This window comes from Lotus japonicus, chromosome 3 (genome assembly GCF_012489685.1).
Source record: "Lotus japonicus ecotype B-129 chromosome 3, LjGifu_v1.2".
In the NCBI taxonomy this organism is placed as follows: domain Eukaryota; kingdom Viridiplantae; phylum Streptophyta; class Magnoliopsida; order Fabales; family Fabaceae; genus Lotus; species Lotus japonicus.
In genome coordinates this window covers 90485481-90556305 of record NC_080043.1, presented here as the reverse complement: position 1 = coordinate 90556305, position 70825 = coordinate 90485481, and the positions used below count along the sequence as shown (strand labels likewise).

General features: G+C 35.8%; 7 protein-coding genes and 1 long non-coding RNA gene across 11 annotated transcripts in view; 3 read left to right on the top strand and 5 right to left on the bottom strand.

Annotated features, from left to right (window-relative positions):
- Positions 1-2608, bottom strand: part of LOC130747250 (uncharacterized) — a 3993-nt gene extending 1385 nt beyond the window's left edge. Inside the window, exons 1-4 of one of the 2 annotated variants that reach the window (XR_009022350.1) lie at positions 1403-2608; positions 1022-1137; positions 822-872; positions 168-343 (exon numbers count right to left, since the gene is read on the bottom strand). This is a non-coding gene — a long non-coding RNA (uncharacterized LOC130747250). Of the gene's footprint in view, positions 1-167; positions 344-821; positions 873-1021 lie in introns of both variants that reach the window. The other variant, XR_009022349.1, reaches the window with a different exon arrangement.
- Positions 2609-19082: 16474 nt separating this feature from the next.
- Positions 19083-21649, top strand: LOC130747249 (SNF1-related protein kinase regulatory subunit beta-3). The gene is made up of 3 exons (XM_057600120.1): positions 19083-19285; positions 20996-21091; positions 21176-21649. The coding sequence occupies exons 2-3, from the start codon at positions 21065-21067 to the stop codon at positions 21503-21505; spliced, it is 357 nt and encodes a 118-aa protein (XP_057456103.1). The 5' UTR covers positions 19083-19285; positions 20996-21064; the 3' UTR covers positions 21506-21649.
- A 4772-nt stretch (positions 21650-26421) lies between these two features.
- On the top strand, positions 26422-28755 carry LOC130747247 (high affinity nitrate transporter 2.4-like). Its single transcript, XM_057600119.1, has 3 exons — positions 26422-27310; positions 27553-27660; positions 27751-28755. Exons 1-3 carry the CDS (start codon positions 26501-26503, stop codon positions 28435-28437), a joined length of 1605 nt encoding a protein of 534 aa, XP_057456102.1. The 5' UTR covers positions 26422-26500; the 3' UTR covers positions 28438-28755.
- Positions 28756-31881: 3126 nt separating this feature from the next.
- On the bottom strand, positions 31882-34313 carry LOC130747246 (high affinity nitrate transporter 2.4-like). Its single transcript, XM_057600118.1, has 3 exons — positions 33404-34313; positions 33046-33161; positions 31882-32936 (listed from the first exon to the last, which is right to left on the bottom strand). The coding sequence occupies exons 1-3, from the start codon at positions 34211-34213 to the stop codon at positions 32270-32272; spliced, it is 1593 nt and encodes a 530-aa protein (XP_057456101.1). The 5' UTR covers positions 34214-34313; the 3' UTR covers positions 31882-32269.
- Positions 34314-38050: 3737 nt separating this feature from the next.
- LOC130747245 (uncharacterized) lies at positions 38051-41072 on the bottom strand. The gene is made up of 4 exons (XM_057600117.1): positions 40926-41072; positions 39266-39411; positions 38596-38744; positions 38051-38519 (listed from the first exon to the last, which is right to left on the bottom strand). The coding sequence occupies exons 1-4, from the start codon at positions 40978-40980 to the stop codon at positions 38432-38434; spliced, it is 438 nt and encodes a 145-aa protein (XP_057456100.1). The 5' UTR covers positions 40981-41072; the 3' UTR covers positions 38051-38431.
- A 5049-nt stretch (positions 41073-46121) lies between these two features.
- Positions 46122-50598, bottom strand: LOC130747244 (cell division cycle protein 48 homolog). 2 transcript variants are annotated; one of them, XM_057600115.1, is made up of 9 exons: positions 50453-50598; positions 50193-50358; positions 49858-50086; positions 48467-49230; positions 48068-48289; positions 47889-47960; positions 47528-47809; positions 46939-47298; positions 46122-46578 (listed from the first exon to the last, which is right to left on the bottom strand). In XM_057600115.1, the coding sequence occupies exons 1-9, from the start codon at positions 50485-50487 to the stop codon at positions 46276-46278; spliced, it is 2433 nt and encodes an 810-aa protein (XP_057456098.1). In that variant the 5' UTR covers positions 50488-50598; the 3' UTR covers positions 46122-46275. The 2 variants fall into 2 exon arrangements, with proteins under 2 accessions (XP_057456098.1, XP_057456099.1); XM_057600116.1 differs by lacking the exons at positions 49858-50086; positions 50193-50358; positions 50453-50598 and adding an exon at positions 49345-49468.
- A 7860-nt stretch (positions 50599-58458) lies between these two features.
- LOC130742994 (auxin-responsive protein SAUR71-like) lies at positions 58459-59194 on the top strand. Its single transcript, XM_057595103.1, has one exon. The coding sequence runs from the start codon at positions 58514-58516 to the stop codon at positions 58859-58861; it is 348 nt and encodes a 115-aa protein (XP_057451086.1). The 5' UTR covers positions 58459-58513; the 3' UTR covers positions 58862-59194.
- Positions 59195-60595: 1401 nt separating this feature from the next.
- LOC130747243 (ABC transporter F family member 1-like) lies at positions 60596-64932 on the bottom strand. 2 transcript variants are annotated; one of them, XM_057600114.1, is made up of 6 exons: positions 64467-64607; positions 64020-64129; positions 63807-63880; positions 63502-63712; positions 63164-63398; positions 60596-62090 (listed from the first exon to the last, which is right to left on the bottom strand). In XM_057600114.1, exons 2-6 carry the CDS (start codon positions 64062-64064, stop codon positions 61033-61035), a joined length of 1623 nt encoding a protein of 540 aa, XP_057456097.1. In that variant the 5' UTR covers positions 64065-64129; positions 64467-64607; the 3' UTR covers positions 60596-61032. The 2 variants fall into 2 exon arrangements, with proteins under 2 accessions (XP_057456097.1, XP_057456096.1); XM_057600113.1 differs by lacking the exon at positions 64020-64129 and having other exon boundaries at positions 64467-64932.
- Between the last annotated feature and the right edge of the window lie 5893 nt (positions 64933-70825).

The window sequence follows — 70825 nt, the reverse complement described above, 5'->3', positions numbered from 1 at the left end:
CATGTGATAATTAAGTTGCTGAATATACTGAATCATCACTATCATGAATAATGGAAAATATATGTATTTATATTAAAAAATTAATTTGTAGTACTATTTAGCTTTTGAGCATTATTAAGTGTTAGATGGAACTAGTGAAATATCTCTGCCATAGAGATAGAGAGTACCTATGAGGGTCCAACTTGCAAGACTCTTTTTGGTCCACCAACCAGAGCCAAAGCCAAGATCATGGAACTAAGACAATGCCCATTGTCATGTCCCTGGTTTTGTATTCCCAAGCCAGCTTCAATTTTCAATAATCTGCTTCATCTCTGAGATTGTAACCCACTTGGAACAACATTCACTGCAAAAAAATGTAATTGATTCATATATAAATAATATTAATTAATATGTAGTTTTTAGATGACAAAGGAAAAGCCTTGTGGAACAGAAACCCAGAAACTCCTCCAAAAATTGAATTTTGATTCTCTGATGCCATTTGCAGTCTTTGCAATAGGAAAATGACAAGTGTTTAAAATTTTTAATCAGAAAATATTTTTACTGATCAATTGGAATCATTGAATTTAAGAATCAGGGCCAAGAATTTGTAGCAAAGAGCTGTAGAAGATCCATGTTGCAGAAAATTATTTGGCTAATAAAATTAGATTTTGATTGTGTATGGAGAAGTCTTATAATCACTTATGAGGAAAAGCTATAAGGTGTAGCTTTTAGGGCTACGGTGCTTAATTTTAATTATGTGATCACAATCACAACCAATCCAAACACTTACTCCCAGCACTTACTATTAGTTAACAACTAATTATTCCAATCTTTTCACTTACTATTCAATTATTGGCTCCAAATTGCTGGCTTTGATGAAGTTGTTTAGAGATCTGCACATAATCAGGTTGAAATGTTAGTTTAACATCATAGATATGAAATGGATCTAATAAATTGAAGCCAAATACTCAGCAGAAGTAAAAGTTATTCATAATACTTATACTAACTTCCTCTCCCTTAAAATCCAAATATTTATACTCACTTCATCTCCCTGTGCTGTCTCTATAATATACCATTCTCTCTAGATTTGGATAAAGTCATATCTCCATCTATATTTAGAAACTGAAAAGACACCATTTACATCCCAGCACAGCATTTCTGTTGAAAAGGAATATTCATAGATCTATGAAGTCAGCACATAAAGGACCTAGCAGCCAATCCAAATAGCCTATGTGTTTGATAACCTAGTATTGTCTGAAAAACTCAGAAGAGCTAATTAATGCATAATAATAGTTAATAATATAAAGAAAGAAAGAAGCATCACAATTCACAAGGCCATACCCTGTGTAAGTATCCACAAATGTGCCAATAAAAAAAAATCCCACTACAAAAAAATAAAATTAAACAAAAGATTTTTACTCACCTGACACCAACAAAAAGAAAAGGAAAGGGTGTCACACCTCTTGTTGAAATGTGCAGATCAGGGACAGTGTCTGAAGGTTTGGGGTGTGTGCATCCCCAATAGTGTGTTTGCATTTGCCAATTTTTTAGGGGTTAAAATAGTACTTCTCAAAGCCGTTCATGGCTGATGCAGCATCATCAAGATTCTCACTTCAAAAGATCTATGGCTTGGCCTTAGATTGCATTTGCATTTGCATGTGAATCTTGATGATGCTACATCTGCAAATAACGACCATCCTCCATGCAACTAGCTCCTTTAAATAAAGTCTACATAGAAGCTACAATCTCATGAAAAGTATGAAAAAAAAAACTTATAGCATATATATGTTTAGATCAGTTTGTCTTCTATCAGAATAAGATCCGAATGCCTAGAAACTATTCATAAAAGTTTCTTCCAAAAATTGAATTTGACTTTAGAATCAACTATACAAAATGGTTTAAAAGTTGCACCTACACACAGAATCAACTTATAGCATGATTGGATCAGATTCTCTTTTACTAGAATTAATTTTGAAACCTAGATGTTGTTCACAGAAACATCTCATTAAAATTGATTTTAACTTGAGAATGAACGATAGAAGGGTTTACAAAGGTTCGAGTGGACAGAAAAAAAAAATTGATTCTGCTACATCATCAAATTTTATTTTGCAGTAAGGAATCTAGCACTCTGATGAGCTGAACTCATTCCTTGAGAGAAAAAAAGAAGGAAAAACCCTTAAAAAAACTGTAAAAAGAAAAACAACTTGTCCAAAAAGAACATAAAATACTTATATACTTTCAGAACCTCAAGAGATCAAAGAAAACTACTAAAGCAAACGAGACTCAAATCCAGATGTGTGGCTGTGTGAAAGAAGAAGAAGAAGAAACGCAGGCAAGAATCAAATCAAAGAAGCTATCCTGTGACGAGTGAAACCTACTTGGGAAACTCAAATAGGAAAGTGGCCATAAGGGAAAAGTATTTGAATCAAATAGTTAAAGATAGGATCCAAATTTTGCTCAAGTGCTTAGTCTGAGAAACTTCAAATATATATATAATAACACCTCGAATCTATATGTGTGAGTGTGCTGTATAATGTAGATACTAGATAACTATATATAATACCTGAGATCTAACAGTGAGGGAAAAAACAAAAAAGAAAAGGAAAATGCGGGGGGAGGAGAGAGAACCCATTTGGAGTTAGATGGTAAGTATACAGTAGAGAGGAGATTGGGCACATATAAATAGAGAGACATGACGTGTGTGGCTTTATTGGTTGAGAAATATTTCTTAAGTATGTCATGGGTGATTTATTTTTTTGTATTCCATTAACTTTAGCCCATGTATAGTTCTTTTACTATCTAATCTGCCTAATTGAGGTTAGAACAGTATACTTGAATGAGCATGAGCATTATACCTATTATGAATTGGTTATTCATGGGAAAATGAGTGACAAATAAATTCACTTTTCCGATAACATTCGGTTGTTACAATTCGCATTGAAAATATGTGTCGATTGAAAAGTATATGTTTACTATTTTAGCCGTTACAAAGTCGTCGAACCGAAAAGCATCTCAGTTGACCAAAAGGCGTGCACCTAAGCACTTGCTAAAAGGACGTACAAACTGAATGGCTTGGAAAGGAACATCCTGACCCAACTTGCGACCGATTAGCCACAAGAAGGCCGAAACATAGCGAACTAAAAATGGGCCAGCCAAAAGCTCCATACAAGATCATGATTCTCACTTAATTAAGAGACTTCTCACACTCTTACAAAGACAACTATCATGGACACCGAGCTTATAAATATAGGTTAATTATTTTACATATAACATGTGTTCTGTACTAGGGAGATCTGACGTAGAAGACTGACAGAAAGTAAACCCTAGCAGAGTACTAAAAATATCATAAAAGGAATATTCTCATTAAATGTTCAAAAGGTACTTTTTACAAGGTGTTGACCTCTCCTTTTATAGAGGAAGTGATCATGATGTGGACTTTCATTGTACTTAGGCCTGACAACCGGGGCCCAAGTCTCTATGCATATAAGACAAATCTAAAGGAATCTTCCAGCTGGCGTGTGGGCCTGACTAAAGGATGAGCAGGATTCGATGTTGTTCCGTGAATCCCGCCAAGGTGTCTTTTGTTCATCTGATTACTCAATTTGGGCGGGCATAAGTATCCTTTATGTCCCGCCCAGTCCAACATGTTATTCATCCAAGCATTTACACTTGAATTCTCTTGAGTTTTAAGAACTCTCTCTCCAACACTTATACTGAATTGGCGTTAAAGTGTTTTTTGCAAGTACCTCATCACCGTGTACCAACAACACCATCGTTATCTCTTGGACACTTGCCACCGCACGACGTCGTCAGTTGTGAGAGGGTGCCTCAATTGATTCCCATGACCGAACAATTAGCATCGTCTGTGAGGAAACATAAAAAAATTATTGGTTCAAACGCGAAGGCAACATCAAGATGAAGAAGAGTCGTCCCAACGAAAGAAGTCTCCAAGAATTCTTTCTCAAAGAGCTCTTAGTCATAATTAAGAAACCGATTCAAGAAGTACCTATAGAGGAGAATACTGAAGACAAACTGCTTCTTATGGAAAAGAGATTGTTGGAGTTAGAAAAATCAATACATGTATCTCAGATTCCAGTGCATATCAAGCATGTAGTGCGGTCCTCAGTTCAACGCGCTTGGCAAGATCAACAGATGGAGAAGCATCAATTAATCATAGCAGAGGGGCTCAATGGACTCCTGAAAAAGGCGATCCATCTTGATAAATTCATAGGGTTCAGCTTGGGTATGCATTCAGATTTGGAGGTCTCTATGGTACAGTTCGCGGATGATACCTTATTTATTGGCGAGGCAACACAACAGAATGTTATGACTCTAAAGTGTGTGCTGAGATGCTTTGAAATGACTTCCGGCCTGAAGGTAAACTTCTCCAAAAGTAAGTTGATAGGGATAGCAGTTGAGGATCAGATGTTGAGAGGCTTTGCTGCAACATTGCATTGTTTGATTGAGAGGATTCCTTTTAGATATCTTGGACTTCCGGTTGGAGGAAATCCTAGAAGGATATCTTTTTGGGAACCAGTTATTTCTAAGATAAAGAAAAGGCTTGCTTCTTGGAAGAACAAAGTCTTATCTTTTGGAGGAAGAACTTGTTTGGTAAAGAGTGTTCTCTCCTCAATCCCACTCTTTTATCTTTCTTTTTTCAAGGCTCCGGTAAATGTCATTAATACTTGTCATAAGATTGTGAGAAAATTTCTATGGGGAGGAACGGATAACAATAACAAGATTGCTTGGCTAAGTTGGGATAAAATTTGCAAGTCAAAGGAGGAGGGGGGTTTGGGGATAAAAGATTTGGGAAGATTCAATATAACACTTATTGGAAAATGGAGATGGCGATACTTGCATGAGAAGGACAGCTTGTGGTACAAGGTGTTGTATGCAAAATACCATTGTCCCAATCCCTCTAAAGCCTCTTCTTGGTGGCAAGACCTGAAAATTTTGAGCTCTCAAGAGGGAAACAACTTGTGGTTCGAGAGGAATATATGCAGGCGAGTTGGAGAAGGGAATGAAACCTCTTTTTGGTCTGATGTGTGGTTAAACAACCTGAAATTACAGTGTAATTACCCAAGATTATTTATGTTATCAACCCAAAGGGGGAGCTGTATCAAGGAAATGGGATCCTGGGTAAATGGAGCTTGGGTTTGGAATTTTACTTGGCGGAGGGTGTTAAGAGACTGGGAATTGGATATGCTAAATCATATGAAGAGTATTCTACAATCGTTTGCGCCATCCCTGAATTCTGCAGATTCTTGGCTTTGGTTAGCCAACCCGGAAGGTAAATACATAGTGCAATCAGCTTACATAAGCTTGCAAGATCATGGTCCAGATTTAATTGAAGATACATTCAAGTATTTATGGAGTGTTCCAGCCCCTTCAAATGTGCTGGCTTTCGGTTGGAAAGTCTTTCATGATAGAATTCAGTCAAGAGTAAATCTCAGCAAACGGCACGCCCTTCCCCCACCTGCGGATGTTCGATGTCCTATGTGTTTGCTACAGGAAGAAACCTCAATGCACCTCCTCTTTTCTTGTCCAGCAGCTTGGAATATATGGATGGCCTGTTATAACTGGTTCGGTTTTTCCACTGTGCTTCCTAACAACGGTAAGGAACACTTTCTGCAACATGTTCAACCGTGGTGGGCGAAATCACAAAAGCAGGGAGCTTGGGCAGTGTGGCTAGCTATCATTTGGGCCATTTGGAACTCTAGGAATAACTATATCTTCAATAATGTTCCGTTGAATATTGATAAGGTTATAGATGGGATCCAATTCAAATCATGGAGCTGGCTTAGAGGTAAAGTAAAGGGCTTTAATTATTCTATTTATGAGTGGCAAGCTCAGCCGTGTATTGCAATTGCATCTTTGTGAGGGTATCATCTTGTCTGGACTAAATCAGAGAAGTTTTCCTTGTATTTTGCAACTGCTACTCTCGTGGACCACCTTGGTAATTTATTTTGCTAGTTCAGAATTGGCAGAGTGGATTGTAGGATGTGTGTTAGGGGCTGCCAAAGTGCACACACTGGTACCCTCTATTCTATGGCAGCTTTCCAATTTTCTATTTTGATTTTGCATGTTATCTTTTTAAGAGCTGTGTGTAAGTAGTATACTGCAAATTAGCAATCTGCTAACTGTTTCCTTGTAATTGGTTGAAGTACCCATTGTAATTCATTATTTATACCATTTTTGCTTACCTAAAAAAAAAATCATGTTTGGTGGGAACAAATGAAAAGACAAGAAAAGGCAGATCATAGTTAAGTCACTGGTTAACTTGAAAGAGGAATTCGAAAAAAATTATAGGGATAACAGTTAAAGTTTTAACTCCTTTAATTTCACTTATGAGGTGATGGATGTCAAAATGTCGAAAGAATTATGAAAAACAATCATGGTAGAGGGATAAGTTCGAGATACAAATCTAATCGAGCACTTGAACGCATTCATGAAAACAATATCTTTACTTGAAGCCTCTGTGCCTTAATCTGCTTAGTTTTCTTTAATGTTTTTTTTTTCTGAAAATCAAAGGAATATATAAATTAAAAAGCTGAGAAAGATACCAGCAAAGTCAAATTACAGAAGATAAAATTGGCAACAAGAAGCCACTAACATAACAGACTAGAAGGATAAGGAAACTAACACAACATTAGTTTTCTTTAATGTTGTGAAATGCAACTTTGCATTGGTGCCTTAATCTGCTTAGTGTTCTTTAATGTTGAGAAATGCAACTTTGCATTGGTATCAAACGCTTCCTCCGAATTCAATAAGAAGCTGAGAATAATTATCAGCACAATATATTGACCATTTTTTTTTTGGTCAAGCACTATCTTGACCATTTTATCACTAGCAAAATACTCCGAAAATATGATTTCTACATTAGAAGCTCTTTAATGTTGCTTTTGGCTTTTAATAAAAATGCTTTTGGGAAAATAACTATAAACATAATGAGTTAAAAAAATAACTTTTTAATAATATTAAAATAAACAAAAAACTATTTATTACTTTACATAACAATTTTTTTGCATAATTTTAAAACAAATTTTCTTTCAATAATAATAGTTTGACAGAGCCATCTCATCCAAATGAAAGGCTCCAACTCCTACCTGAGAAGGGATGGTCCAGTTCGTACAATCTGCCCTGGCCTATACTTTTCTGCATTCCCTTTCTTTTCAAGAGAAATTTAAAAAATCAAATTATATGTTGGTTTGGCAAACAACGAGATACCTCTCAAGTTTTTATCGTTGATGTCACTTAAACTGGACTGGACACTTAAATAGACAAAGATAAATAATTTTTTTTTTTAGTTTTTTTTTTTTAAAAAGTCCTTTTACAAAAGGGCTCAAATATGTTCTCCCATCACAACCATATTTGGCTAATCCAACTGCAAAAACAATTGTTTCTCATATGACTAAAACTCCAAAAATTAAGCTGAGATAAAAGAAAATCAATAAAATCAATTACAAGAACTAAGTCTATGAGATAAACAAATCCATTCAAGCAGCAAATTTTCAGGTTCTGTTGGCAAAATCAAAATAAATTGCTTTTTTCATTTAGCCACTGACCAAATCTACCACGCAAAAAGTAAGTCACTAGCAAGAGATCCATTGATTCCACCTCCTTATCCATTTTAATGTGGAAATAATATTAGCAAATAAATAGGATTAAAATGAATCTCCACTACGAGTAAGATAACAACATATAATAATGATCTATCTCTTTTATGTGGATTACAATTTAATAATTAAGTATTCTCCTCCACATAAAGAGGATTACAAAATTTGATAAAAAAATCTCAAATCTAATCTCAAATTTGTATTTACTGAGAAAAAGAATAATATAAAATTAGATCTATGAGTGAGTGGTTAGACATTATATTACATAAAAATGTGTTTGTCAACACTAGTAACTCAGTGGTACAGATGTGGATTTCTTTTTAAAAGTTGTGTGTTTGGTTTTCGCTACTAATATGAGCAATGTGTTGTGAGAAATTTATAAGTATTTCTGTAAGCGACATATGATTTCGAAGTCATACTATAACTTATGGAGGTAATCGGAGTTGAATCCAAAAAAATTAAAATTGTGTTATGATATAAATAATGATAGAGGTACTTTTAAACAAACTATCAACATAAGTTTGGCATGTACTTTGTTTTCCTTAACCAATATTCTATCCATAATGGTTGCAAGTTTTTTATTTATTTTCATATTTATATTCGAAAACCTCAATTAAAATAAAATTGAAATAATCATTTTTTATTAATTACAAAACTGTATTTACCACAATTTTTAAAACCACAAAAATAATTTTGTGATTGGATCATTGTTATTATAACCAATAATTTTGTGATTGGATCATTTACCATGCACCAATATTACTATCTCCATCACGGCTACTACCACCACCATCACTATGATCACCACTGCCACCAACTTCACCACTACCACCATAGCCACCACCACCTCACATCACCACCGCCACCAACTGCCACAACCACTACAAACCACCACCGCAACAACTACCACTATCCAACACTGCCATCACTGTTAGCACCACCAAGTAACATCCACCTCTTCCTCTATCACCACCACTTTTATCACCATCAGGTAACATCAACCACCACACCATATAGTGTAATGTTTAATAAAAGATGTCAAGGATGTTGACTATTGTGTACTGTTTTTTTTTTGGTACAGATTGTGCACTATTTATAACAACTTTTTAAAATCAAAAACCATTAAAAACTAAAATAAGACTTATAATATTGAATGCTGATTTTAATTTTAAAATTTCTTTTAAAAAAACTGATTTGTTTTAAATAAAATTAAAAATCACCCCAAACAGGCTTAAAGTTTTAAATTTGTGTTATGTGGAATGAAAAAAACTCATGTGGATGTGGAGAACAGGACCAGAAGCTAAATGAGAGTGGAGTTAAGCAGATCGTGGTCCCTGAGAATGGAGTGTCATTGAATTGAATGTTCAGATCCTCACTGATTATGCGACCCACACCTACAAATCTGCTACTGTCATGTCTCATATGTGCTGGGGTTGGGCCTGATACTCTGTTTCTACCTACAGTTCGTGTCCGCCCCACACCATGTCATGCCTAGTTGCCCCAAAAATCCGTGAATCAAAGATGAATTCAATAATTTTGGAAAGTGTGTGTAGAGGGCCATGAGGGTATAGCACCCAATTGGTAAGTCAATGAAATTGAGAGGGAGAAAAATGATGCGTGATATATATTATGTGATGGCATATTAATACATCTTTTGCTTTGCTGATTAAAAAAAAATATGGCTCACACTTTTTTTTTTCTCCTTTAGCCACCAGTTTCCACGGGGGAAAGGGGCCTCACGTGACTAATTTGGCTCGGGATACGGTAGTGATATCCCTGACCACAAAGGTTTTTATTTTTAACCTCAGAGGGGATCGAACCCGGACCAGAAGCCTAGGTGAAATCCCTTAAGGAAATGCACATTCACCACTTGTGCCACCCCTTGTGACTGACACTTCAAACACACTTATATGATAGATGATGTGATAAAAAAAATGCAGATAAATTGAATTGCCAATGAAACAATACTGTAAAAGTTGATGGATGAGTAATGATACATACACACCTCACTTTCTCTTTCATTTCATTTCCACACATTTTTATTTCTATCTCTATTTATATTTTCTGTTACATCACAAATTATATCACACATTTCCCTCTCATTTCTTCTTTACCTCACAAGGCGGAGGTTGATTTAAACTGTCAACTAAACATTATTGCACTTGAAGGGAATTGTTAAAGTACAAGTGTAGATGAAAATAGTTCTACATTGAATAAAAAATTAAGAGTTGAACAATTACTCACTCGAAGGTTTTGTGAGAGATGTATATAGATAGGCTTAACTGCTCTTTTGGTCCCCCACTTATATAATTTGTGCGAAAATGGTCCTTAAACTTTAAAAATTACAATTTTAGTCCCACACGTTTACCTCCATTTGCATTTCTAGTTTTCCGTCTAAAATCTAATAGTTTCTGGAATTTCCACAAATATTAGTTCACATCTTCATCTCCAATATCATCACCTCACTAAATCATCCCTGGAAACGTACCCAAACCCAAATGTCATTTAAGAGAAAAATTAGTGACTCTCATTCAATTTGCATAGAAAATTAGAAACCCACAAGGAAAAAACCAGTCCCACAAAACTATAAAAATTCCAAGAAAGATGCAAACTTTGTTTCACCCAAGAGGCTAAAGTAGAAACCCCACAAGGAAAAAATCAGTCCCACAAAGCTAAAATTAGTGACTCTCATTCGATTTCTTCTCTGCTCCGACTCTCCTTCCATGACGGTGTCAACGAAAACGACATCAAGTTCGCTCCTTTCCGTCGTCCACTGCCAGATCTGCGTTTCGATCTTTTGTGGCTTCAAGCATCATAGTTTTTGGGTTTCTTTCCATCAAACACACTGCTAGTGTTTATTTTTCAAACATTCCTTTCTCGTTCTTCTCATGCTTAATTTTGTGATTGTGTTTTTCTTAAAGCTACTGGCTTTAGTCTCATTGCATTTCCATCTACATTCTACATTTTGATTACTTCCAGCACTCTAGTTTTCGACAAAGTGTTGGTTCTGTTAAAGAAATATTCATCTCCTTCTTCATCACATTCATCATGTGTCAATTTTAAATATTAAGGTTTGATTATGGTGTTGTGTTTAGAAATAAGAAATTAAGGGTGAGAATTTCATGTTTCTGGGGATGGTTTAGTGAGGTGATGATATTGGTCAAGAACATGATGAATGTGATGAAGAAGGAGATGAATATTTCTGGAAATTCCAGAAACCGTTAGATTTTTCACAGAAAGGCAACGGAAAACCAAAAGTGCTAACAGATGTAAACGTGTGGGATCAAAATTGCAATTTTTTAAGTTTAGGGACCATTTTTGCACAAAGAGTATAAGTAGGGGACCAAAAGTGCATTTATGTTCAATGCACTTGGCATCTTAGGTAATGTGGATGGGAAGGTTTCACTCTTAGCCTCGTCTTCGTTTGTGCCACTCCAACACAAAAATCATGACAAAAAAATTGATACATCGAAAAATTACTAAACAAACAAAATAATTAAAGAATTTCTCAACAAGAGAATTTCCAAAAAAAACAAGAGAATTTCAAACTCAAAAAATAGTGCATCCAAAATCCACACATCAAGGAGATCCTCGAGAAGATTGCACTAGCGGGAGATCCTCCTCAAAGACACTAGTCAATCCTTGGCCATTTCCTTGCGAATCTCAACAAATTAAAGATGGCCGAACTCCCATTAACAATATTATTTAGATATATGTTTAATTCATTAATTAAAAACATATTTGGATAAAGTCTTCTTAACTTCCTTAATGCCAATTACAAAACTCATTATATTTCTCATAAAAGCTTCATCACACAATTGATAAAGGCATCAAAATTGTTGAGTATGACTCATGTGTAATGTCAAGTGAACACAGAGCGAGGCCGGAGTACGGTTTATGTGTAATATTGTAATCTGGATCATTAGAATCCATATATATGCTTGCAACACTATAACCCTATGATATTGTGAATCATAATCAATAAACAAAACTCTAGCTGCTATATAATCGCAGACGTAGAAAATTTGACCGAACTCCGTGGTTAAAGACTTATGTATTTCTCTCGACTCTAATTCCTTATTCCCGATATTGTGCTAACAAAAATCAATTGTTGAAAAACATTTTAACACGTTCTAAGAAGATATTTATTGTAACTTATGAATAAACGTCATTTTTGGTCTAAATATGGAACAAGTGAACATTCAATCATATTAGAGTACGTGGTTGAACATTCAAATACAATGTATTTTAAAAGTTGAATTTGAGGAAAGAAAGAAGAAAAGTTTTACACCCTCAACCTACAAACATAGTGAATAAAGCCATGCATTACATATGAGTTGCAGCTCACATCACATGAGACGACAACCAGAGTCCTTTCCACCCACAGAGCGATAATGGCGCACATGACATGGCTCAGCTAACACCTGCAAGTTACTTCTATTCTAACACTTCCATCCTCCAACTGAGAATGTATAATGCTTGCTTTGATTTTGTAGGTACCACCTCTATTCCAATTTCCATCATGCTTCACCCCAACATCCATCACTAGCTATTTGGCCATCTACCATTAGGTTGGGCCTTAGATCTTGTACAAAAGAAGTCATAAGACTCAAATTAATACATTTTTCATTATATATTCAATACATGCATACACAATATATATATATATATATATATATATATATATATATTTATTGGGCGTTAAAGAAATTTCTTTTACAAAAATTAAAATAAAATTAAACATGTGATTGTAAGCAAAATTATCACATAATTTTTTTACAAACTATGTAATAAAAATATTTTAAAACTATCATATATAAACTAGATAGTATTATTAATATTTTAATTTATAGTAAAATATTAACACTAAATTTATAAAAATAGTTCTAATTTTATAAAAAAATGCATAATTATTAATTGTCAATGTAGTTTTTTTAAATCAATTGTTAATATAGTTAAACACATGCATGATTTTACAACCCATATTAATTTATAAGGGTATTGTTTTTGTGTATATTTGTTTATTATTTTTCTATTATTATGTAAGTAAAAGGTTTCAAATGTAAATTATGACTTTTTTTGTTCGTGTAAATTTTTCTATTGGTATATTTGAATCAATATACCAAAATCATTTTAATCTTCCAGATGTATATACGCAAACATAAAATACAAGAGTTAATTTCCCGATCAATCCTTTAAAATTATTTGGTATCAATTCTATTATGAAATATTTGATATCATTTTGAATGTAAGATATTACATTCAATTTTTTATATAAAATAATCATAATCATTAAAGAAAAAGACTTTGTCAGCATACATCTTAATAGAGGTGTACAAGGGATGGGTTGGGACGAGTTTTGGTTAACTCTAACCGGCCCTAAATATTGATCGGGTCAATTCATAGACCCTAACCCGTCCCTAGACGCGAAGCAACCCGACATTATGCGGGTCCAATTTAGGACGGGTCTATGTAGGACGAGACCGGGTTGGCCCAAGGGTCAATAAGTTTAAGACTATTTGATACTAATGGTAAAATTTAAAGATAATAACATACTAAAAGAGTTATAAGTTGGAACTATTTTTTAGAAGAAATAACTTGAAAGAATCCAATTCTTTCATAATCTATTGCACTTGAGAGGTTTACATTTTGTTTGATCATTTCTTCACTTGTCTCACATATGCATAATACACACACATGATTTTCTCTTGTTAGAGCATGAAAGTGTCAATAGTTTGACCAACGTTTATTTAATTCATAAGGCAAATGTTAAACATTTTAATTTCATCTACATGGTAAGATAAATTTGAGCACCATGCATCACATTTTAATCATTATAACAAATTAAAATTTTATAAATATATGTGGGACGGGTCGGGTGACCCGAGTGTCAACCCGAACCCGACCCTACCCGAAGTCGGGTAACTCAAAGATCAACCCAAACCCGGTCTCTTTTAATGATCGGGCCGGGTTGAACCCGACCCTAAAGGCTTGGGCCAGGACGGATTGGTGGGTAGGGCCGGGTCTTGTACACCCCTACATCTTAATGGTAGAAAAATCATAATTAACTCTTATTAACTATTCTAATGTCATTAAAACTCATTAAATGTCAAATTAATACAGTAGTGATCTCTCTGAATTAATCTTTGACTATTGTAAGAGGATAAATACCCTTCATACACATGCACACCTAGCTAGCTAAGACAATCAAATGAATCAATCAAATTAAACAAGCATAAAATCTTTAATCAAATCAAACCCATCTCATCCTTAGCAAGCTCAAAATCACATTGACAAGTTCAACAATCATGGAGTTGATGATACGCTAAATTTTGATCATGAGCATCCCCACCACCTTCTCGCTCAATTAATTTCTCACCTTTGCTATGTGATCAGTGAACAACAATTATTGGCCAAAAAGGGTAGGCTTGAATTGAAATGAACCCATATTACTTATCTTCGTTTTATGAGTGCAAATACATAATTGAATTATGATACATAGGCACGAGATAATTCACATACATCTCATTTTTCTTTTTATTTATCATTTTTTATCACATCAAATTATATACTGACTCGTCATTTCTCTCTTTAATCTTTTCTCATTCTAAGTATCAAGACTTGTTGAGTACTCTTTACTCGATATTTTCCAAGTGAATTTATTTTCCAAGTGAATTTTAATAGAATGAGATTTGTTCATAAGTACCACCTCTACTCCACCACCACGTTGTAGCTTATAAGCTATATGGATCGTAGGGTGTATATATGTAGCATTATATATATCATGAGTGATTAAACTTTTGACGATGACGGGAGATCAAAAGCAAAGAAGAAGACAGCGTGTAAGCTCCTCCTTCACTACTTCTCCCTCCGCCTCGCGGTCCCGGCCGTACAGCCTCTTTTATTCTGCAGCACCAACATTGCTTCATGCCCACGTGACACTCCCCCCTTGTCACACTCACACTAGTACTCTTGCTTATTCATCTTTTCTTTTCTTTTCTATTTTTGAGTTTAATATTTGCTATCTCATAGTGGATGAACTTTAACCTACAATGTGAAATCAAATGGCACATCATGAATTATGATTTATATAGTTGTCAAGGGGCAATAGCAAAACGAGTCCCATGCATATAGCGAGTTTGAGTAATGATATACACACGAGTTATACACACCTCACTTCTCTTCCATCTCATTCTCACTCATTTTTGTTTTTATCTCTCTCTGCATTTCCTGTTACATCACATATCCTATCATTTATTTCTCTCTCATTTCTTCACTACTTTCTAAGGTGGAGGTGGAATTGATTGGTGAACAAAACATTAATACACACACCTTACTTTCTCTTCCATCTCATTTTTACATATTTTTCTTCATATCTCTCTCTGTATTTCCTGTATCATCATAAATCATATGACTCATTTCTCTCATTTTTCTTCATCTTAAGCTAAGGTGAAGGTGAAAATCAATTATCAAAGTAACATTATTCACATATAGCCTATTATGGTAAAGGGAAAGGAATGTTGAGGAAATAATCTTAGAGAAGTTTTACATTGCTTAAGATGACAAATTTAAAGAGATGTCAAAGTTATATATTAACACAAGTTCTTTATTTTAAGATGCATCAACACTTGAAGCTTTTATATGGCTTTGTTTTTTTTTTATTACTTTAAAGTATTGTGAGATGTATTTTGATTTACCAAAGTCATGTAGTGGTTGGGAAAAAAGATTATGTGTTGTTAAAATAGTGTAAAAGTTATTCTTTTGTCATCTGTATAGATAATGATTGTGGTTCTCCGAACTTGTAATTTTCATGTTAGATTCATGTTGTGATTGGCCAACTTCTCACATCGTCTAATAGAATTAGAAGGAAGAGAGTGAAACCACTTCAAGGCATGACCTTTCCTCAACATTGAAGGGAAAGTCATGTGGATAGGAGGATCTAAGACACTACTAATAAACAACATAGAGGTGATGAATATGTCAAGATGCTCAATGTGGTCAAAATCACTGGAATATAGGGATGGCAAAACGGGCCAGTCCGCTCTGTCCCGCCAATAGCCCGCCATAAACGAGACAGGTTGGGCCAGCCCGCCAAAAAAGGTGGGCTCAAAATTCTAGCCCACCCCGCCAACGGGCGGGCTAGCGGGCCAACCCATGGGCCACTATGTTAAGGAAATAAAAAATAACTATTTTAGTAGAAAAACCTAAAATAATTGTTGTATTATATTTTTTTCTAAATAATATGAGAGGATGCAAATAATAAAATTCTAACAAAGAATAAAAACAATCTTTTTGACAGTTGATATATATACAACTATATATATATATATATATAAAAGAATGCAAATAATAAAAACATGCAAAAAGACGATGGAAAACAAGCAGCAGTGCGTTTTCAATTTTCACTTCTCCTCAATATCAATTGCTATCCTCTTTGTCTTTGATATTGTAAGATTAGGCTTTTTACTTTTTTAACTTGTTATCATGTTAGGAGACAAAGTAGAAGAGGATAAGAATCCTGAACCACCCACGTAGACTCTCAATCTATCCTCTTTTTTATTTTTTTATTTTTTTCTATTGATTAATTATTCAATTGATTTTGTTTTTAGTGTGTTTACTAAACTTGCACTTTGCTGGGCCGTGAGATAAGAGAATTTTTATGAAAGAGAAAAAAAATCAGCCCAAATCAGCCCTCACCAGCCCACACCAATAAAAAAACAAAACCCGCGGGCCAACCCGTCCCAGCCCGCCTTCAACCCGTTAAATTGCGGGCTCGAACGGGGCGGGTTAAAACTTTTTTTGGGCTACATTTTTCAGCCCCACCCGCCCCAAAACAGTGGCGGGGGTGGCTGGCCCAACGGGCTGAGCCCATATTGCCATCCCTACTGGAATATGGTTTAACATTTGTTGATTTCTTATATTTTTTTTTGAAATTTCTACGAGCATAATTTCCTCCGTGAAGGGATGATGGATATGTGCTAAAAACGAATGGTCTGAAAAAAGTACTTTATGACATAATTATGTTGGGCTTCATCTCTCTCTCTCTCTCTCTCTCTCTCTCTCTCTCTCTCATCTCCTTTAGTATAGCCCATGATGAGTTGACATCTCCATAAAGTCTCTTTAAGAGCAACTCCAACGCTGGGCTCTTAGCCCAGCTGGAGGTTTTAAGAGCCGGCTCTTATTTTTTCTGTGCGTTGGAGAGAGCCTTCAAGCTCTTAGCTACAGTGCAGAGGCTCTTGTGCAAGAGCCCCTGCTTTATGGGCTCTTACATTAAAAAATTATTATTTTCTCTCACATTCATCAACAAGAAAACGAGGGAACAGTAACAGAATGGGAAAAGAAGATGAACAGAGACACAAATTTTACCAGAAATTCATCCATTAACAACCAAAAATCAACCTTTCATTAGATAAAGGAAGAAAATTTCTCAAAGATTAAATTTTTACAATGGAAAAAAAAACAATATAGCTCCGATCTGAGGTCTGTTCTTGCATGTCACCGATCTGCTACTGGAACTATCGATGTAGAGCTTGAAACATTGATCTGGACTGCTATTGCTTTGCATGTGCGACAAATTGGTGGCGGTGAGGGTTGTTTTGTGGTGGGTCAGTGGCGGTGAGGTGGGTTTTGGTTGCGGGGGTGGGTGTTTGGTGGCGGTTAGGTTGCAGTGGTGGGTGTTTGGTGGTGGTCACTCGATTTGGTGGGTTTTGGTGGCGGTGAAGAAGAGGGGAGAAGAAAGGAGGAAGAAAGGGAGAGGTTTAGAGGAAGAGAGAAGAAGAAATGAAGAGAGGAGGAAGAAGACGTGTTTTCAGAGAGAAGGAGAGAGTAGGAGCGGCTAGGGTTTTGGGTGAGGAAGAGAGGAAAAAATCATTATATAGGGGGTGACTTGCTGAGTAGGTCATCCGGCCGTTGTGGACCGGTTCCAAACCGGTTTTGACCGGATGGAGCCGGTTTTTTGCCCGTTTGGGCTGGTTTGACCGGCCTGGCCGGTTTTTTATATTTGGACTATTTTTTTTAAATCATCTTTGGACTCCTTGATCAGCCCAATATTTTTTTTTACTTTCAACCCAAACATCAATATTTAATTATAGTATTAAGGAAATTAAAAGGAAATAATTTAATTTAATTATAGTATTGATTTAGTATTAAATTTTAAATCTAAATTGGGTGAAAATAGATATTATAATTTAATGTTGTATGGTGGGATACGGATGAGATCCTTGTAATAGTAATTTAAGAGCCCATGCATTGGAGCAAAATCTGCTTCAGGCTCTTAGATCTGATGTGGCACATGAATAGTGCAGAATAGTGCTGAATAGTGTATAAGAGCCCAAATAAGAGCCAAGGCATTGGAGTTGCTCTAAATATTGAAATCTACTATCCTTCTTTCAACTTCTAGGACTTAAAATCTCAGCTGATATGATTTCTCGAATTATTGATTTTGGCATTCAAAATGCATGATCAAGTCCTCCATGTTTAGAACATTCTCCACCATTTCTTCTTCATGTCGAGGATGAATTCTTGCAACTTTCACTTCTCGATCTTCCATAACAATGCCTCCTATTTAAGGTTGTTGACATCCTTGCATGGTTTGACAACAGGTACCCACCATCAGTAATGAGAATATATTTATCGATTCTCCATAAACGATACAAATTGTTCTTCCAAAACCTCTAGCTTTGCAAGATAGATGGGCGGAGCAAAGATGCAACATGATGGCAGAGAGTACTTGCAAAAGACACTTTAACGCTCATGTCAGACCAGATAATGTGTATGGAGTATAGGAAAGTCGATAGAATGATTATAGTCTACTTTTCTTTGACATTCAAAACTACATATATACTTGGTGTTCGATAGGTTGCGTCATCTCTTTAATTCTCAGCTGATAACTACACACCTAGGTGGAATAACTAAACTGTCAAGTAGCATGTAACCACCAAACTATAGTTCAAACAAGCTAAATAGTCCGGCTTAATTAGTTAATTAGATTAGTGGAGTCTTAGTCTTCCTCTAGTATGGTCTGAGTGAGATTGAGTCTAACTCATTACATTCGGACTTTAGTTAGTCGGATATCAACTGCAAAAAAAAGTGCAATAAACCGTTGGTGAAGCTAGCGAAAGCACATAGCCTATGCAATAGCAAGAGATAAGACATCTAAAGAAGATGAAGTTGTCACAACCGCTAATCCTACGAAGCGATACCAAAACTTGAATCATACGCGAAAATATAAGCATCAAAATTAACCTTCATCATGTCCAGACAATCAAGATCACGCATAGACAACCGAATGCTTCCTCCAAACTAACCTAGCTAAGCGGGTTTGTTTGCAACCACCAAGTATAGTCACAACACAACATCTCGATACAAAAATTTAAATTCTTAATCAATTGCAAAAGTTCATAACTTTCCCAATTTAATCAATTTTATTATAATCTAAATTGAGCAATTATTATTTATTAAAAATAATTTTATTTGTATAGACAAATTCCTCGCAATCAGGGGCACTAGACTTTGACATATTGCTTTCTCTCGTCGGGTATCTCCTCCTTCATCTTCCTCCTCCGTCGCGTTAGGGTTTGCAATTGCAGACTCACACCTTCCCTTTCTTCTTCCGCGCTTCGCCTACAGACTCCAATTCTCTCTCCATCTTCCGATTCCGTTCGCGAAACCCCTCCGTGTTCCGTCAATTGGTACGCTCTTCTGTTCCCTGCCTTCAATGTACTCTGCACCTTGCATGCGATTTTTTTTCCGGTGAATACTCTGTGAATCAGGAATTTTTCGTTTCCCTTGTGCTGCATTTTGTTTCGTAGTTGAATTTAGTGAACTGGGTATTCGATTTGGTTGGTGGGTTTTCGTTACGTTTCTGTTTGGGAAAAAATTGATGACTTTTGATGTGTGTGCACTATGCATACCATGTTTTCAATTACTGGTTGTTTGGGTGGAATGCTTGAATTTTGATTTGATTAGGAAATTTGCATGGGTAGTTTCTATGGACTGTGGAGCTGTATCGTGATTTTTGTTCATGTTCAGTTTATGTTTCAATTCTATGTAGTGTGTGACTTCTGTAAATGAAGTGACAATTTAGGGGTCAGAAGGAAGATTTGCAGATTTTCGCATGTAGTATCTTTGCTTGATTTTTATATGCTTTTAGGTTTGATGATTTGGTCCTGCTAGTACCTTTAGTGCATTCAGATGCCCTCTATTTACTATAATAGATGTGTATTTTCACTTATTTTGCATGTCGTTGCTCCTTCAAACCTGAACAACTCTGTATGTGTATGCAGTGTCACCCTGTGTGGTTTGTAATTGTGTAGTTGCATCGTTCTAGCTTATAATCTCAAGTCTCAACACTTATTATATCTTACCATACTGTAATTATGGAGCGAGCTCCATAACGAGACCTTGATTTGCAAATATCCTTATTTTCATTTTTTATGACAATTATAATGCTAGTTTAATCCAGCTAAATGTCAATTTAAAGCATACAATTATGGTTAAACCTGTACTGTGTAATGGTCAGAGAATTTAGCTTTTCTCAATGTGCCGTCACTGGATTGGAATGATTTCTAGAATTTTCATGAGAGCAGTCCTGGGTTTGATTCTTACTGCATAGTACAAGATGCATTTCATTAAGGGTGTGTTTGTGAGTTGAGTTTTGGTGGGGAGGGAAGGGAAGAGGCTATGAGAAGTCCCTGACCTGAGAGGGTGGGGGGGGGGGGGGGAGAAGGTTTTGGGGTATCCAAAACCCCCCTTTTAGTTATAATTTTTAGTTCCCCCAAATTGAGGTGTTTAGGGGACTTGGGACTCCCAAACAAGGGAAGGGCTTACCCCTTCCCTCCCCTCCTCTCCTCTAAAAGCTTACAAAGACACCCTAAGGGGGGAATGGTGCTTGCCTGACATGATACATGACATCTTTTATGAAGGGTGGTCAGTCACTCAGTCTAGAAGATTTAGCTTAAGGATATCAATATGGATTATGAATACAACCTGCTTTCATTTCGTTGTGTCAAAAGTAAAGCAAACAATAGTACGTTACTTCATTTTATCATTAATATTGGAATACTGAATTTTATTTTTAATTTGATATTTCATCAATAAAAACTTTTCATCTTGATGTTGATCTTTTCCCTTCCCTGAAGGTATTATGCTAGTAAAATGCATCCATGCTTCACTGTTCGCATGCCTTTTGACATATTTTGTTAAAACATTAATCCATTTTGTTGTTTCAGTAGTCTTTCTAATTTGGTTGTGGATTAAATTCTGAACCAATTTTACAAGTTATGTAAAATGACTAAAAATTACCTCTTCATAATTAACCAATGAGCTTTCATCTTTGGGTTATCAATTTTGGCATCAAGCTTTTATGCATTATCATTAAGGCAAAGCTGCTCTTTCTTCAGGTATATTGGAATCTCACTTGGGCCCTAATTGATGTGTTCACACTGTTAACGGCTGGGTCCAATTCCAAGATGAACAATTCACAATCTGAAAATCATGCAAGTGTTTTCCTTTTTATAAGATTTCTTCAATTACTTGTTATTAGTATATTTGTTGGTCTGAATGATACAAACTACTTGCAGGATGAAGTAACGGTCGTGGGATTTGAAGTTCCCAAGTCTCCTGATTCCAGTTACAGTAATGTCTATACTGGAAATGGAGATGATGCACGGGATCCACCTATTGCCCCTCCACATTTGCAACACCCTTTACTCAGTTATCCCTCTAGTAGAGGAGACACCTCAGGAACTCTTCCATTGCCTCCAAATGTTATTCTAAATCATCTTTTTATTGAGGATGGGGAGTCCCCAAGATCTGTGGTGGCAGTAGGATTCACCCATCGCTTCCGTTCAAAATTTGTTACAGTCGTGCTCTACAAACCAGTCCAAAGAAGGGGAAGTCCAAGCATTTGATCTGCATATTTAAAACCTTAGCGTTGTTGGTTTGTAATGATTTATTGTAGACCTCATATTCGAATTGCAGGAAATGATATTTTAATGAACTGTAGACTGTTTCTCAGTAAATATTTTAATGAACCTTAGATTGATTCTCGCTAAGTATTATTCACTTGCAAATTCTTTTTAATGTTGTGCGGTACAGGTTACACAATCATTATGTTAGTGTTGGGTAGTGGTTTAATGGATAGGTTAATGACATGGAAATTTGTAATGGCTCACTAACCTATATTCTGGGAAGAGAACCCTATAATCACTTGTATAATTTTTCTGAACTTTGCTTTCTGAAAATGAGTAATTCAGTTTATACTTTATAAGATAAGAATTATGGGCTGTTGGTAACTCATGTTCATGATTCATTATATGTATGATTATAATTTCATTCATTGATTTTTTTAAAACTTTCTGAGATCTTTTTTTTGGTTATTACCTTCTGAGATCTTAAGACTGAGATAGGAGGGATGATTACGTAACTGGGGCTTTCAAAATGGGCTATATAGCCCACTACATAGATTAAAGTCTCCAATTAACTTTCACAAACCTCTTGACCAAAATTTAAAAACTGATTTATAAGTCTCCATTTACTTTTCTTGGTTTTGCACACCAAGCTATTAAGTGGATTAATAATTTCTGTAATCAATTATGATTGCCTCTTCAAATATATAATTGAGACTGATTTATAAAGAACAAGAGCATACAACCCATTTCAAGTTTAAATTTTTTCTATTGTATTTGGGTTTTTTTGTTTGTTACCCCTTGTGCTAATTTTAAATGCAATTCATTGGTTTATCAAAAAAAAGTTTTAAATTTTCTTCATTTTTTTTGAAACATCTTTTCATTTTCATTCAGCTTATTTTACATTCTATCCTTTAATGTTAAGGTTTTATTTATTCCATCTACTATTTTTAAAAAACAAAAGGGAGCTAAAGCCTAAAGCCTAGAGAAACAAGCTAAGACAATAGTCTAGGGAAAAAGATCTTGCTCCCTTATAAAGGAGTTTAAAGAAGGAGGAAGGTGATAACTATCAGAAATAAGATATTGAATTTCATGACCTAAGTTGGCAAGATGAATCACACATTTATTAACTTCTCAAATTCCTACATCTACCACACAATAAGATACTTGTATTAGAAAAAAATGTCAATAGATTTGATTATATGTATATATGTCACACCAGAGAGTTTATACACATAATAGGAATCTCAATTAAACTAATTACAGTGCTACTACAAAATTATCAGTGATCATAATATTTTAGCATAATTGATAAATAACTGAGTCTGAGTGCTTTAAGTATGTTGTAACAGGATGGTTGATTTTTTAATAAATTTCCTTTGTGCTGTCAAAAAAAAAAAGAGTTTGTATCTTGGTTGTGTGTATGGAAGAAGGATTTGTGAGTAAAGGTCATACCTTGTCCATATGCCAAACACACATAAATTGATTGACTTGCAACTTGTCTTGGTTAATCAGTGTATATTTAAAAGAGAAATTATGAAAAATGATATTTTGTGCATGTCAAAGCCACAATAATTGATTGATGACTTAATTATATACAAGTTTTGCTTTGCTAAGACACAAATATATCTCTGACTCTGTCCTCGTAGGATAGCTCAAGTGGTGGGAGCTAAGGGACATATGAGTTAAGTAGGAGGAGGTCCAAGGAACGAATTCTGGTGGACGCAATTAATCTTTCCGATGAAAAAAAAATAATCTCAAACTCTAAAGTCTGAATGAAGGAGCGGTTTCCAATCGAAGGTGGCAACAACTTCTACGATCTCTACAACTTGCCAACTCTCAGGATGACTCAGACGAAGCATATTTAAATTCAATTATTTCGAGTATGAATTAAACAATTTTGGTCAAATGTTGTCACACAAACACAATGCAGGAATACTTGCAAAGAAATAAATAAGTAAATAAATTCTAGCTATTGTTTGTGGAAGGCTGATAAGTGGGCTCATATCCGTTGACATGTAACATTTTGGTAATATTGTTTGCGGAATTAGGATGATAATTTGGTCCATTAAATAGGTTCGTGCTAATTGGATAAGTCCTCATGAAAAACTATGGATAATTGGGTATGAATGTCAGTCTGACAGTCTGGGTACTATCTTCATTCTGCCCATATCTGAAGGAAAATTTATTATCTTTTATAATTAGAAAGAAAAAATTAGATATTTTTAAAATTGAGTTGGATGTTATATACAGTTAATGTTTTTAATTTTTTTTCCCATAAATGAATTTCGTATTAAAATTTTTATTTTTTTATTCTGAGGTAGCAAATAAAAATCCACATTAAAGTGATAAGTTTTGAAAATGAATAAAATAAAACTTTTGAAATATATACATAATATGTTTAGTATGAGTTTTATTTATTTAAAAGTATTAAGCAGATTAAAATAAGTCAAGTAATATTTTATTTACATTTGGAAAATTAAAATAAGTCAAAATTCAATTGATCAAAGAGTGTATCAAATGTACCGGATGACAGCTCAAGTGATAAGAGTTAGAAGACAAATGAGTTGGGGTGGAGGAGGTCCAAAAATTAATCCCTGAAAGTTGCAATTTATCTTTTCGATGTAAAAAAAAGAGTGTATCAAATGATTTATCCGCAAATAATATTTTTAGTATAATTGACGTAATTCATATCATATTTTATGTAATAATAAGTATTGTTAACTCTTATCATAAATTTGTTGTTTTTTTCATTTCGGAAAATTACAAACTAAACAATATACTGAGGGATTGAAAATGAGTCTCTTAATATAAGAGGCTCTAACTTTAAAAAAGGAACATCAAGCACAGAAACATCCAATAGAGGTGAGCGGACACTAAATTTTGTAATGCAATCTGCCACTGCATTGCACTCACGAGAGATGCGACGAAGAGACACTAACCAAAAGAAGCAAGCTATTTGGATCCTCAAAAAAAGTTAATAGCTAGCTCTTGACAATCCACTTCACACGCAACTTTTCTATATATAACCTCTACTCCAACAAACTCCAACTCTTCCCGAAGAGTCTTGGTTTCGACCAAATTAAAGAGAGCTACCACCCTGTCAACAATCTCTATTATCTCAAAATCAAAGCCTCAGATCCCTTAGTGTTCTCTTGCTCGCAAAAACTTCCATCGACATTAAGCTTCACGTATACAGCCGATGGGGAATCCCAACGTTTGCACATCAAGCCCTCACCCTCGAGGATCCCTTGATAATCTACATATATTTTACGCCTGCACATATCTTTGAGTTCTTATCTAGTTTTAATTAAATACACAGTTCTTGTTATAATAAAGATCATCATACACTCTGTTCCGAAAAAAAAAGATCATCATATACTTCAAAAAAAATATTATCATAAATATCAAAAATATAAGATCAATTTGCTTATAAATAAAAAGAGGACTTTTCCAATGATTAGGATAAACTAGGATGACGATGTATGCAAATACTAGCTCGTACTAAATCGTACGGCCTAAGGATGCTTTTGTGTAATTTCTTATTAGTATTTTTGGTGTCATCCTTGTCTGTAATGCTTATCTTGAGAGTGGGGTTCTCAATTAATTTTCAGAACTATAAACAAATTAAAATGTATGGCTTCTTTCAAAAAAAAAAAATCTAGAGAAAGATATTGGTGATTTTTCTTCCTGTTTACTATTTTTTTTTTAAACTCTGCTTACTAAAATCTTAAAACTTATGTACTTTCTCATTAAGTATTTAAGTTACAGTTTCATACATAAGATAATGACTTTTCTGATAAAATAAATCCTCATGTTTAATAGGGAATGAGAAATGTGTTGGTTATATGAAAATAATTAATATGAATAAATTATGATTGTTCGATTCAATAGTGAATGATCATGATTAGAAAGCAAGGGAGAGAGGAAGAAAGAGATAAAGCTAAATGTGGTATATGTAACATATGATCATGTGATGTAAGGAAGAAAGAATAAGGATAAAAACCGGTGTCCTAATGTGTATGCATTATTTGGTGGTACATGCATCACTAGCGTTAATGTAAAGAGAAGTGAAATATACAATGATAGGAAATAGAAAAAGAAGAGAGACGTAAGAAGAGAAAAAAACGAGTGTGAATAAAATGAAAGTAAAAATGTGAGTAAATACATATAAAATTGAGAAAATGATGCATACACACTTTAACTAAATCCATTTTCACATATTCATCCGATTTTTAAAGGAATAATCCCAAGCCCAAATAAGAAAAAAAAATAGCAAGATATAAGAGTAAAATAGAAAAGATTTGTGAGTGTGACTATATCAAAACTCAAAATTGATAGTAAAATTCTCACAGATAAATGCATTTGTCTCATCTTATGTTCTGCTCATCTATGCTATAATTTTGTCTTTAATGATAAGATGATATAAGCACTTGACAACCATTTTTTTTCACAACGTCAAATGCAAGTGGATACTAAATTAATGACTCATCAACCGTGCACTTGTCACCAGCAATTTTTAGTCCGCGTATCATCCATATGCTAGCAGCTAGCTATACAATATGTCTGTCAAAAAATGCTATACAATATGACTAACACAGAGTTAAGTATAGAGTTATATACACTGGTTACAATTAGAGACAACAACCGTTGAATAATCCTATTTAAGAATATTATTTTACAGTCATGTACCTAAGAATATCTATCACAGTAAGTCCAATATGTCATATGTGAACCTTTGGGATATACCATGGGTTCTTTTCCTGTTCATAATTCAGATGCATGCGGCGAAATGGATTACTCTGAAAATATTCTATTATTCAAATCTCAGCAACCGTTGAGAACTCCATTGGCTCTCACTTTGTCAACGGTTTCCCTAGTATAAATACTTCAACTCCTTGCTTCATCCTTCACAACTTCATCAACTTCCCTTTTTTTTCTCTGTTGCATGTTCTGTTTCTGAAGTACTTTAATTACTTCACACAACAACATTCAACAATGGTTGAGATTGAAGGATCTCCAGGAAGCTCCATGCATGGAGTAACAGGGAGGGAACAAACCTTCATATCCTCAGTTTCTTCCCCAATGGTCCCAACAGACACCACAGCCAAATTCGATTTACCAGTTGATTCAGAGCACAAAGCCAAAGTTTTCAAACTGTTCTCATTAGCTAATCCTCACATGAGAACCTTCCACTTATCATGGATTTCCTTCTTCACCTGCTTTGTCTCTACCTTTGCAGCAGCTCCTCTTGTCCCCATCATCCGAGACAACCTCAATCTCACCAAAAGCGACATTGGCAACGCCGGTGTCGCGTCTGTCTCCGGCAGCATTTTCTCCAGGCTCACCATGGGTGTAATTTGTGACCTCTTAGGCCCACGTTACGGGTGTGCCTTCCTGATCATGCTGTCTGCACCAACTGTGTTCTGCATGTCGTTTGTGAATGATGCTGCAGGCTACATTGTGGTTCGGTTCATGATCGGGTTCTCATTGGCCACGTTTGTTTCGTGCCAGTACTGGATGAGTACCATGTTTAACAGTAAGATTATTGGGCTTGTTAATGGAACTGCAGCTGGTTGGGGTAACATGGGTGGTGGAGCCACTCAGCTCATCATGCCTATTGTCTATGAATTGATCAGGAGAGCGGGGTCCACTCCCTTCACTGCTTGGAGGATTGCCTTCTTCATCCCTGGTTTCATGCATGTTTTCATGGGGATCCTTGTCTTAACCCTTGGCCAAGACTTGCCTGATGGCAACCTCAGTGCCCTCCAGAAGAAGGGTGATGTTGCTAAAGACAAATTCTCCAAGGTAATTGTCTCCTTCTTAATTGGGGTTTCTCTTGCCGCAGCATCACAAAATTGCAAGCAAATCAAATGCGGGTTGATGCCACTGCAATTGCAGTCCTAATGTCGATGCGATGACTCCATAATTTGTTAATGCGGCCCCAATTGCGATTGTGGACCGCAATTTGAAAACTATCATTTACATACACTTTAATTTAGTGCTCTTATGACTAATTAATTTAATTGCACTATTGATTTTGTGTTCAGGTGTTATGGTATGCCATAACAAATTACAGGACATGGATCTTTGCACTTCTCTATGGATACTCTATGGGAGTCGAATTAACCACTGACAATGTCATTGCTGAGTATTTTATGACAGGTTAGTATAGTTGATAAGCTGTTTGATAAACTGACAAGAGCTTTAAATTTTTTTTCATTCCTTCATTGGACTAATTAATTAACTATTTGTACAAACTAAACAGATTTAATCTGAAGTTGCACACAGCTGGAATCATTGCTGCTTCATTTGGAATGGCAAATCTTGTTGCTCGCCCCTTTGGCGGATATGTATCTGATGTTGCAGCCCGGTTGTTTGGTATGAGAGGAAGACTGTGGACTCTGTGGATCCTCCAAACACTTGGAGGAGTGTTCTGTATATGGCTTGGGCGTGCGAATTCACTTCCAATTGCGGTGTTGGCGATGATCCTTTTCTCAGTTGGAGCTCAAGCTGCTTGTGGTGCAACATTTGGAATCATTCCTTTCATCTCAAGAAGGTCTTTGGGGATCATTTCAGGTCTAACTGGTGCAGGTGGCAACTTTGGTTCTGGATTGACACAGTTGGTATTCTTTTCAACTTCAAGATTCTCCACAGGTGCAGGATTGTCATGGATGGGTGTGATGATTGTTGGTTGCACTCTTCCGGTGACTCTTGTTCACTTCCCACAGTGGGGTAGCATGTTCCTTCCTCCTTCAAAAGACATCAACAAGTCCAGTGAGGAACACTATTACACTGCTGAATGGGATGAGGAAGAGAGGAAGAAGGGGTTGCACTCTCAAAGTCTTAAGTTTGCAGAGAATAGTCGCTCTGAGAGAGGAAAACGTGTTTCCTCTGCTCCAACTCCTCCAAACACAACCCCTACCCATGTCTAAGATGGATGGATGATCACCACAGTGAAAGCTAATGAGGAAAAGAGTATATGGATCCCTTGATTGAATAATTTATCTTAAGCCTTTAAAGATACTTTGGCATCAGAAATTTGGTGTTGCCCTTCAAATTCTACTTGTATAGAATTTGGTGTGATTTTCTATAAGGGACTTTGGTGTCTGTGGGAGTGTGGGTCTATCAGTTAATTATACAAACAGGTGGTGTACAAAAATAATATATTGAGTTTTTTAATTTTGGTGTGATATATATTAATGAATGTTACTCATGATCTTATGACTTGCAATATATGTAGACATTGAATATTCTGGCTGGTAATTGGGAACCACATGTAGATTCAGATCTCCATAGTCAGCAGTTCTAGTTTGAGTTGATGATAGCATTTGATTAGTAGAATGGAATTAGTAATTAAACTGATATTATTTGTCAACTCAATTATTGTAGATTTGTTAAAGATGCCACTTGCCATATATCTTTTCGTCCACCTGAAACAGAAGAATACTTAAAAAGTCACATATAATAATATGATAACCAAGCAAGCAGCAGGTGCTAATTACTAAATAACAAGATGCACTACCACTAATTACATACATACCTTATAACATATTTAAAATTCGTAACACAGTTGGTGAATAACTTAAATTTTTAAGTATTTAGTCGATGGTTTGATTCCTCAATAGTGATGTGTGTATAAAGAAAAATTTATTGAAAAAATGAAAGAGATTTATAGAGATAATAGGTGGGTTAGATCTGCTAACTACAACTCCTGAAATGCACCAGTTACAAGGCATATGCTATCAAATTGCATATTTGCAATCTCTTACCAAAAGAGAAAAAAACTAACGCTTTATTTGGTAGAGAAGAGAGAGATGGGGAAGAGAGAGTAGAGAAGAGAGAAGTTGAGTAAATTAAGAGAAATATGTGAGAAATAGAGTAGATTTTAAAGGTTATTTGGTATGTTAGAAAGATAAGAGAAATTGAAGAGAAATAATGATGTGGAATGGTATATGTTTTATCAAATTACATTTGTATCCAATGAAAAAGCTTATTAACATTTTTTCTGACGGTAGAAAAAAGGGCAAAAGGGATAAAACACAAGAAAAAACAAGTCCAGCTCTATCTCTCTTCAAATCCAAGAGAGAGCAAAAAGCTGTAGGTCCCACCTCATTTCATCTCTCTCTTGTATGTGGGTTGAAACCAAATGTGGAGACGGACTATTTAATTTCTAACAGAACCTCTCTCCTTCTCAACTCTCTCGCATCAACCTCTACGCTGCCAAACAAAGCGTAAGTGAATCTCCACAATCAAGTGGTTGCAAAGGTCACTATTACATGAATAATGATATATTCACACCTCATTTTTTAAACACTCAATTTCCACCCTTTTTTATTTCTATCTCTCTTCTCTTATCACTTATCACATCTCATACTTTCTCTCTCTTACTTTTTCCTTTCTTTCTATCTCTCTCCTCCTTCCACCTCTCTCCACCTCAAAGAGAGGTATGAAGATAACATTATTCCTATTACATTATTGATTATTACATTACAGTGTCTAATACTGCCTAAATACAAAGATTCATCATAAGATTCATAACCCTTCCAAAAAGGGGTCAGGACAAACAATGCTAAGCAAACCATCAATATCTCCAATATCAAAAACACTATCTTCTCCAAATTGGGATAAAACATTGTCGCTATAGTGAAAACGACACACACAAAAACCAGAATAAGAAATGTTTTCAATATGGGGTCTTCTTCGTCTCTGTTTTCCCTGCCGGCACGACCTTTCTTTCCTTTCTTGCCTTTACTGCTTTTCTCACTGTTCTGCAGAAATTTCTCCATCGTAGCTTCCATTTGTCGCAAGAGTTTATCTTGCAACTCCAACTCATTCTGCTGATCCTCCAAATCATCAAAGTATCCGGATTGCAATAACGCATCTCTCAAGCGGTTATGAGATTTCTCCAGCCATTCAATTTTTTCTTCAATCTTCTCCACCGTAAAAAATTATCACAAACACATGAGCAATTTTTTTTTTTATTCTTTAATATGTGTTAAATCATGTTACATGAAATGTATGCCTAGTTAACAAGAAGAGCTGTCCATACAATATTGTAACCTACCGTGGACAATGTTTGATACTCTACTCGCTGATCATCAGTCAGCAGCAGCACCAGCTTCTCCATGCTATAAAAGAAGTAGCACTCGTTAATCGTTATCACAATTTAAAATATGGATGATGAGAGTAAAGATGTAAAGAGTAGAGACATTTTCAAATAACACATGCAATTTTTTTAAGAGTAAAGACAGAACATAAAAGAATAGACTTCTACTTTGAATCCAATGTGACTGAAAAACAAAAGAGAGGGTTACAAGCTGTAATATTCTTCATTGAAATATGCAGTCAAAACGAATGCGGAATGCCTAAGTGATTCAGGTTAAGGCTCAAGTGTGAAATTCAAGAAGCATTATTTTAACATTAGTCTTGTATCTTACTGAACATTACATGAGAAAAGAGATCGAGAGTGATTGAGGAGAAGGAACGGAGAGGCTCACCGAAGGGGTTGTTGATGATGAGCTTCTTCGCTGGAATGGTAGACATGGCAGAGCAATCGAGCATGCAGTGTGAAACCCTAGGAATCGCTGTGCTTGAAACGTACGTCAAGTGAAAGAGGGTGAGTGAATGCTTTTTTTTTTGCATCGGAAAATAAATAAAAAACAAGATAAGCTACAAGACTAACAAATCCCAATTGTGGAGGGCTTAAAGCCTATAATTTCATTAATTTGGCATGCCTCCAATAATTGTCTTCACATTTTTTTAAAAAGACGAAGACTTGTCTCTTTATTTTATGCATTCTTCAACATACTTATTTATTTCTATTATTTCATATTAATTTTCTGTATTCATGAATTTATTAATTCAATTAATATTTTTCTATTTTAATTTGCTGTGTTAGTAAGCCATTTATAAATACTTTTGTAATGAAGGAGAGCGTGGGAGAGAGGAATTTAAATGAAGAAGAAGAAGTAGAGATGACGATGAAGAAATGTGAATCTAATATGAAGATGATGAAGATAAGGATTTTAAATTTTTATGTTAGTTTGTTTTAATCTCAAATCATCATTAATTGAAAGACATTATATGAAGATTTTTAGGGATTTTTTTTACAGTTATGGGTTTAAATTAAGATTAGGAAAAGTAATAATTTAAATGAAGATTTTTAGGGTTCAAATATATTTCATTTTTAAATATTATTTATTTATGTGGAATTTAAATATCCACTAATGCTCATTAATTAAATGGCGTGACAATGCCACATGGGTTTCCCGGAGCTCCAGCGTTGACCCAGGCGGCCGAAGGGACCCGAACAAACATTTGTACAAAAACTGGGAATCAGCCCCATACTTACGCCGACGAGGGACGAAAACCAGACATAGGAACAAAAACTTAATTAAGCCAATTTCTTATTGGAAAATGAACGGCCAACATACATATTTTGTTTCAGTCATAAAATATGGTGGCGGTTTTTTACTATGGCAAAACCAACATGTGAGAACTCTCACAATACACATATTATGTCCTTATATATGTAGAAAAATACACCAAATCCTATGTATTTAGGAATTTGAATGGTGTAAAACAATACTCCAAAGTTCTAAGCGCAAGAGCTTTTACAGTTTTAAGATACCTTATTCAGCCAGGGAATCCATTAACATTTTAACTCATTATTTATGGTGTTTTCACATGTAGCAGAAGCTACAACAGAGCCATGAAAATGACTTTTTCTTGAGAATCCGCTTGATAGATGAAGTGGCCTTAAAACTAGACATGCGTAGGGGTTGTGTTTGGAGGTGTTGGTGCAGAGGAAATACGCTTGCCTCTCTCAGAGCGACTATTCTCTGCAAACTTGAGACTTTGTGAGTGTAACCCCTTCTTCCTCTCTTCCTCGTCCCATTCAGCAGTGTAATAGTGTTCTTCACTGGACTTGTGGATGTCTTTTGAAGGAGGGAGGAACATGCTTCCCCACTGTGGGAAGTGAACAAGTGTCACGGGGAGAGTGCATCCCACAATCATCACACCCATCCATGACAATCCTGCAGCTGTGGAGAATCTTGAAGTTGAAAAGAATACCAATTGTGTCAAACCAGAACCGAAGTTTCCACCTGCACCGGTTAGACCTGAAATGATCCCCAAAGACCTTCTTGAGATGAAAGGAATGATTCCAAATGTTGCACCACAAGCAGCTTGAGCTCCAACTGAGAAAAGGATCATGGCCAACACAGCAATTGGAAGCGAATTCGCACGCCCAAGCCATATACAGAACACTCCTCCAAGTGTTTGGAGGATCCACAGGGTCCACAGTCTTCCTCTCATACCAAACAACCGCGCTGCAACATCAGATACATATCCGCCAAAGGGGCGAGCAACAAGATTTGCCATTCCAAATGAAGCAGCTATGATTCCAGCTGTGTGCAGCTTCAGATTAAACCTGTTTAATTTGTACAAATTAGTTAATTAATTAGTCCATGAATTTTTTTAATAAAAATTGAAATGAAGGCTTATGTCTTTTTATCAAACAGGTTTTGAGCTAAACTAACCTGTCATAGAAATACTCAGCAATGACATTGTCAGTGGTTAATTCAACTCCCATAGAGTATCCATAGAGAAGTGCAAAGATCCATGTCCTGTAATTTGTTATGGCATACCATAACACCTGAACACAAAATCAATAGTGCAATTAAATTAATTAGTCATAAGAGCACTAATTAAAAGTGTATGTAAATGATAGTTTTTAAATTGCGGTCCGCAATCTCAATTGAGGCCGAAATAACGGATTATGGAGTCATCGCATCGACATTGGGACTGTAATTGCAGTGGCATCAACCCGCATTTGTTTTGCTTGAAATTTTGTGATGCTGCGGCAAGCGCAGCCGCAATTAAGAAGTAGACAATTACCTTGGAGAATTTGTCTTTAGCAACATCACCCTTCTTCTGGAGGGCACTGAGGTTGCCATCAGGCAAGTCTTGGCCAAGGGTTAAGACAAGGATCCCCATGAATACATGCATGAAACCAGGGATGAAGAAGGCAATCCTCCAAGCAGTGAAGGGAGTGGACCCCGCTCTCCTGATCAATTCATAGACAATAGGCATGATGAGCTGAGTGGCCCCACCACCCATATTACCCCACCCAGCTGCAGTTCCATTAACAAGCCCAATAATCTTAGTGTTAAACATGGTGCTCATCCAGTACTGGCACGAAACAAACGTGGCCAATGAGAACCCGATCATGAACCGAACCACAATGTAGCCTGCAGCATCATTCACAAATGACATGCAGAACACAGTTGGTGCAGACAGCATGATCAAGAAGGCGCAGCCGTAACGCGGGCCTAAGAGGTCACAAATTACACCCATAGTGAGCCTGGAGAAAATGCTGCCGGAGACAGAAGCGACACCGGCGTTGCCGATGTCGCTTTTGGTGAGATTGAGGTTGTCTCGGATGATGGGGACAAGAGGGGCTGCTGCAAAGGTAGAGACAAAACAGGTGAAGAAGGAAATCCATGATAAGTGGAAGGTTCTCATGTGAGGATTGGCTAATGAGAACAGTTTGAAAACTTTGGCTTTGTGTTCTGAATCAACAGGTAAATCGAATTTGGCTGTGGTGTCTGTTGGGACAGATGGGGAATTAACTGTGGCTATGAAGGTTTGCTCCCTTCCTGTTACTCCATGCATGGAGCTTCCTGGAGATCCCTCAATCTCAACCATTGTTGAATGTTGTTGAGTGAAGTAATAATTAAAGTACTTCAGAAACAGAACATGCAACAGAGAAAGAAAGGGAGCAGTTGATGAAGTTGTGAATGATGAAGCAATGAGGGTGAAGTATTTATACTAGGGAAGGCGTTGACAATGTAAGGGCCAATGGGATTCTCAACGGTTGCTAAGCTCTTAAGCTTACAGAAAAGTATATTCAATTCACATGATCCATTTCGCCGCATCTACCTGGAGAATAGGGAAAGAGCCCCTGGTATATCCCAAAGGTTCTCTGATGATGACACATGACGAACGAGACTCCTCGAGTTATAGTTTTTTTTTTTTTTTTTTGGTATCGCTACAGTCGACAGCCGTGAGACTAATCTCTCGCCCCACAGTCAACGCACTAAGCGGTAGGGGGCTGACCAAGAAGTTTTTTCAATTTGCAAGAGTTGAGTTTTCTAGTTATATATTTATATGAATAAATTTTATTATATTTTAACAAAATAATGCACATGTTCACATACCGATAGAACACTAAATTGCTTGGTTATAACGATCTAATATCATATCAAAAAATATATTATCTCAAAAATTCAACGGTTTTATATTACATTTCTAACATAATAACCTTCAACTACCAACGAAGTGGTTGGTTCAAGTGGTACATGCTTGACTTCCCTTAAGTAAGGTTTTGGGTTCGAGTTTTGTGGATGAAAAAACTCCACTGGGAGAGTTAGTCCACCATGATGTGATTCTCCCCGGCTCGAACAAGATTACCTCTGAAAGATGACACTTGTCTTACACCAAAAAATAATAACCTTCAACCTTTGATATATTCGTATACATTTTTGTTTTCTTACACCAAAAAATAATAACCTTCAACCTTTGATATATTCGTATACATTTTTGTTTTCCATGGATTTCTCTAAATATCCCTAGCTATTTTAATTTACTCATTATATTTTTTACTTCTCTCCATCTTTTATTTCTATATCTTTAAAAGTCAATGTGAGTTAGTTTGAAGAAAAAAGTTTCTAAGGATAAGTTTGTGTTGGCACTTTAATATCACCTCCACATTATAGAGAAATGAGAAATTAGAGAGAAATAAAAGATATCATATAATTTTTTTTTTGTAATTAAAAAAGATTAAAAAGAAAAAATGAGAAAAAAAAACACGAAAAGAAAAGTGGAAATGAATCAAAACCCTTAATATAATATTTCTCATTTTCTGGGTGAGAATCAAAGCCTTCACCATATTCCTCCCTCCGTTCTTATATATAAGTTCATTTTACCTAATTCTCTTAGATTAAGAAAAATAGGTACAAGCAATAAATTTGTAAAAGAATTTATTCACTTTTCTAGATTACCCTTATTTAATTTCTTATAAATTTATCTCTCCAGGTTATATTATTTCAAAATCTCATTGTCTCTTTTATATTAAATATGATGATAGTTTTGGAAAAAAATAATTAATGCTCCATTGATATTGTCTCTTTATTACCCATTTTCACAAGCTTCTCACACAAAAATGTTCAGTTGACATACCAATTTCATCTCCACTTGTGAGATTAGGTACAAATGAGAGAGAAATGAATGATATGATTTGTGATGTGACAGGAAATGCAGAGAGAGATAAAAAGAAAAATAAATGAAAATGAAATAGAAGAAAAAGTGAGGTGTGTATATATCATTACTTCTTTTCACAGCAATTCTGAGTACAAAATGAATCATAACAAAAAAAAGTGTGACACATTGGTCCGAATTAGAGTTCAAAATGAATGAAAATTTATAATCGCCCAATCAACTCAGATTATGAAAAAAAAAATTAACGGAAAAATAAATTTCAGAAATTTCAAGTGGATGGATATATAAAAACAGAGTAACTTAATAATAGCAATAAAAAATTAAGCGATAATGATTTTTTCAAAAAAATTTTAGGAGACTAATACTATACTTTAACCTAAGCAGAGAGATTAAAAGTAGTAATTATAAAGAAAAGTAATTTAGCGTTTCAGATGATAATTTTTTATTGTGCAATCAATACTACACTTGTGTTGAATATATATATGTTCTGGCTTACGTGGTGCTGGCAATTTGGAACCACATACAGATTCAGGAAGCAAAGATGTTTACTGGTGAAATTTTCATTGTCATTAATACGTCAACTTAAATCTCGATGGTGAGAATTAGTACTAGTTTAAACTGATAATCTTCAATTAGTGGTATGAAATCAATAATTAAACTGTTATTAGTAGTAGTGTAGTACTAGTATTTCTCAACTCAATTATTGAAGATTTGTTTAAGTTGATTGTCTCTTTTTGGCGAAGCATAGAATGCGTAGAAGTCATGCATATTTTTAATCTGATAAACAGCCAAGCAGGTGCTAACAACACAAATGGCTAATGCTACTAATTATTTACCTTAATTAACATGACTTGGGTTTCGTGTGAAGTGTGAAATGTTGCTCAAGTTGTGATTACATGGTGTAGTGTCTTTCCGTCAACATAATAATATAAAAATCATTTATGTGATTTATTTAATTATTTTAGATAATTGGTTATTGAAATGGTATTGGAGATTCTATCGTCAAACAATCTAGAGTTCGATATTTATTGTCCTTAATTTTTCTACACTTAAAACACAAACGGGCTATTGGGAAAGGGGCGTGGCAGAAATAATAATATAATAAAATCATTTATGTGTATCTTATCCAACAAATTGAGCTTTTAGGATAATTTTTGTTTGACAGTTTCGTTCAACGTTTAAGCAAATGTAAACATGATTTCACGTATCTCAATATATTAATGAAGAAGTTTGAATTAACGTGTATTGAAGAAGTAGAGTTTTGTAAGGTGAGTTTAATGTGAAATCATTCCATAGAAAATAGAAATTCAAACACACCTTTTAAAAATCTTTTTACAATTAAGTCTAAAGTCAAATTCAATTCTAACATTTGAGTAGCTTCTGCCTACCAAAATTACTTGGAGAAAAGAAAATTGATCCAAACAAATACATCTGCTTCAGAAAAAGAATGCTAACCACTATATGTCGTACGTCATAAGCTACTTGTTTCACCCAATTCCATGTTATTTGGATACAAGTGTTTGACAATGGCAAGAGCAAGACAAAAATACAAGTGGGATATATGTTTGTGTGCTAATATCAGTTTGTGGATAAGCAGATCAACTATTTTCATTTGACCAGAGAAGACAAACGCAACTAGCATAACAGAAGCCAACAAATAGAAACAATTGGACTCATTTAAAAATGCCCTGCAAATTCTTTACTTTGTCCACTAATATGTTAATGTTATTGGATTTGGAATAAGTCAGCCACAAAATGATTCTTTGCTTGAGCTATTTGCTGCTTCTGTTATTTGCATCAATTATTGTTGGGTACATAATTTATGTTTATATAGATTTGACAATTGACAATATCCACAACAAGTTGCAATAGATCAGAAGTCAGAACTTTGCTTTCCAACAAATATTACTATTTGAGTTTTACAAACTGGAGAGTCTGATAATGCTGGGCTTATCTGATTTTGTTAAAAACATTAAAATAAAATATAAAAGTCTCACATCGATAGAATGGTGGGTTCACACAAACTATAGTATAAGGTGGGAGTGTTATGTTCCCAATTGCCATAAGGCCTTTTGGGCTAGACTACTCTCCCTGATCTGCACTTCCAGCCCAACATATTTTTCCTTGGACTTATCTGGGCTTTACTTCAACACAACTATTTGTGGACTAGGTTCACTATTTCATAAGTAGAAGGAAAAATCTCAGGAATGTCAATAAAAATAAACACAAGAATGGAATTGAATTCTTCATGGAAGGGAAAAGGAATTTGCTAAAACTGTGAGGTATATGCATAATCTGAATAATTAAAAAATGTTACAATGGAAGAGGGTGCCATCCAACAATTTGCATAGGAGTATATGAAGAGTGTATGTTTGTACAAATATCATTACTCATCTTCTCAACAGTAAATTCATATCCTATTCTCTCAGGACTCAACATAATCAATCTGAACACAACGCCTGCACAGTGCTACAATACATACACATAAAGTTTTGCTTCATGCCTGAGAGATCTGAAATCTGAATGTTAATTACTCACCATCTTTACTTCATCATGTTAACTCATTCTGATTTCTTCTGAGCATTGATTTCAATAAGACCATTTGTAATGAAGAGGATCTGTGCATTTTGAACATGTGAAGCTAAACTAGGGGCTTAGGTTCCCACTACCGCCACATGTTGAACAGTTTCGAGCAGAAGAGCACTTTGTACAGTAGCTCCACTTCTTTGGAAGCCTGGTATTAGTAATTGAATTGAGTGGATCAAATCAAAACTCAAAATTAGAGGAAAAGGGAGATATGAATATCATACCCGGCCGTGAATCGAGTAGCCGCGTTCTTAGCTTGCACTCTTGCCTTCTCAGCACTTTCATCAGAACGTTTCCTGAGCATGAATCCTTCACCATTGCAAGCTGAACATATACCAGAACCTCCACAATCGTCGCATACTTTCAATTGAATCTTTAATTTGACAAGAAAAAAGTACTTGAATTAGAATACCAGTTTCACATGAAAAATGGCAATTGTGCTTATTAACAAGAGGCTTTGCTCCCTATTTTCAAGCCTAATTCTGGCAACAATGACATGAATGAATAGTCAATAATGTCTTAGAATCATGAAGAGAGTGCACAGAACCACCTTTTGGAAAATAATGAAAACTGGATGCAATAACCAAATTGTCAGGTGATGTTTTTTTTTTTTTTTTTTTGATAGGCAAATTGTCAGGTGATATGAAAGATCAACACTATTTTTTCCCATGAATTTTCTTCAGTGAAACAGAGAAATGTCACATAACATAGGCAATGTACTACACTACAATTACAAGTTACAACAACTATTGAGCATTTGAATGAAATGTGCATTCCAAAGATTTTCATGTTCTTGTTTGGAAAAGTAAAGTGATTTTATCAGTGGCATATCGCAAAGTTTGTAAGTAAGATGAATCATTTTACTAATACCAACAATAAAGATTGGTTACTGACCTGTGTGGGCTCGGAAGCTTTGGATCTCTTTGCAAGAAGAGTGGCTGCTGCACCAACAAGAGTCGCAGCGACTGCCACAGAAGCTGCAGTCTCAGGAAGTGCAGAGGAGACCGATAATCCCCTTCTTTGTAATTGTGATTTCACATCTATTCAAGAAATAAAATGAGAATAGCAAATATAGCTTTCCCTTAAATTTTTATAACATAAATAATCAGGTAGCTACTAGTTCTCATCAGTGAAATACCTTACTTAGAGACACTATAAAACAGGTTCAAGTGAGAACAGTAAGGGGTTCCTCAATAATAAACTAAGATACCTAAGGAATGATTGATTCTACCAATGGATTAAAAGGAGAATGGAATCAAAATTGAAAAGAATCACACAACAGTCAAAATAGTGGTATAACTAGTACATAGTTCCCCTTCATTTCTCAGCATCCCAAACGGAGAAAGTACGGAACTTCTCTCCCTATTCTTTCCTGTCAACTTCCATCCTCTAGTGCAAGCTTAACAAACAATAGGTTAGTGTAAATTAGTCTCTAGGTGATGATTCTAAGCAAGCCACTCAGCGTGAATTTAGTATTTTCCCATAGAAATTCAAGATTGATTTCTTTACATGGTGTATATCTTTGGTGAATTCCAAAGGCATATTATGTTTTGTATATTCTTTTTGTTCTATATTTCTTCCATTTCCTATCCAGCATTAAATAAATTATGGCTTGAGCACCACCTTTGCAAAGCAACTATAGCTAGGAACTACAACATGGTGGAAAATTTTACCAAAGACATATTGCTCCAAAGCCACGATTCTAATATTAAAGAAGCTGCTATTTTCTTTTCACAATATATGATGAAACAGTCATGATGAAGTTTTGAACATTTAATTCCCTGACTGGAAAGCATAATTCACATCAGGGTCCTAGACCCTCATCTCAACTGGCACATTTTGGGTGAATGAGAGAATGGGAAAACGAAGTTACAGGAACAGCATTTGAGATGGAAACAACATAAACTTCTACCCAGAATTGATTTTGGCTTTAGAGTCAATTGGAGAAAAAACTCCAAACATGGCATAAGATACTTGAGCTAACATTAACTCTCTAATTAGTGTTGGTTATGAAAAAAGAAAAAGTGAACCACAAAATTTATTAAGATAACCAATATATAGAGTATAAATCAATCTTCTGGATGTTTACTTAACATTTGACAACTTTCAAATTAATTAATTTAGATCAAAACTAAAGTAGACCTATCTACATTTCTGGGTTTTCACCAGCACCAGCAACACTAATTGAATTAGACAGAATTACATAACAATTGGGAAAAACTACAGTAACAATTTTCACCCAACATCAATTCTCATGAGTTAACTTTGGATTTCTTTTGAGCTAACACTAGACACCTATCCTATTAGTCTGAAAAAATAGTGAAGGTGAAGTCTACCTACTGGGACTGTTCCTCCATAAAAGCTACATTGCATGCATTTACACACACACATACCTCTTCATCCCACACCAGAATTAGTTAACTACTAACTTAATGAAGTTTCAGTTATCATATATATCAGCAAGAACAACTAGGATTGATGAGAACAAACTAGAATTTACATGACACTTGTTTGATTTGTAATCAATCATGAAAACAAGAAGAAAATATCTCACTCTTAGAGAAGGTGGGAAGTGATATAGGGTGCTGCACAACAAGATGAATATCCATGATGTTCAGATAACTGTCCTGTTCTGTCCACCAAGTATAGCTCCTTCTGCTCTCTTATCCCGTTCCTTGCTCGCCTTTCAGAAGCTTTTTGTAGATATCATATCTCCCAAGAGATGGTATATAATTTAAAATAATAATATATTTTTATATGAAATTAAATAAAACATGACTTAAGTTAAGGAACAAAAAATTTAAATAAAAAATCATAAGATATTAAAATGACTTTTTTGGATTCCTTAACAAAACTCATAAAACAAATTATCTTTGTTAAAAAATATTTAAAATTAATGCATGCGTTAAGGCAGCTCCTAGCTATGATAATTATTTTGAGATATTAAGAATTGGAAAGTTATATAGTGTAGACAAATTTCGAGCATCCTTCAATACACTTCATCTTAATTAGTGTATGCATTCACTAAACCATTCTACTCAACATCCTTCAATGCTTTTCTTTCCAAGTTGAGTCGACGTGACATCCACAAGGAGATATGTGGGCTAAAGTGGTATGTTTAGTCCCAATCTACATAATCCGTAAGCGAACGAATCAGATCAAATTGGTCCATAAAATAAGTAGGTTTAACATTTTATTGATCTACATCCTCACAACTCAAGTCTATAAATTATCAGGGCCTAATTCGCGAACCACCTAATTGAGAATTCTAAGAAATACTTTCACCAAAAAAAAGTTCTAAGAAATGGTAAAGATTAGTTTGAATCTTTTTATATCATTTGAACATCAAACAAAAGTGTTAGAATCTTTTTCTTCACTTTTAATTAATTTTTAATATATAAAAGGATAAAGATTAGTTTGTGGGTTGGTCGGCGAACTCATAGAACAAACACATTTAACAGGTGAATTAAGCGGTCCAACCCGTATTGGATTTTGGTCTGTAGCCTGCCAGTGGATTAAACAATTTGGTTTACGGGCCCAAGCCCATATACTTATCTCTATCCACAACCTATCTTGAGGGGTACTAGGGGAAGGCTCCTCATATAAGGACAAACATAATTATGTGACACATTCTCAACATACAAGTTATGGTGGTTTTAACGGTTGTTAAAGTTTTCGGCAGGGCTAAGTGGTGTGTCATGTGTTGTGCGAGTTTATATGTCAATGAATTTGGGGCAGGGCTGGCCCTGGGTCTGTGCAAGCAGACCCACAGCCCATAGCCTTCAAAAAGAAGGGGTCCAAAAACAAAATTCACATTAAACTTTTCCTAAAAAATAATCTAGTTATAATAATTAATGTTCAAGATGCTATTAATGACTTTAGCTGGTCTAGTGGTTAGTAATAGTAACTGTTTATATTACTTTTATGTACCGGGTGGCGGGTTGCAAGAGGTCAGTTGCCAAACGAATTAACATAATGATTTTAATGAAAGTTCGAACGTTAAATATATAAATGTATCTGGCAGTTGTATCTCCAAGAGATATTTCTCTTTATTAGGGGTCCATTTTTATTATTTGCCCAGGGTCTCCAAAATGTCGGGACCGGCCCTGATCAGGGGAAACACATATTGTATCAATCAGTGAGACTTACGTGCTATAGTGTGAAAGAAGTTAGTTAGCAAAGTGAAGAAGCAATTGAGCTAGTGTTGTATCTAAGATTCATCTCTCTGTATGACTCAAAATAATCAATGCACATATAAATTTTCACCTTTCCACTTAAATCCAAGAAGAACAAATGCAAGTTGCATAGAAAAAAGAAAATGAAAAAGTAGTGAACAAACAGATTTCACTTGGCAAAAGAAATGAAATTAAAGCAGGTTGACAAAGATTTGATCTTCCTATAGCTTCGCAGGTACACACGAGTGAACTTGGAACTCTGACTCCAACTAGTGACGTGCTTCTCGTGAACAAAGTTATTCTTTTTGTGTATTCTGATGCTAGGTTGTTTCCCAGTAAATTTATCACTCACCAAACACAATTTTCAATATTAGGAACCCATGACCCATTTCAAATTTGATCTAACTGAAGTACAATACAAGTATCCTCGGTGGATAAATTTATTGAGTTTGTGAAGAGTCATAAATAATGGTGAAGTTTGCACATTTTATAACCTCTACTCCGAGTTGTTCAGCAATATATGATTAATGTCAGTGAAAATGTTTTATGAACATTTACGGATGAACATTTACGGAGAACCCTATTATCTAGTTACAGATAGTTGTTGAAGAGATTCAGATAAGGGGGTTATATATAATCTATGAGACGAGTAGCCAAAATTTTAGTACAATTTGTATATAAAAATTGTGTAGATATGTCGGTGAAAATGTTTTATGAACATTTACGGAGAACCTATTATCTAGTTACAAATAGCTGTTGAAGAGATTCAGATAAGGAGGTTATATATAATCTATGAGACGAGTGGCCAAAATTTTAGTACAATTCCACATTAGTATATAAAAATTGTGTAGATGTACAATGATGTCTGTGTTAGCGTGTGTTAGTAGTTGTATTCAATGTTAGTGGTTAAGGTGCAGGCTACAACCAATGTCCATTAAATTGCAGACAGCTACAAAAAATGGCATGGGAGGGTAAAATTGCAGTGGTGGTGGAGTTGATGTTCTCTTGCTGTCCTTTAAACGTCACAAGCTAACTCATATAGGCGCGCAGTTGAATTGTTGAAATGGATGTCTTCTCATCTATAAATATTAAGTGTGTATTTGCATACACTTTAAACTCACACTAGCACACATTTCAATGTAAAAGAAATACATTTTTTTCATAAAGGACAAAAGAGTTGAATTGGATAAAATGACTTTCACATCTAACTTAATTCTAATACAAACATGTCATTGATGTTATGTTTGGATACATGTTGACTGTTGGCATAACGGCAAATCAATGTTATATTCCACTTCTACGTAAAATATGAATGAAAAACTATGTAAGTGCATGCTCTATCCATACGCTGATACGCACGTTTTTTTTAACAGCTCTGCATTGTAGATTCTAATAATAGTGCCTCAAAGACCCTTGAGATGCGAAAACAAATAGGCACTTAATGTTGTTTGGATATTATATAAGTGTAGTGCGAATATACTTTTATTTCAATCTATATATGAGTAAGTGCTAATATTTGACAAAAAAAAATTGAGTGTTAATATCAACTTGCACTAATGTCAATTGGTATCCAAACACACATCGTATGAACACAAATTAAGTTTAATGTGAATGAATTTTTCATCTCAATTCATAAGTGCGTGTCAACTTCCTTTTAAATCGGTACTCCATAAATAATATCCTCTTAAATAATAATTTTTGGGTGGGGAGTACGAGCTTTGTCACAAAATTGTGGATGGGGGGTAAAGCTACCACCCTAAAAGAGATTGATGAAGTTTCTTTTATAGGTTACCAACCACCAATATAAATGGAATTAGGCAAAAGATTATAGTGATAGTCAAGATAGAAGCTCCTAAATTTAATTATCTTTGAATTCTTTAAAGTGTCTGATCACCAGCTAGACTCACGAGACACTCATAACTAGACTAATATCTTAATTATTTTTCACTAAAGACACAAGAAGTTGTTAAGACTTTAGACTTTTTTTCCTTAATTGGAGCAGATTATTTCTAAGTCAAGTGCTAATGGCATGCAAAATGAAGATATTACTTGGATTTGGGGGCAAAGAACAGAACAAATTTGACCAGATAGTGCAATAACAGGAACTCACGAGCATCCTCACTTGCTGCACAGATCAAAAGAGCACACACCCACCTCGCCAACTCACCAATTAGCTGTGAATATCTGCATTCATCAGCAATTCACGAGCCTATTTAAGTCACTTTGTTTCAACCCCTTCATAACAGTCTACCATAAAACCTCTCATTTCAGCACAGACTCAAATCAAAACAACACTTCTAGTTCAAAGAAAAAAAAAATCAAATGTCTTCTACTACACATATCTCCATTCTTGCCCTTTACCTCATCCTCTCACTAAATTCTCTAGACATGGCCATGGCCGCGAGGATCATTCCTCGCAGCGCTCCTAGCACTGTTACGAGGCCGGTTTTATTATCCGAAGCTGAAAATCTCATGCATCTACATTTGGATCACAAACAAAAGGTGTTTCAAGGGAGACAAGTGAAGAATTGCTTGCCAAAAGGGTATAGGCATAACTCTGCTCCAAGTAGATTCGTGAACTATCATACTCTAGGCTCTAGCAGCTGCTCAGGAATCCATTCAGAGAAACCATGAAGAATTCAAGATGTCTTGCTGATTGGAAGAGACTTGATTTGTGTTTACATTATGGTTTTTCCAAATCATCAGTAGTTGAAAGCTAAGAAATTAAAGTCTATATGCTCTTTTTGCTTTGCTTAACTTATTGTGATTGATATATTATACACCTACTACAATTTTGAGGGAAGTGTATAGACAAGTACCTTTCCTATTATGTGTGCATAGCTCAATGCATAAGATGTTCAACTGACATATGTTTGGATGAGCTTCTCTTTCATAGAAAGAATTCTTATAAAGAGAAGCTACTCACAAACAAAATTGATTTTGAATTTAATATCATGTAAAAACAATTCCAAACATGCAATGTGTACGTCAAAACATTACACTTAGGCCAAGCTTGTGATACTAAGCAGTAAGGAGAACTATATCAAGTACTCTATCCCATGTTGTACACTTAGGCCAGTGTGCGTAGTCTATTATTCTGTGTGATGGGCGAGGACGCAGAGTCTTTTTTTCTTGCAAATGATTGTATTTTGTTTCTGTATGTTTTTTGGGTGTTAAGTCAATAAAAATCAACTAAGACTAGATATTCAAAGGATTTTTGGGGACCAACATTATGTACATGCACCAAAAAGTAGGGCCGTTTTGACTGTGTGAATTCAAGATTTTCCTAACTCGAGGATTTTAAATCCGCCCCTCAAGTATGAACTTCCAAGTCTGTAGGGAGTTAGGGACACAAACTCAAGGTTAAATTAATACCAATTACTGGCATATGCATTCTCTCACTAAATACAAGAAAGCAAATAATGTTGATGCTTATTGCATGTTTGGCTTTAAATCAACTGTAAAATAATTTTCAAACATGCACTATGTGGTTCTGAATTCCAGTGTTAACTCGAATAATCTAAGAATATATGATAACTGAATTTCATATTAAGCTGGTATTAACGTAAGTAAACTTAAGGATAAGAAAAGCAAATTTTGTACATAAACTTAAATTATAAGAAAAGCAAAATACGAAACAAGGTTCGCAGTTAATCCTTGAAGGGACAGTAAACAAAACAATTTTCCTGAGCTAGATATGCTACTGAAAACACACCATTCAAATAAAACCTAACTATACAGATCCTCTTCATCAGCCCCACCAGCAGAAGTTGCGAAAGCATCAGCAGTTCCGACGGTCCTGCCTCCAGTCGCAGGAAATCTGAATTCACTTCCAAAACCCCGGGACTGCTGTAAGGTCTGAGCAAATGACTGATACTTGCGTATATCAGCATCACTAACACTCCTTCGCGCAAACTTCATTGACTCTTCAAAATGAGCAGCCTTGATCATCTCAGCAACCTCTCCCTCTCCCTCAATGTCTTCATCCATGGCCTCAGGATGTTCTTTTCTCTTCCGGTCTCTCTCAATGTCCTGAAACAAACCAGTCAAATAATAATCAAACTTAGTGATAAGAAACTCATTGAATAGGTATTATAAACAAACACAACCTCAGATAACAATGCTTGGTTGAAGCTATTGCTAGACCAATCACCACAAGTGCATTCAGATATAAAAGGGGGATAGTGTATATTGGTCCAAGGTTAATGTATAACAAGTTGATTGTGAGTGTATTGAACTAGCAACTTAAAGCAACCACCAAAACACAGAACTACATAAAAATAAGTAACAGGTTTCATTGCAGCCATACACTGGCATCAGAGAGGCTGCTTTGCCTTGAAAGCTAGAAGAACTAATAGAAATTTATATCTATTAATCTAACCAAAAGCATACCTTTTCTATGCTTTCTCTTATAGCATATTTGCAAGCTCGCTGGCATATCTCTGTTATATCAGCACCACTGAAGCCTTGAGTATACTTAGCTAGAGCTCTCAACCCAACTTCTTTCTCTACAGGTGACTTCCTCAAGCAGGCCTTGAAGATTTGATGACGGGAGTCCTCATCAGGAAGAGGAATATAGATCAATTGATCTAGACGGCCAGGTCGTAGAAGTGCTGAATCAATGATGTCAGGTCTGTTGGTTGCCCCAATTATGAACACAGTCTTTTTGGCAGACATACCATCCATTTCAGTCAGAAGTTGATTTAGAACTCTATCAGCAGCACCACCAGCATCCCCAACACTATTTCCTCTCTGCAACAATGACATAGTGATAAATATACATGTGCGAGCAACCCTAAAGGTATTGACATCCAAAAATTATATTTGGCACCACATTGGAATATCAGAATTCTTTTACAAAGATATAGAAGTAATACCAACATTAATTCAGAAGATACAGTTATAACTCAGTTTAATATCAATAATGGGTAAAACATACTGATATAGCAAACTAGGAATTTAATGAGATAAAAAGACAGACCTGAGTGGCAATGGAATCAAGCTCATCAAAGAAGAGGATGCATGGAGCAGATTGTCTGGCCTTGTCAAAAATTTCTCGAACATTGGCTTCACTTTCGCCAAACCACATAGTAAGCAATTCTGGGCCTTTCACGCTGATGAAGTTAGCTTGGCATTCATTAGCTATTGCCTTGGCCAACATAGTTTTCCCATTTCCTGGAGGTCCATAGAAGAGGACTCCTTTTGATGGTGACATACCAAACTTCTCAAACTTTTCTGGGTGCTCCACAGGATATTGAACAGTCTATGCCACAAAGAGAAAATCATTTCAGATTAAATTGATAGAGCATAGTACAAGATATAACCAGGGTAAGATTGCTTACCTCTTGCAGCTCGCGCTTGACATTCTCAAGGCCTCCAATATCTTCCCAACTGACATTAGGCACCTCAACAACCTGTTGACAACGATAATTAATTAAAAAAAAATACCAAAGACAGAAAGTCTCACCAATCACCATCCAATAATATTTTAAACAAAAGCAACTAACAGAAAACTACTTACAGTTTCCCGTAAAGCAGACGGATTGCTTGTTTCTAGAGAAGTATGGAAATGCTCATTTGTAACTGCCATAGAATTCAACACCTCAGCATCAATAGTATCAGCTTCTAAATCAATGACATCCATCTTCTCCCTAATGCATTGCAGAGCAGATTCAGTGCAAAGAGCAGCAAGGTCGGCACCAACATAACCATGAGTATTTTTTGCAATTTTCTCTAAATCAACCTACAGTAAGAGAACCAGAACAATTGAATAATCAAAACAGTTGCATTAATAGCAATGAATAATTAGAATCTATAAGAGGAGCCATATGCACAACAAGTTTAGACAAAGCAAAACACAAAATGCAAAAGGCAACACGGCCCATCAACAGAAATGAAAGTTCAGTAATGCTGAACTTACATCATCAGAAAGCTTCATCTTTTTGGTATGTATGCGAAGGACTTCAAGTCGCCCAACCTCGTCCGGAACCCCAATGTTAATTTCCCTATCAAATCTACCAAACCTTCTCAAGGCTGGGTCAATGCTATTTGGACGATTTGTAGCTCCCATAACTATAACATGAGCACGAGCCTTTAATCCATCCATAAGAGTCAAAAGCTGTGAGACTATACGGCGTTCAACTTCCCCGTTTGTCTTCTCCCGCTTGGGTGCAATAGAATCAATCTCATCAATAAAGATAATTGAGGGAGCATTCTTTTCTGCTTCTTCAAATGCTTTTCTGAGATTGCTCTCACTCTCTCCAGCAAGTTTGGACATAATCTCTGGACCATTAATACAAAAGAAGAATGCTCCAGTTTCATTAGCTACAGCTCTTGCTATCAATGTCTTACCAGAACCTGGGGGTCCATACAGCAAAATTCCTTTGGGTGGTTTCACACCAATTGATTTAAAAAGTTGTGGATGCCTCAGTGGAAGCTCTACCAACTCACGAATCTGTGCCATTTGCTTCCTGACACCACCCACATCATCATACCCAATTTCATCCAGCCTTTCCTCATCCTCCCTTCTCACAGGCTCCCCCTCACAGAATATTTCAGTGTCTGGAGCAACTACACAATACTCCCCAGGATCGGTTTCAATGACCTTGAACTCTACACTTCTCATCCCTCGGACAAGAAATAGATCTCCTTTTCTGACTGGACGATAAGCCTCCAAGAAATAAGCTGCAAATTATAAGCAAAAAAGTAGTTAGAAGTCGAAACCCTATATACAAACACACAAATTTAGAGAAGGAAAGCCAACAGAATCAAATCCCTGGAACATTAACAACCACACACCATCTTTCAAACAAAAACATCCAGATGCTTTGGCAAAGCAATCAATGTGGTAAAACATCATGATAATTGAAAGTTACTCAACAGTAAACATGTATTCATTCATAAAATAGAAAGCGAGAGCTCCAAGCACACAACAAAAGAGGTTCCCATAAGAAAAGAATGCCCATCTTATAACACCATCTAAGCAAAGAGAAAATAAAACTCTCACCATAACCCAATTGCGGATCCAACCGTGATTCAAATATATGGTATTACAACAACAAGAACAACACATGCAAGTTTGGTTTTGAATTGGGATTTTCAAAATCATGTTTTAGAAAAAAGCTATCCATGGTTAATCAAACAACCAAACACACTAGAAAACTGTACCACACAGTAATCTCACTTACATTACATATAAGTGGAAATACAAACCGAAATTAAGCAATTAAGCATTGATATCATAATCATTGAAAGTCTACTCTAAAAAGATAGAATCATGTGCTTTAGGAGAGCAAAGTAGAAGAAACTCACGTTTCAAATAAACATCAAACAGATTCCCAGTAAGCCCTTCAATGGTATCATCAAGAGGCAGAATGTGAACACGCCTCCCATACTTAACATCAGCGCACTGGTGCACAGACACAACATCTCCAAGACGAACCCTCAAATTAGACCTCAAAACTTTGTTCATCCTTATCTTAGGCTCCTCACATGACTCATCAGCAAGAGCAATGCAAACAGTGTCCCTCCGTTTCTTCCCCTGCAACAACAACCAAAATCCATAAACCACAAACCCCACCAAAAAATAACAGAAACCCAGAATTTGGAAATTCAATGAAACCCCAGATAAGGAAGAAAATAGAAACCTTGATGAGGATAGTGTCTCCCCGGAAGAGTTGGAGTTTTTCCATGGTTAAAGGGTGCATGGCCACCACTGAGTTGTCGTCGTTGATGGATTCATCAACGACTAACCGGTTCGGTGACTTCTTCCGTTCAAGAATCGCCGTAGTGAAATCTTTCTTCCCCGGTTTCCTGAAAATTCAACCCCATTCTTCCAATGTAAGAAAAAAGAAACAGAGAAAACAGAAACTCCAAAACCAAAACAAACGACAATGATTTGACTCACGGGTCCGATGATGATGACTCGACGTGGTTAGACATGGTTGGTTTCGAAGATCAAAGTAGTAGTACTAAACACAGTGACGATGAAGCAAAGCAATAAGGAAGATCAAGAGTGTTTGAAGGGGTCGACGTTTGATGTATTTATATATAACGGGTGGTTTGTTTATCAAGAAACTGAATATTAGATAAAGATCTTGATTTTTTTAATCTCTTGTAAAACAAGAAAAGATTTAGTATCATAAAAAAAATATAGTTTTTAGATTTCTCTTATTATTGATAATAGAGGAGGAAAAAAGATAGATTTAGGTAGATGTTTTGCGTAAATAAGTTTGAGATAAATAAATTTAAATCTTACTCTTATAAGTTTTTTATTTATTTATCATGATATTCTTGAAAATCAGGTATGATTTAAATATACGTTGTATAATGAAATATTAAATTAGATCAACAAATTTAAATGGAATCTGCCAACAAGTTTACTAGCTGATATAATAACATAAATCTATATATAAACGTGACATATCAGAATTATAAATATCACTGCAAATCAGTTGGGTTGTGTTTAATTTTTTAAAGACTTAAAATTTATTTAAATCTTAGATAAATTACATCCACTAGGGATGATTCCTAGACTTTTCCTTTTTCTCAACTCATTTGTCACCCTCTTACCACTTGAACTATCAAAGTATTTAAATAGGTAATAAAAAATATGTAATATATATTTACACAATATATCAAGAATTTTAGACTAATTATATTGTAGATTAGTCATCTTATATAATCTATATGATAAAAATAAATATGAAATAATTTATCATACTTTTTAAAATTAAAAAACCAAAAAAAAATTAAACAAAATATTAGCCGGTTCAACTCAATTTTCAGCACAAGCTCTTAATCGGTTCAACCCAGTTTTGATTCTCCATTGAACCAGCAACTTTATTGATTCCTGATAGGACCAATTGAACCAGCCAATTCGATTTTGTAAACACCAGGTTAAAAAGGCTTTGGTAGCTAGTTCGGGCTCTAAGCCCGCCATATAACAAAAATAACTTCTATTTTCTTGGCCCGGTGGTAATACCGAATGTTTCCATGTTGTATTGATTTTTTATTATTATTACGTTAGGAATGATTTCATTACATTATTATTTATATCCATTTTAATTATAGAAGTTGTACCAAGGTGAGTGCAAGCAACCTAGTGAAGCTTATGGCTTATGCCCTTCAAATATTTATTATGAAGCTCAATTTGTCTAAGGCCGAGGAGTTACGTCAGAGCACCATTTTAAATTATTATGTGTCAATTATCACATCTTTGATGAATATTCAAATACCGTTTAGACATTTATTAATTTATGTAGTAGAATTTAGTGCTCGATTAAGGCAAATAATGAAATGCAACTACTAGAATATTGCTCAAGTTAGTATGAAAGAGCACATTTGAATTTTGATACAGCCCACAAGAGTACTGCATGTCATATTGACAAGAGACACACTGACATATTTAACAACGCACCTAACATTTAAAAAATAATTCCGTAATAACCAAAAACTAAAAAGGTTTAAAACTAGTACATATTCACATTCATTTCATAGGCATGCAGAAACTCTACTAATCACTTTTTCTTTACTGACTCTACTAACACAAACAAAATAAACTAAGACCAAAACTCAAAAAAAGAAACACAAAACATGCAACCAAAGCATTAGCACACACAACAAAAGAAAACATGCAGCTAAAGCAAACACATGCAACTAAACCATTAAATTGAAATTGAAAAAAAAACAGCAAAGGTAAAGAAAACTCCCCTATCATCAGCAGAGTAGGAGGACAACACTCAGAACATGGAGAAGGATGAAAACGCATGGACTGCGAAAATGATATAGTCGGGGTGGATGTCACCTTTTTTCAATTTTTTGTCGTGGTCATCGTCATCAGGGATGAAAACGAAGTCCTCCATTATAGTAGGCAGTGCTGGCCTCCAACGTGAACTGTGACGGCGCCGACTAGGCTGAGGAAGAATCGAGGAATGAAGCGGAGAGTTAGCCACCACCTTGGATGGCGGGGAAGCAGCGCAGCTGCGATGGCTACGACATGATGGAAAACACTTTCGGGCCATGATGATTGAGGTTGTTTGAGCCATTAAACCGTCCCAATAGGATAGCTCAAGTGGTAGGAGTTGGGGGGACATATGGGTTGGGTAAGTGAAGGTCTAGTGATCGATTCCTGACGAGTACAATTTATCTTTCCGATGTAACAAAAAATATTTATACCCATTTTAGTTATTACATGCTTAAAAGTAATTCAAATCAAAATTATGTAAACAAAATTCTATTACGAAAATCATATTTCTGGTAAACGTATCCAATATAAATAAAGTCACTTTAACTCATGTTTAAGACTCAATTCTACTAATGCTCCAAACACACATAATATATTATGTTGTGCATAAGCTAACTCAAGTTAGCTCTTGGCTCAATGGTAATGCATATATTTTGCAACTTAATGGTTGGGGGTTTAATCCCCACCCACCAAATTTGCCATATTACGTGTCCATCGCGTAAGATGTTGAATGTGCAATTAAGATCCTTTGTTTCTAACGGTTACAGACCACTATAAAATTTATTTTATCAATCTTTCCATTTTGTGGGGTCTAAAACCGCCACAAAATGAATGTCTAGACACCAAGCTATCCGTGAATCAGCACTAATTAACATTTCAAAGCTCACTAGTCTAAGTAGTCCCTCCCTAGGGGTGTACAAGACCCGGCCCTACCCGCCAACCCGTCCCAGCCCAAGCTTTTAGGGCCGGGTTCAACCCGGCCTGATCATTAAAAGAGACCGGGTTCGGGTTGATCTTTGAGTTACCCGACTTCGGGTAGGGTCGGGCTCGGGTTGACACTCGGGTCACCCGGCCCGTCCCACATATATATTTTATAAAATTTTAATTTGTTATAATGATTAAAATGTGATACATGGTGCTCAAATTTATCTTACCATGTAGATGAGATTAAAATGTCTAACATCTACCTTATGAATTAAATAAACGTTTGTCAAACTATGCACACTTTCATGTTCTAACAAGAGAAAATCATGTGTGTGTATTATGCATATGTGAGACAGGTGAAGAAACGATAGAATCCTTTCAAGTTATTTCTTCCAAAAAATAGTTTCAACTTATAACTCTTTTAGTATGTTATTATCTTTAAATTTTACAATTAGTATCAAATAGTCTTAAACTTATTGTCCCTCGGGCCAACCCGGTTCCGTCCTACATAGATCCGTCCTAAATTGGACCCGCATAATGTCGGGTTGCTTCGGGTCTAGGGACGGGTTAGGGTCTATGAATTAGCCCGATCAATATTTAGGGCCGGGTTAGGGTTAACCAAAACCCGTCCCAACCCGTCCCTTGTACACCCCTATCCCTCCCTATACAGTTCACTATGTTATAATTGTCATATTGAAAGTACCTAGCAATCTTCTATAAGAGCATCTCCAATGCTAGTTCTTATTTCTTAGTTCTTAGCACTATTCATGTGTGCCCGTATTGCCACATGTGTTTAAGCAACTCTCAAGCAATTTTGCTCCAACCATGAGTTCTTAGTTATTAGTGCTTAATTCTTACCACTATTTATTTTGTCTCACCAACTACATTATTTATACTTTTTATTTTCATAAATTAATAAAGCAAAACTCATAAAGTAATAAAGTAATTTGGATGAGAGAGAAATAATTAATATTTTAAGCTAAGAACTCAAAAAACAAAACTCCTTATATAAGAACTGAGTTCTTATTTTTAAGAACTAAGAAGTCCATGTCAGCACCTTCAATGGTAAAATTCTTAGTTTTTAGTTCTTAACTCCAAAATAAGAATTAAGAACCTTGCATTGGAGATGCTCTAACAAAATCAAAATTGAAACAAATACTCCCTTCGTTCCTATTTATAAAAACTAAATGAATGGGGTAGCTTTGTCCTTTTTATTAGAACCAATTCGAACTTCAAGATGCATTAATTACTTTTTGACAACAATACTTTCATTTAATAGAGGTTTCTCTTTCTTTCCACTATGCAACTCATTAATGATAAATAGAAATTAAAAAAAATAAGTTGGGGTAGTTTTGGAAAATTGAGATAAATTTAAACAAATTTAATACTACCAACTACTTTCTTAAAGGACGTGAAATGTTAGTTTGATTCTTATAAATAGGAACGGTAGGAGTATCATTGAACTAACAGGAATGAGGGCTCTTTACCAAATCTCAAAGGTTGTTCACCAAATGAAGCCTGAAAAGCAGAAAAGCCGTATGAGATGCATGAAAATTGAACAAGTACAAATCAAATCAGAAATTGTGAAACTTCAATCCTTGCAAAGGATTTTGAAACAACTATGTAGCTCGCAACCATTTGTTCATTTTTAAAATTGAAAACTAAACCATTCACAATGTCAAACGCTAAAAGCTGAGGACGGGTGAGTGAGAGAAGAGTGTTACATGAGTGAGGCACGGAGGAGGACGCCACGAAACAATGTGATGGGTACTGGGAGTCCTGACCCGGTGCGGTGGAGCCTTGGAGGCATGACACAACGATGGGTCCTGCCAGGCGCGGCGGGGTACGATCGAAGAGAGAAGAAAAACATGAAATATTTGTGAGTATAAAAGAGCGTGTGAGCATGACGACAACATTTGACAGTGGTGTTTGTAGTGAATGAGGGAAGTGCACAATACAAGTGAACATACATTAGTACATTCCCTTAATTTAGTTCGACACGTCCAATAGTTTATAGTGTTGTAGGAGAGGATCCAGATCTCTAGGCAACACTCAACTTTGTGGGGGTTATTAACCACCTCAATCACATTGGTTTTTTCTTAAAAAAAACTTTTCACTTTGAACGGTAAAAAGTCATCATAAAAGTAGTTGTCAAATGGTTTCCCACTTGTCATGTGGTTCGTTCATGTACCGTAGTTGATTTGATTTATGATAGCAGTGGAGTTTTATGAAATCAGTAACAAGTTAAAACATATTATCATAAAAAATTGAAGTTAAAATTATAATTTTGCTGGTGTACTAAATTATAGACAATGTCATATTCCGAGGATAGACAAAACAAAGACGATGTTTTCGGTGGTTCATTTGCAAATTGAGCCACCGTGGTTCACACAAAAAATTATGGCAAATATCTTAAAATACCTCTCTCAAATCGTAATATTCACTTAATACCTATCTTCTATGACTAAAACTTTGCCACACAACCACTACCAACTCTGTTCACGCACCACCACCGCACAGAGCAAGAAACCACTGCCGCACAAGTCTGCAACTACCAAATCATCTCCTGTTCTTCTCAACCTAATTAAGACAAGGCAAGAAAACAAAAAGTTTCACCATTTTACAACTCTGGATCAATTGCTGAATTTTTTTTTTCAGAAATCTTCAAGAACCTAGATGATAAGATGAAGTAAATGAACCCAGATAAAGCATAGAAGGTGAACAGTGGCCAGATGAAGGTGAACTAGAAAATAAATAAATAAAACATAAAAAAATTCAGCTCCACTCCAAACAAAAACAGGAGACCCCTGGTTAGGGCTTGAATCAGAGGTTGAAGGAGGCTAAATAGAGGAGATACACGATGTTGGATCTGGAGGTAGGGAAAGAAGGGGCTCGATGGAGGGGAAGGGGGAGGAGAGAAGGAGGATCTGAGGAGGATGAGAAGGTGGGAGGAGGAGAGTTGGTGGTGGAGGAGCAGTAGGCGGAGGTGGTTCAACGGTGGAGGCTATGTTTTTCAGGAGGAGTGGAGAGAACAAGGCGGGGGTGTTTTGGCCATTTCAACATTTTTGTGTTCTTAATCTGGATCGTTGAATAATTTAATATTATATCCAACCGCTCTGATTAAAGTGAACCACCGTGATTCACTTTTTGAGTGAACCACGGAAGCCAACACCCAAAACAAACACGCGATAGAATCAAAAGTTAAAACTTAACCTCATGCATGGTTAAGGGACAAATGAAGCGTATATTATAGTCACTCAATTACCATATAGTCACTCAATTACCATTCAGTGCGAGCATCATAAGACGATTAGACATTGCTATCAGTCGTAGATATCCCAAACTCACCCAAAAAGATTAAAACTTAAAGACAATATTGAGCACACTCTAATTCCAACCAGACCCCGAGAGATATAACTAGAAGAGAATGAAATAAGAAATATAATCATAGAGGTAATAGAAAAAATGTGATCAATAGAAAAAGAAAAATTATGAAAAATGGAATCAAGATATTTAATGTGAATGCATTAAAACCATAACCCTAAGAGCAACTCCAACCCACAATTTCTTATTTGGTTTCTTAACACACTATTCAGCACTATTCTACACTATTCCTGTGGGTCCGTAGTGCCACATCAGACTTAAGGAACTCCTAAGGAACTGAACCAGATTTTGCTCCAACCCATGGTTTCTTAAATTACTGTTTGAAGGGTCTCACCCGTGTCCCACCATACAACATAAATTAATAATATTTATTTTAACCCAATTTAGATTTAAAATTTAATACTAAAATTAAAAAACCGGTCTAACCGGTTAAACCACCCCCAAACGGGCAGAAACCGGCCATAACCGGTCAATAACGATGGGCTGACCTACTAAGCAGGTCACCCACTATATAAGCCTTCTTTTTCTCCTCACTCTAACCCTAGTCGCACCCTCTGCTTCATCCTCTCTTCTTCTTCCTCTCTCAACCCTAGCACAGCAATCTGGAATCCTCAACCTCTCCCTTCACGCCTCCTCTTCAATCTGGACCGAGACCACACATAGCATCTCCACCGGCCACGCCTCTCTGCTCTTCTCCTTCCTTTCTCCCTCACTTCATCTCCATCTCCCTGGTCCACGCCTCCAAATCCCTTCCAAACAACCTCCACCGCCACCAAACAACCACACACACTCACCACCAGCCACTATGTAGCCTCCACCGCCCCTCTTTCATACGCTCACGACCTGATATCTCGAAAAAAAGCTTCCTTTTTACACATGCAAGCCGATTTGAGGTAAGTTTAACATGATTTGGTTGATTTTCGTTTGTTCCAGCAACTCTTATGTTGAACTTCTCTCATTTCCCTTCCAGATCGGAGGAAAAACGATCGGATCGGAGCTCCTTATCTTCCACACAGTCCAGATCAAACCATTGAAGCTTCTGTCTTTTTTCTTTTTCTTTTTTTCTGTGTAAAAATTTCATCTTCTGTGTAAATTAATCTTCTGAATATTTCATTATAATTTTGTAATAATTTTATTGTTGAATCAAATTTCTGGAATTTTGGTTTATGTTGATGCTGTGTGTTGTTGTTGATTCTGTTTCCTTTCCTTCTGAAATCCGTTGATGTTCATGCTGTGGGTGAGAGAAGATATTATTTTTTTAATCTAAGAAACAAAAAAGCAGAGTTCCTTGTGCAAGGAACTCTGCACTGTAGTTAAGAAACTGAAACTGCCACATAAATCAGCTCCAATGCTGAAAAAAATAAGATACGGTTTCTTAGCAACTCCAGCTGGGTTAAGAAACCAGCGTTGGAGTTGCAGGAGAAGCAAATTTTTGCAAGTTCAGGTGTCCCTAATCTTTCACACATCACGTGGGTAGCATATACATCCAATCAAATGAATACATATTAGGCAGGGCAAGGATGTACATAAAAATATCTAGAGAGTATTGAACAGTGGCGTGCATAGTTATGGATCCAGTTGGAGGCAAACATGAGAGGACAGTACATGACATGAAAAAGAGACTTTTCATGGTAAAGTATATGTTCGAAAACACTGCACCAAACACAGTGCATGTACTACTCCGTTGTATTTCAACTAAGCATTCGGTATTTTTCCCTAGATCGTTCATGTTCGGTGTGAGCAACTTCATACATCTACCAACATTCCACATTAATATAACCTTGTCTAAGTTCATCACTCACAAGCAAAACACACTATATATAAATTGTGTATATGTTGTGTTAAGTATATGCACTGTTAAATTGTTCAATAGCAAATTAACACCTAGCTAGCCACACATACACTTCGATCGTAATGGAGAAGATTGTAGGTGGAATTTCAAAGTTCAAGATTGTGTTCAAAAAGCTTCAAAAGATTTTTCTCTTGCGGGGCAGAACAAATAAAGAGGGACATTTTGCAGTGATTGCTGATGATGGGGAAGAACAAAAGAGGTTCGTGGTGCCATTGAGTTGTTTGAGAAACTCAACATTCGTGAGACTATTGGAGCAAGCAGCAGAAGACTATGGGTTTGATCAGGGTGGTGTACTAACCATTCCTTGCAGGCCTAATGAGCTTGAAATGTTATTGGCCCAGCAATGGCAGCAGCTAGACGGGAGAGGGAGAAATTCTGTGACCACATTTGAGTCGCAGTTGAATTTCTAAGTCTTTAACAAGTTTTGATTTTAGTGTATAGATAAATTTAGAGGTAAATATAACTATTCCACTTCCACCCTGTGTGGCAGAAAGGAATTGAAGTGAAAAGCATGATACGTGATGTGAGGGAAAAAAAAAGAGAAAGAGAAAATAGTGAAAATTAGATAAAAGAGAAGGTTAAGTGTGAATATATCAAAGTAGTCTGATGTAATACGCTGATGTTGAATACTCATTTTTAAATTCAGGTGGAACAGCATCGGAAAGTACATTGGACTCCTTTGTCTTTTCCTATTAAAGATTTTGGGATATTATAGGGGATGACTTGTTAGAAAGTCCTAGATATTCTGAACAAGGGAGAAGATCTAGCTCCACTCAATCACACTGTTTTATTTCTCATTCCTAAGAAGCACAAATTTACTAAGGAATTCAGGCCATTTAACTTTCCAATGTAATTTTCAAGATTGTAACTAAGATAATTCCAAATAAATTAAAACGAATCTTCCTAGATATCATTGATTCTTCCTGAATGATTTCATCTTGGACCCGCCAAATCACATATAATACTATGGTTGCTTTTGATAAAAGACAATTGGCAGGCATGCGATTGTGGGGTTAAGATATAGCTAAAGCATATGATTGAGTTGAACAAGACTTTTTGTTAGCACAAACTAAATATTTTATTTTATTGTGGAAGTTAATGTCTCGAAGTAGAGCAATAAGGTTTTAAAAGAATGATGTTGAGTTCGAATGAAACAACCCCCCCTACTGCATGAAGCCATGAACCACTCTGTGTTGAGTACAACTTGAAGAGGTTCGTTCTTAATATTGATAAATTTGACTATGCATTCGAAGTAGTTGATTGAAGATTGAAGAGAATGAAAATGTAAGTGCCAAATATGAAAGATGACTAAATGTTGAAAGTTACTTGGTAAGCTATTCAAATTGCTTAAAGGAGAGTGAAGATGTTGAAAATCTTAGTTATATCTGACTAAAGGAATAAGGATGTTATAGTTCGAATTTAGTTGAAGCTGGTTTAAATAGCCTTCTTCGAAATGGATATTAAAGGTTGCTTTTTGAAAAGAATTCGAACTCTTAAAGAAGATTTGAAGACCTGAAGTTTGAGTAACAAAATGCAAATGAAGGAAGTTTGAAACAGTTAATTTGTTTTTGAGTTATGTACTTGTATCAAGTGTATGGTATAAGATTAGAGTTATTTTCGGTTTCAAATTCTTGTGTAGGATTAGATCCCAATTATTATTATCATGTATAATAAATAGTAAATACTTGTCCTCAAATTAAATAAATGGTTGATTATTGTTTACTCAAAGCTTAATCTGGGTGTTCTTTTACTTAATTCCAAGAACACCAAAATACAATACATAACTTGAACCTAAACACTTCTTTAGTCTCAGATTATAGGTGTTTCATCTATAACCTTATCCACCCCTCCTTAATGGCTCCCCATGTGAAAAACTCTACCCCAAGTATGATTGAGACTGGGAGATCCCGTCTCTCCCTATCTGTTCATACAGACTTTTATCCAAAGATAGATGCACATAAAGGCTATGGAGAGCCACTCCAAGTACTTGGGTGATTTCCTCATTTGGCCACCTTCTTACTGCAATTTGTGACACACAAAGGAAAAGGCTGTACTCGTTATCTTTCCCTTTAACGAGAGTGGAAGAAAGTAAAATGGCAAAGGTTAGATGACTAATGAAGAGAAATTAGGAAGAAATAACCCAGTGAAGAAACTTATAGTTGCTACTAAATACTAATACCACAAACATAATATTCTCAGTACAATATATCATTAATACATCATTATAGATCAAGTCTGATCATAGATTTGAGATAGGGATCACCTCTACCAGAAGGTGATTGATGTCCCATTTTATCCATCATGCTGGTCAACAACCAAGCAATCAAATGATAGGCACAATAACTGATAATCAAGAGAAAGTCTTTGCCAGTCTAACAGGTCTGCGTGTCAAAAAGATCTCTCGGCTTAACAAACATCATAACTAGCTGGTAGCTTATCTGTCTGCACCAATCCTGCAATTGAACTGAACAATCATCACGGTTGAGAGAAATCCAACTCAAAATGGCAGCACTCCCCAATAAGTTCTAAGATATATAGGACAAAGCCAATGTCACATTATCTGCATAAGCCCCAATCAGCTTCAGTCAGATAAACCTGCCTTTGACCTTAGATGCTCCTTGAAAGCCATAATGTCACCGTCCCAGCGGGTCACAGTTTGATCAGCACACACCCATATCTCATGGGCCACCTGGTTTATGAGCCTAAAATCATGGCTAACAAGCACCATGCCACCGTCCCATTCATTCAATGCCTCAGCCAATGAGTCGATTGTCTCGATATCCAAATGATTAGTTGGCTCATCCAGAAGTAGCAGATGAGGCTGCCTCCAAGCTAGCCACGCGAATATCACTCGACTCCTTTGCCCATCTGACAAGTTCTTCATGGGCATCACCTGGGCTTTACCTGACAGCCCAAACCTCCCAATAGCTGCCCTCATTCTCTCTTCCTCATTTCCAGGGTATTCTTTCATCATAAACTGGAGAGCAGACAACTCCAAGTCTAGCTTCTCAGCCAAGTGCTGGTGAAATTGTGCAATTCGAAGATGATTATGGCGCCGGACCATGCCATCATTAGGAATCAAATCACCTGTCATTAACTTCAGCAGTGTACTCTTTCCAGCACCATTGGGTCCAACCAGTGCAACCCTAGAGTCTAAGTCGACCCCAAAGTCAATGTTTTTGTAGATGAGATTGTCAGGAGAGTAACCAAAAGTCACCTGAACAAACTGCAGAACAGGAGGGGGAAGTTTTCCCACATCAGTAAAACGGAACACCAAAACTCTGTCTTTGACCACCTTTTCTGTAAGTCCACCTCGTTCCATTTTTGCCAGTGTTTTCTCTTTACTCTGTGCCTGGCGAGCTAGTTTTGCTGAACCATGACCAAATCGGGCAATATATTCCTTCATTGAGGCAATCTGCTCTTGCTCCCACCTGTACTGCTTCATCTGATTCTCTTCCAACTCAGTACGTGTCTGAACATATTGATCGTAGTTACCACTGTAGAACTTCAGCTTTTTGTTTTGCATGTGGATAATATTAGTGCATACACCATTAAGGAAGTCCTGAGAGTGTGAAATCACAACCAGAATACGGTCAAACTTCTTCAAGTTCTCCTCCAGCCACACACAAGCTTCCAAATCTGCAAACAGATTAAAAGAAATTGAAATATGTAAAAAAGTTCAAAGATCAAAGATGTAGACACCCCCCACCCACCAACAAAACAGTTAAGAACAACCCGCATATATCAACTAGAAACACACAAAACAAGTAAATGGAATTTAATTTGAAAGTATGACAAGAGAAGTGCCTAACTACCTTCGTAAATATTGCATCAGTTGCACTAGTAGAAATATGCCCCACATTAAACAAAATGATAATGCATATGACCAGACACGAGAGGAGGGTGGAGAAATTTTGCATAACATGATATAAGACAGTATAAAGCATAAATAACAAGAAGCATGATTGGGTCTGGCATTAATGATAAGAACCTTGGGAGAACCACACCACAAAAGCTAGCTGTTGTAGTTGGAGAGCCCAAGGCCTTATAAACCCCACATTAGAATCCCACACTTCCAATGTGGGACTCAAGTCCCATACCTTGCAATGGGGTCCTAACATCCCACCACGCTCCGCAGCCCCGGCGCCCACGCGGGCTGGCTGTGCACTAGCCCCACGACTAGTCCCGGGCGAACACTGCAATGCCGGCGTCACCACCCGCGCCGCTCGTTTGCAGCTCAGAGACATGGTGGAAGGCTCTGATACCATTGATAAGAACCTTGGGAGAACCACACCACAAAAGCTAGCTGTTGTAGTTGGAGAGCCCAAGGCCTTATAAACCCCACATTAGAATCCCATACTTCCAATGTGGGACTCAAGTCCCATACCTTGCAATGGGGTCCTAACAATTAATGACTCCAAATCAAACATGACGATGTGAAACATCTACTATACCATTCAATACGGAAGAAATCCCAACACGGCAACATTCATTTTCCAAAATGGTTAGAAAGGATGAAATAATTATCAATGCTTTTATTTGAGATATAATATGACTCAGACAACTTAAAGCGTCAACAGAACCTTTACATTAATATAAAGTGATCCAAGCAAAGATGACTTTCGCAACCAATTTAGGGCATAGGAACATGAGGTGATAAAAATTATTCAGACATTTAATAAGAGATTTCCTTTCTAGGGCAGGGATGATACCAAGATGATTAGTTGGTTCATCAAGTAGAAGAATGGTTGGGTTGATAAATAAAGCTCGTGACAATGCAATCCTCATTCTCCAGCCACCAGAAAAATCACGTGTCTTCTTTGCCTGCATCTCCTTGTTGAAACCAAGACCATGTAAGATTTCAGCAGCACGCTTTTCTGCAGTTGCTGCATCTAGAGCTTCCAATCGTTCATAAACACGTTCAAGGTTTTCACCACCTCCATCTTCCTGGAACCAAAATTACTCAAACAAAATTAGCAAGCCATCAAATAGCATAAACGAGAACAAAATCAGATGCTTTATTACTTCAAAGTTCAAAGATTAAACAAACCTGTGCCGCCAAAACTTCAGCTTCTTTCTCCAATCTCAACCTTTCCTCATCACAGCTTATGACAGCTTCCAAAGCAGACATATCAGAAGCTTCAATTTCCCTGGTAAGGTGATAAATATCCATGTGCTCAGGAATTGGAAGTTCTCGACAACCTATCGCAGTAAGCAGAGTAGACTTCCCACAACCATTTAATCCAAGTAAACCATAACGCCTGAAATCAATTCAAAACAAGTGCAAACATCGGTAAAAGCCCCAGGTAAAAGTTATCGCATCATATTCACGCCAATTGCGTAATAACGACAAACCTTCCATAATTCAGCTCCAATTCAGAATCAACTATAAGATCATGACCATGGAAGGTGACTGATAGAGACTCTATCTGCAACAAAAACAAAACCACCAAAGGCGTCAATACAACAATTACCATTTTCAGCATTAACAGTCAGTCATTAGTTATAATAGATATGGTAGGAATGCCCTCTTACAGCACAAACTTACAATGTTAGTATGTTACCTACCTTGAAAGAATTTGTACTAGGTGAGTATTTGGCCTTTGGCAACATGGTAGAATGCCCATGATGCTACAGACCCAGCTGCTCGGCTAGGCGCTCAAATACGTTCACCCAAGCTAGCAACAATGAGCTACAATGTAAGACTCACTAAACCAGCAATGTTACTTCACAGTTCACACCACATTTTTTATAACCCATGCATCGTTATTATCAAGCTTAATGTTCACAGTTCACAGTTCACACCACATTTTAGATAACGCATGCATGATTATCAAGCTTAAGAAAATCTTAATCAATAATTAATGAAAGTTCTATATAGATTAAACCCTAATTTTCACAATTGAGTTCAATTTTGTGCTATCTAGCAACTGTTATCAGTGATTGCCATACAATTCAAAACAAAACTCGCTGAATGAATTCTTAGCGATGGATGAGTTTGTGGCGGTTACTTACCCTAATATCTCTGGAGAGAGGGTGGGAGCAGAGGACGCCGGTGCATGTGCGATCTGATATGTGAATATCGGCGACTGCGTCGGCGACTTTGTCTGCAGCTTTGGCAGAAACTGCGCGGGCTACGGCGGCAGCAGCAGCCTTGCCGCCTCTTTTAGCGGCGGCGGCGACCTTCTTTTGTGCAGCCTTTTTCTTGCTGGCCTCGGACACCATCGTGGCTCGGGTTTCGATGCAGAAGGAGAAGATGATCGGAGATGGATTTATCGGAGAGAGGGATTGGGAATTGGAATTGGAATTGGAGGTTGATGATGGTGGTGAGAGTGGAGTTTTGAATATGTATGTAGTCTCTAGAATCTGGAGAAAAAGGGTGCGTGATTGCGTGGCTTTCTTCCACTGTGGTTGCGTTTTGGACGGGGCTCTAACCAGGAAGCAAGAGATTAGGTGTTACCTAAACCAATCAATGTTTTGTTGGCATTATGAAAAACAAAAGTAAGAGAATGAAATAGTATAGTAGTAATTTATATAGTTTTCTTAGTTGGTATCAAATTTTTAAATCATGTTATAATTGGATATGTTTCTAGGAGTTTATATCAACTAATGGTTAGTTGATTCATGAGCTATATGTCTAATTCTCCACTTAAAGTTTTGTGAATTGAAATTTTTTTATTGTGAGAAATAGGTTGACGAGAATGTGAATGTTTTCGATTTGAACAAATTATAGAAATTTGTGAGTATCTACTAACTTAAAATGCAAGGTTCAATTGCACTGTTCATGAGTACCATTTTTTTTTGGTTGCACTTGCCAGATATTTGGGCCTACTTCAAATTTGGGCTGCATTGGTTTTGATAGGGTTAGCAGATATGAACCCTATCACCTTTCTTCCCTTTTTGCTCTTGTGAATCGACTTCTGCTACCTACCTTTGTACTATCTCTGCTTTGCCCTTCCTGTATCACCATCATCTACGTTGTAGCCGGCCAAGACCCCTCTCTGAACATCATCTCACCTCATCCCCTTTTGCTACCCTAGCTATTGCATACGCCCCATGTACTCTACTCTTCTCTAGGTCGTCCTTCTTGTATCCCTTTGCTGGATTTTTGCATAAAGCTGGAAGCTACAACCCTCGAAAGTTTACATATTTCCTTTGCACGGTTCAAGCTTCGATGTAACTCTCCATCTGTGATCTATGATCTACACCCACCCTAGATCAGAAAGCCAGCTCTTAATTCTTCTTTACAGGTTGGTTGATTTGATGCACTGCCAATATTGCTGGATTCACTATCTTTATATCTGCAGCCTTTTTGTGCTTATAAATTGAACCATTGGTTGCCAAGTTCAAATTCATTCTCTTTACATGTTTACATATGGTTTGTTCTCAATGAGGTTGAGAGGTCGAAGAGACCAACGAGACCCTTCACCTGCAGATGCGAGCTCCAGATTCATCAATGCGATGCCATTATTTTCACCACCACATCAGTTCCAAATTTGGTGATTATCAATGGTCAATTTTCTTCCCCCATGCGTTGTTAGTACAAAGTTTCAATTCTTAGTTGCATTGTGAATTGGGATAAGTGTGAAACAAACATTTTTTTTATCTGGTGAAGGAACAATGCAATGCAATGGGTGTATGGTCTAAAGATAAAAGGGAAGCAGACATGATTTAGGGGTTCCCGAACCATTGGGCAGGTATTTATTTTTCTTTTGAATTCTTTCTTCTGATTATTGATTTTGGAATTGGATTTTGATATGCCAAATGGTGATATGTATATTTTTATTTGCGCAGTTTGTATGCTTTATGTACATATTACCAAGGAGCATAGTGATTAACACAAACTTTGTGATCGAATGTAGATGATGGAATGTTGGCACCAATTTGTCGAGAAGAAAATATCAGCTTCAACAGTATTTTCTCACTCTCCTCCTCCACCAAAGGTAACGAGAGATTTTTTAAGAACTAAAGTTGGTCAAGCAAATTATGATTTCAATTTTGATTGCAGAAGCTCACTTTTCACTATGGAGTATAGATATTACCTAAAAATATGATTGGTGCATTGCCTAAGGGATCTGTGATTCTAATATGTATTATGAACAGGTAGTAAAAGGTGAATCGCTACCACTAGATTTTCCTTGAACCATTGCTTTATCCAATTTATGATATAATCTGTAATATAGATAACAAAGAAAAATTTATCCATCAGTTGATCAATGGCTTGAGCCTTGAAGGAATCTGAGAAACTAAATTTACATATTTTATGATTTCAAAAAAACTGGTTGAGTTTGAAACATCTTGACTGATTGGCTATAAACTAGAGCCTGTTCATAAAGGTGGACATAAACTACTCTATCTTTCCATTTAATATGATATTTCATATGAGCGTTAACAAATGTGCTTCATGGTTTTCTTTTTCTTGTGTGTTTACTTACAGTGATGAACTGAGGACACTTATGGTAGCAGTAATTGGGTTGCTTGACATCCTTATATCTGATGATTGTCTAAAAAGTGAACAATATTCAATAGTTACCCAAACAAGAAATTGCTCAACCGCCCTGCTCCGCCTTCTTAATAATATTTTGGATCTGAGCTAGGTGAGATTAGGCTAAGTTTTTGTCCAAGAATAACAGAAAACAAACTCCAAGTTTCTTTTCCACTGTTATAATTCTGCACTTCTGCAATTGAGTGATTTACTAGCGTTTTTGCCCTTTCTCTATATGGTTACTGTTACTTTTCTTAGTTTATATTATATTTTTGTTGTTAAGGTTAAGTTCATCTTTCATATTTGCAGGAAACTGAAGCAGAATTGAAATTGAAAAATGTTCAGGAATTCGCCAAGGCAGAGTTAAATGCAGCCTTAGCAAATGAGAAGGCAGCCCAAATTGAAAAAATGGTTGAAGCAAATATTAATGTGAGACTTCTCCTAAAATAAAGGATGGGTAGATACACCCTGATTTAATTAGTGCGGCGATGAACTTAATTTCTTTATGAAAAGGATATAATTTTCAATATGTGACTTATATAAGAATGAAATAGCTGTTATAGTCTTTTTGAGGATGAGAAATTTTTCGAATATCTACCATAGTAACTTTGGCATAAAGGTCCAAATTTTAGTAACAACTAAAAAAACATGCTAAAAACAAATCCAATTATGGTTTTAGCTTTCTTATGCAATCTTTATCAGATTACATCCAGTAAAACTCTACATAGTAGGCAATTGTGTTCTTAGTCATTACTTGATACAGAGTGCTAGGTGCTCATTTACATGGTAGGTTCATTGTGGAGGAACTTTAGTAGTAATGGAGTTCTTGTATGTACTGGTGATGCTAGAGGGCCTTTAATGCTTTACATGCAGAGTACCCTAAAAAAACATATCATTGTTTGGATCTCCTCTGGCTTGTGACCGACCTTTCTGTACAACCAAAACAAGTATTGAGTAAATTATTTATACACAATTTTTAGTACAGTGGCATTAAGGCTGGTGGGTTCAACATGATTTGAAAATGTAAAATGTAAAAATGTGAATTTCTTATCCTCAATTTGTTGTATATGGACGTGGTTTGCCTTTTCAAAAGAAGAATTAGACCACTGCAACTTTCCATGTGGTTTTGTTGGATTTGAACTGCTTATTATTTTGTCAATGGAAAGCATTGTTTTCCTTGCATCATTATGTGTTGCTGGGCAACTAAACCATGGTGGCTTTGACATTATTGAGTAACTGTTTGGTTATACAAACATAGATTTCTAACTTCTAAGTATTGATCAAGGAGCATGCATGTTAAAAAGAACAAAATACTGGCCAAAACTTTTTATAGCTGCAAAGTTCTTAGTAGTTAATTCAATTGTCTTTCTCAAAGGTGTGAAATATTTGAAGAAGCTCGACAAAGTCATGCTGCACAAAATACTGGGCAGACTTTTTACATCAAAATTTCGCTTTCTTTTCTTTCTCTTTCGCTATCCTGATTCAAACTCTTTCCTACTTAAATTGAGGTGTGAAAGAAACTGTGATTTTGTACTAAAAGACATTTTTTTTGTTACAAAGGAAAATTAAACAAAGCGTCTTGACACAAAAGAGACACAACAATAGAAGGAGAAAACTTTCAAACTTGCCAACGACATCCATCTCGGGTTGCATATTTGGCTAAAGCATCCGCAATTATGTTACTCTCTTGTGGAAGTTGAGTAACAAATACCTACCACTCCTACAAAACACATTTATTTCTGCCTTCTAATACATTTTGAAAACAAATTCTTCAATGAATTTAGTACACAATTAAGACTAAGTGCATACCAGAATTTTTTAAATCTCTATTTGTTAAAGATTTGTAAAATTTAAAACTCAAGGGTAAATTATGAAAATATATTTAAATGGGAATAATTCCTTTGATATTTAAATTTGTTTAAAATAAATCATTATAAGTAGCAAACTTATATAAATCTATAACTAAACTCATTAAGTTTTGAATTATAAATTGTAGATTGATACATTGTGCAATGATTCTCAAAAAGAGAACATCATACTTTTAGGCTAGACTAACTTGAATGCTACATTTAAAAATGAAAAAATCCTACTTATACATTGCAGATTTTAAATTCATGGCTTTACATATTAGTTAGGAAAAAATTATAGTCATCTGGTTTCAATATTTATAATTAAAAAATAATTTGCTTCAATAAAAATCAAGCGATGATATCCCCTCAATAGTTTTATTTTCTTCCATTTATGCGATCTTCTGTTATTTATTAACTGTTCACTTTGAAGAAAAAATATGTTCCTATATATCTGTCTACATAGAGTTCAAGAAAGCATTAAATGATGTTTTTTCAAGAAATACCCTTGCAGGAACCATAAATGAGGAAAAATAAATTGCATCCCTTAATATTGTGTTTCTCCTCTCCATTGTCAGTTATATCAGAAGGGAAGTAGTATCATATATAAGTAATTAATATTAATAGAAAATCTTCATTAAAATATAATTGATATTTGTGCTTTTATAAAAAAAATTATTACTATATACTAAATCTTTGTATTTATTGGTATTATTTTAATATTCTTGATACTAATTGCATAAATAATGTATCATATGATGTGATACATTTACTTAAAATCATGTAATTAATTAAGCCAATAAAATTACAAATTACTGATAAAACCATATTTTTCTTTAAAAAATTTAATAAAAAATAAACCAGATAAAATTAAGTATTAAGAGTTCGTGCATCGCACATGGCATAAAATAGGCTATATCTTATGTCAATCTAATATTTTTTAGAATATTGTTTCTTTGTATCCTGTAAATTTGATCATTAAAGCTACTTTGAATTTGTTTATGACATTGTTCTGTAATCAGTTTAGCATAAGCTAAAAAGGTCTACATTAAAATGAGACTTTTAATTGCCAAATTAGAAACGAAACTGTTATAATCTTCGAGTAGTGATACATATACACTCAACTTATCCATCACCTATCAAATCACTCATTCTCTCTATTTTCTTCTTCTTTTCATGGGGTTTAGAGGTAGTTGGGGGTGTTCACATAACTTAATTCATAATCTTCAACCTCTATTTGATTTTGAGCAGGTCTATAGTGTTGTAAATATGCTACATTTTTTTAAGCAGTTGACGTTTTAATTTCTATGAGTTTAAAGGAGTTTGGTAGAGTAAATTTTGTTTTGCCAACTTTTACCATGATGCTGTGGAGGTGGAATGTGCAAACTTTATTCAACCAGCTCCTGCCAATGAAGAATTTTTGTGGACTGCTGACCTCTCTCCTGCATTGTGCAGGGGGAATCAACCTCTGGTAATAGCTATCTATTTTGTTCAAACTTTTTCTTTTTCTAAAATTGATAACAGATCCTTTAAACTATTTAGTTTTGATTTTGTAGCACATACCGGTATCAGTTGTGATTGATCATCTTGACCATCGCCCACACTCCGTTAGTGTTAGACTAGCTAATGGTATTACGCATGAATGGCAACTCATTTGGGACAACAAGAGGGTGCGTCAATGCATGACGAGGGTTGGCTGGTATCAATTTTGCAGGTCCAAGAAATTCAAGTTCTGTGAGCAACTACAATTCTTCAAGCTTCCACAAAACAACACTTTCAAAGTGGTTATTATTCGAAACTAATAGGTGCTCGTGATGGTGTGTGAAAATGAACAATCTGTTTCTTCAACTGCAGTAGCTCCTTTAATAATTTAGCTTTGTCGTCTTTTTACTATTTTGCTAGCTTGCCTTTGATGTCTGTTGTTCTTTATACAATTGCAAAAACTTTATTCTGTCTCTTGAAATTGCGATTTTATTTGTTATGTCCTTCGATGTTGTTCATCTTATCGATTTATAAGTAAGCTAGGTCGTACTCATATTGTT

Excerpts from the sequence above, each read along its gene's own strand:
- LOC130747243 (XM_057600113.1), bottom strand. The coding sequence starts at position 64,676 with ATGGTGTCCGAGGCCAGCAAGAAAAAGGCTGCACAAAAGAAGGTCGCC. Across the intron at positions 63,713-63,806 it reads TTGGAGCTGAATTATGGAAG|GCGTTATGGTTTACTTGGAT; the intron begins GTTTGTCGTTAT and ends AATTGATTTCAG. Across the intron at positions 62,091-63,163 it reads TGAACCAACTAATCATCTTG|ATTTGGAAGCTTGTGTGTGG; the intron begins GTATCATCCCTG and ends ATCTGTTTGCAG.
- LOC130747245 (XM_057600117.1), bottom strand. The coding sequence starts at position 40,980 with ATGGATATTCATCTTGTTGTGCAGCACCCTATATCACTTCCCACCTTC. Across the intron at positions 39,412-40,925 it reads ACTTCCCACCTTCTCTAAGA|ATGTGAAATCACAATTACAA; the intron begins GTGAGATATTTT and ends TTTCTTGAATAG. Across the intron at positions 38,520-38,595 it reads GCTACTCGATTCACGGCCGG|GCTTCCAAAGAAGTGGAGCT; the intron begins GTATGATATTCA and ends TACTAATACCAG.
- LOC130742994 (XM_057595103.1), top strand. The coding sequence starts at position 58,514 with ATGGAGAAGATTGTAGGTGGAATTTCAAAGTTCAAGATTGTGTTCAAA.
- LOC130747246 (XM_057600118.1), bottom strand. The coding sequence starts at position 34,213 with ATGGTTGAGATTGAGGGATCTCCAGGAAGCTCCATGCATGGAGTAACA. Across the intron at positions 33,162-33,403 it reads CTAAAGACAAATTCTCCAAG|GTGTTATGGTATGCCATAAC; the intron begins GTAATTGTCTAC and ends TTTTGTGTTCAG. Across the intron at positions 32,937-33,045 it reads GCTGAGTATTTCTATGACAG|GTTTAATCTGAAGCTGCACA; the intron begins GTTAGTTTAGCT and ends CAAATTAAACAG.
- LOC130747247 (XM_057600119.1), top strand. The coding sequence starts at position 26,501 with ATGGTTGAGATTGAAGGATCTCCAGGAAGCTCCATGCATGGAGTAACA. Across the intron at positions 27,311-27,552 it reads CTAAAGACAAATTCTCCAAG|GTGTTATGGTATGCCATAAC; the intron begins GTAATTGTCTCC and ends TTTTGTGTTCAG. Across the intron at positions 27,661-27,750 it reads ATGTCATTGCTGAGTATTTT|TATTTGTACAAACTAAACAG; the intron begins ATGACAGGTTAG and ends TAATTAATTAAC.
- LOC130747249 (XM_057600120.1), top strand. The coding sequence starts at position 21,065 with ATGAACAATTCACAATCTGAAAATCAT. Across the intron at positions 21,092-21,175 it reads ATTCACAATCTGAAAATCAT|GATGAAGTAACGGTCGTGGG; the intron begins GCAAGTGTTTTC and ends AACTACTTGCAG.
- LOC130747244 (XM_057600115.1), bottom strand. The coding sequence starts at position 50,487 with ATGTCTAACCACGTCGAGTCATCATCATCGGACCC. Across the intron at positions 50,359-50,452 it reads GAGTCATCATCATCGGACCC|GAAACCGGGGAAGAAAGATT; the intron begins GTGAGTCAAATC and ends TTGAATTTTCAG. Across the intron at positions 46,579-46,938 it reads TAAGAGAAAGCATAGAAAAG|GACATTGAGAGAGACCGGAA; the intron begins GTATGCTTTTGG and ends GGTTTGTTTCAG.